The sequence below is a fragment of the Cygnus atratus genome, chromosome 13 (genome assembly GCF_013377495.2).
Source record: "Cygnus atratus isolate AKBS03 ecotype Queensland, Australia chromosome 13, CAtr_DNAZoo_HiC_assembly, whole genome shotgun sequence".
NCBI lineage: Eukaryota > Metazoa > Chordata > Aves > Anseriformes > Anatidae > Cygnus > Cygnus atratus.
In genome coordinates, this window is record NC_066374.1 from 3,500,244 (window position 1) to 3,566,677 (window position 66,434).

Below are 66,434 nucleotides of genomic sequence, written 5' to 3' on the forward strand. Positions count from 1 at the left end.
AGAGGGGTCAGGATAGTTTGGGTTCTCACACCACCCTTGACTGCTCCTGCCTCATTTCTATGGGGCCTTGTATGTAGATTGTGCTTCATGCATTCATAAGTTGCTGAAAACCATTTTTATCCACAACACAGCAAAGCAGGGGTTATGTTTACTCACAAACTTCTCAAGGGAGTTTGAAACTGCAACTGCAACTCTGCAGCTAAACCAGCTGCAGAGCCCTCCCCAGACACTAAACACAAGGGCAAAAATACACCAAAGGCACCAATGCCAAAGAGCAATGCTTGGGGACTATCCTCAGGGTTCAGGTAAGAAGTAACACCTGTCCATGGTTCTAGACAGGAGTCCAGCTGGGAACCCTCCCCAGCTAACCCCTTCCGAGAGGCACAAAACAAAAACCCTCTGCAACTTCCAGAAAATCAGAGAGAGAGAAACCGATACCCTTTCCTCCTGGCTCATGTCTTACTCTGCAATTAGCAGACAGCTCAGCCTTGTTTACCACTTGCAAGCACGAAAGGGTTAAGGAGAACCTTGCACAAACTTTGCTGCGAGCTGAGCTCGCAGCCTCCCTCCCTTCCCTCCTCGCCTGCTGCCGAGATGCAGCAGCGCCGGAGCTCTACCGATCCTCTCTGCTCTGACTGTTGCCTACCGCTGCTGCGGGAGGGGACTGGCTGCCACACGCTGTTTCCATCCAAGCAGTGAAGCACGCGAAGAGAAGTCTCCTTGCCCCTTCTCCTACTGCCTGTGAAGGAAGGGCATCAGCACTGGTGCTGTTGGGTCAGTCAGTTGCCATCTCAAGACCTGGAGTAAGAGCCATCTCTGCCAGCAAACCATGTGAATTCAGGAGCAGAGAAGAAAGTGCATTTGGCATGCCTGTTGCTAAAAAGACAATATCCTGACTCCAGCAGTAAGACAACAAACCTTTCCTGCACAAATCCCACTACTTGGGAGGAGATGTTCCTAGATAAATCACCAGCAAGCTCATGGTCTGAAACAGCTGCTCTAGTGCCTAGTCCCAACACCCCTGCCTGCTCTGAAAGGTAACTATGCTTTATTCTGTTCTCTTCCTATGCACTCTCACAGCTGAGACCCTGACATACTACCTTGCACTTCAGCATGAGAACAAAAAACACCGCCCGCCACTGAAAGAAGAGACACCCCTCTCTTTCCTCTTCCTCAGATCCTCCCTGGAGAAAATGCAAGCCATGAACAGAATTGATACTTTAATGCTTTGTTTGCATTTCTTCAATGCTATTTTTAATTTAAAGGTCACCTAGACATAACACACCTGGTAGTGTCTGTGTTCAGAAAGAAACCTTTCTGCACTTGTCAGCGTAGAGCAGTTTACACTAACAGCCTTGGAGTAATCGTGCTATTCTGTCCCACTTTCTTCTTTGTAGTAGTTTTAGTATTGGGTGGAAATGCAAAAGAGAACTTGGAAAAGTTGCTTGTACTTTCAAAGATGCCTTGCTAGCAAGTGACACTTAAACTGAATACAGGAGTAAAAGGAAGGGAGTAGGCAAGACAAGACATTTACTGCAGTTGCAAAATCGATTTGTGCTGTCTGCACAGTTCTGGGGAAAATCTTCCTTTCTCTCTGCTCCTCTGTGACCTATAAGGTGCAGAGGGGCCGTGCAGGCTTCCTAAGAACAGGCCAGATCTTGAGAGCTCCTGATGTTCCCCAAACCCTGGTAGCTGCAGAGGGAGGATGGTAATTCAATGACCTGAAGTTTTGGCTCACAAATTTGCTGTCTCAGTGAGACACACAGTAGAAAAAACTTACATTTTTTTTGTTTGGGGCTTCTATTTTCATTACTGTCTTTTTATTAAATGAAATACGTTGTGTGTTCTTGTTGTGTTGTTGTTTTTTAATCCCTGCTTAAAAATGAGTACAAACTGCTAAATAAGTGTTGCTTGGAATCGGTCTGTATCTGCTGAGCATTACTGAGCACCAGTGGTGCTCGGCACTTCTTACAAATGGATGTATTGTCCAGCCAGAGAAGAATGACTAAGCCTTGATCAACAACTTGGATCACAGGGAATTTGGGCTCTAGTTATGCTGCTTTGCTCTATAATAAACCTTTACTTATTACCTCTGGCCATGGACTAGGGGGCTTCTCGGGGTACCCAGGGAGGTTTTGCCTCCAGTATTCTGAGTCATACAAAGTTATAATGCCAACCTGCTTTATACACAGGTTTTTCAGAGTCTTTGTGTACCCACTTATGTTCACATGCCATTGGTCTCTATGGTCTTCAAGTTTATATTCCTTAATGGGGAGTGTGCAAATTTGAATCTACTAATATCCAAAAAGATACACTCACTGAGATAATTGGTAGACTGAAAAGCAAAAATCTTTGGGGTTGCCTGGAGCTACTGAATTATTTCTGGAAATGATGTAGTTAATTTCACAGCTTTCAATAGCCTGAATAGTTAATTGCTCCTGACAATTCTACAGTTGAGACTACAAAAAATGAAAGCTGTGTCAACTCCCCATTGCTAATACTTTCTACTATTAATCTGCGCCCTTTATTAATAAGAGCCCAGTAGAGCTTTGTTAATTCAAGGTCTTGGTTTGTAGTTAATTATTGAACTTAACATTAATGTCCTTAGCATTCTGCAGTCTAATGTTATGAAGTAAAGCCATTAGGCTCTCTGCTCCTTAAGGAGTGAAACCAGCTTTGGCTTTTGCTCTCAGTGAGACGGCAGATGAGATGGGCAAGAACATTGCTCTGTACTTTAACTCATGCATATGTCAGCTTCCAGACTGGCTGCATTTCATTATCAATAGAGAAATCATACTGTAAGAACACAGCTTTAATATGGCCAGTAACCTTCATACCCTCTAATTTCCACATTCTGTATAACACAAGAATAGTCCTCGTGAGGGAACAATCTCCATTTAGATATGCAAAGTGGGAAAATCACAGAGTTAAGATGCATTGCTCTATAATTGAGAGCCAAAGTGCTTGACCTTCACCTTCATGTCCCCCCACTTCTGCCTCAGCACTAAGCCTGCTGCTGGAGTCAATGCCGCAGACTATATAACAAGGTTGCAAGAGTTTTGCAGACATGGATCCCTTACTTTTCATTTTGCTCACTGCTGGAGATCTTGAGACCAGACAAAGAGACTACAAAACTTCCACAAGCCTGTATCTCTGAATGCTCAAGCACACTTACCACTTGCTCTGTCACTGGCACACTGCAGGGCAGTGTAATACAGCAGCCACACCGGGGGGTGCCCGTGTCACCAAGAGGCGGAGGGCTGTGGGGGCCCAAGCTGCACCTTCTGTTCACAAGCCCATTCTCTGAGTTCAGCACAGACATACCCTCTGGGACCTCTAGACACATGGAAGGGGAGACATCCACACAGGCACAAAGGTCAGAGCCCTCATGCTTCCATTCACCCCCAAAGTACACTTCATGCTACCTCTCTCTCCATCCCAGCTGTGAATTCACTTGCACGACCAACTGCCTCCGCCTTCTATTTCTTACATTAGGAACGCGTTGCACATGTCTCCTCTGATCAGCTAAAGATATTAAAATGGCCACCAAGTTCTTAACAGCTGTATTGCTAACTAATTACAACATTTTTGTGGACACCTTTCTTGTTTATAACTTAGCATTATCACAGAAAGGCTTACACGATAATGTTTCTGAGTCACAGGTGACTGGTTACTTCATGTTTGGGGTTGCAAATCTAAGAAAACAAACATCTTGAAAGACTAGGAATATTCAATTGTAAACTGAATACATCTAATATACCTGAAGTATTTTATTTTAAAGCACCCAAAGTCACCTGCAGTAAGGAATCACTGAAATCTGAGGATGTTCTTATTTGGCTCAGTCTGATAGAGCTGTGGCTGAGTTATTAATTTGTTTGTCCTTTATCCTGAAAACAGTTGTTTGGAGAAATCACCAGAAGATGTTTGAAGTGTGTACAGGAGGGAAACCCCAAACTAAACCCCAGTACATCCTGACTGAAGCTTTCAAACCTAAAAACCTTCCACGCTGTTCCGCAACAAGCTGAGCATTTTGAAACAAACCTTTCTGTGCATACTCTAGACTTGGATGGGCTGGCAATTTCTTACTAGTAACCTCCCCTCCACAAAAAAAAAAAGCCTTTTTTTTTTTTTTAACAGTACTGTACTTGTTTGTAAGGATTTCTCTGTGTATACTGTAAACCTTATTTTCTGGAGAAGTTTATGATCTGTACATAAAAACATACTTCGGCTTGGTTTGCAGCACTTGCTGCAAACATGCAATGCAAATGGGTTACTTCAGTTTTTCTAGCAAAAACAGGTGTTGCTGAATATAGGCACCCTGACAATCTGACTGTTATTTGCCCAAGAGAGTTTAAGGGGAGATTTTCCAAACATAGCTAGGGGATACTGGAAGTGCAAATCACATTGATGGTGCCTGAATGCTTCTTGAAAATCAGCCTCTCATTTCCATTGCTCCCCTTTCTCATTCCAGTCCTGCATGATTGATGTCTGCTGGAGACAGCACCTGATCGATCCTGGTCAAATAGTTTAGACGTCATGGACCAGGTTGATAGGCTGGAAGTATACAAGCATTGACTTTGGTAGAAGACATGCTAAAGATTCTTCAAGATTCCCAGCTCTTCTGTCTAAGTTAAGAGCAAGAAGAAAGCATATTACTTATGTATTATTGTTGCTTGTGGGTCTGTGAAGGTTTAGAATATTTGTGACAGTCAAAGAGAAATGATGCTACTGCAAGCAATATGCCCCTGTAGCTGAGACGAACACTCACTCTGACTTGCACAAACAGCCCAGAGCCCTGCCTAAACCACAGATTCTTCTTTTCCATTCCCCACTTTTTAAGGTTCCAAGTGTTGGGTCAGGCCCCGGAAAAATACTAAGCACCCCTCTTCTGCTGTGCTTGCTCACACCCTCCCACAGAAAGTACAGCACAAAATCCACTACCCATGCAGAAGTCAAATCCCCAGGCAATGTTTTCCATCAGCAATTTGGCCCAGCCAAGCAAGCCTATTACCAAGCAGTATTCCCTAAATTGGCCCAATATTCCCTAAATAGGATTGTTGTCCTCTCAAATGTTTTGATACTGAAGAAGGTAAGTTGGGAGGTAAAAGCAGAGTAGACAATCCCCAGCATCCCTCCTCCAAAAGCTCAACACAACAGATGTTTCCCTATCACATGAACCAAAGTCGGTCTGTCTTGCTTGTAATGAAAGCCTGAAAATCAGCTCCCTGATGACTCAGACCTCCAGATTTCAACCTCCTCCCTCTGAAGAACAGCAAGACATTGGTGCATAGGGAGAACTGAACCAAGCTTTGTCAATAAAACATCTATATTTTAGAAACTGAGGGCCCATCAAAGTAAAAATGGTTTGCAGCAATATGTCTTTTGGGTGAAATAAAAGCATCTGAGCTTTTGTCATTTTGACCTAATGTTTCATTTTAATCTGACTGCCACAATATGTTACCACATTAATATTATTCTATTTATATCTCATGTAGGTGTGTACGTAGTGAGCATTACAAATGACTGCATCACTTTGTTTTAGTGCTATCATTTTTGCTTCAACTAAGAATGGAATTCTGGTCTTATCAAAGCAGAACATGATGCTTTTTGTTTACAGTGAAATTTCAACATTTACGTTTTCTCTTTCCAGCTGGAAGAAAACACAGTGCTGACAAAATAAGATTTCTGTTATGTTCTGCTGCCAGGGTGTGACTGAAGTGTTGTATCCTGGGGCAGAGATGCCTCAGCGAGCCATGGAGGGCTCTGGCTGCCTGCTGAGTGCACCCTGGAACAGAAACAGGGGGTCCTGTTAAGTAGTAAGAAACACATGGTGGAGGACCCTGGATGGATTCATGTCTTCCCTTCTTCTGTGACATCTAATTTCATAGACTCTGGGGCCTCCTTTTTACCCATAAGTAAGAAGTAAGTGTTACCAGAGGAGACTTTAACATTTAAATTTGCATGGTCTTTCTCTAAAATTAAAGGCTGAGTGCTTCTGGGTGGCTCACAGGAGCATTACATGGGATTGAACTCATTTCTTACCCAAAGATACCATATATAGGCTAGGCTATTTTGGTACATAGTTTCATTTCTCTCTCTCTCCTTTTTCCTTCTAGAAAGACAACTTGTTGACTATTCCTAATGAGAAGCTCAAAACTATGTATTTTAAGCAAGTGTCAGTAACCTAAAGTGGATTAGGAGAGACAAGATTGCAACCTTCCTTGGCTCATACAGGGATAAACCACCTGCTGTGGGAGAAGCTGCAGAAAGCTCACTCTGGAGATGACCTACTGAAAGATGGACCCGAGCATTTTCAGGACAAAAGAGAAGCTTGGTGGCAGTGTAAAACACAAGTTTTGTGCTTGTTATCATTGTAAGAGCAACTTGAAAAATGATTTACAAAGCCCTGTCTCATGCAGTCTGCTTAACTCTGTGAAACAGAGTCGTGAGACCAAGACAATGGAGCATTCCTTGCTGAATTCTACTAAGAAGACGTCCTGCCATCTGTTCTAAGTCTCCTCTCTCGACCTGCTTTTAGTCTGGTGAGGTAAGACATGAAATTTGACAATAAATAGGGAAAATGGACCAAAGCTGACAGAGAGCGATGACTGAGATTTATTTCAAATTCCGTGGAAACCTGACTGGCCGTGTCCACTTTCCAACTCTGGCTACAGAAGTAGACACAACAGCAGATAAATATTCCAGCCTGTACATTTACGTGGGATTGTTCTTAACACTTCTGGCTATCCTTCTCATTTTGCTTTTCACCATGCTTTTGCGCCTAAAGCATGTTGTTTCTCCAATCACCACATCTCCAGAGAGCACTGAGAATGCTCAGCAGTTCACAGATGTGGAAATGCGCAGCAGGATTCCTACAGCTTAGAGACCCCAATGCAAAGAAGGCTCTGTGTTTGTGAAACATATTTTGTTCAGCAAAATTGTGGTGGAAAGAATCTCTGCGTGCCTGTTGAGCCCTACAACTTATTGCACAACCATCAACAGCAGCACAGAGCAGCTGGTGAGTGTCATGCAACTCAGACACTGACTGGCTGGGACACACTGGCTGTTGACACTACAGGCAACATGTGTGCAACACCCTCAATAAAATTTACATTATGGAAACCTACTGCTGTCAACAGACTCATATCCTTCTAAAAGTCCTTGCAGAAAATGGTAAAAGTCACAAGAATGACAGCAAAAAATAAAAATACAAATAGAAAACGGAGAGATTCATACCAGAATGTGTGCTGGACCCTGTATTTGCTGACCTATCTCTCTGCCCTTAAATTCCTTGGCTGTGAAGAGATGACTCAGCAAAGTTAAATGATGTAACTGCAAAAAGCCTATTCAAATGAAGAGCACATAAAGAAATGATCAGTGGTTCAGAAATTCTCAGACATTTCTCCCATTCAGGAAGGAAAATCTTAAACTGCTTAACTGCTTTTTTTTTTTTCCACTTGAATGGCAGATTTGCGCAATGGAGTTTCAGAAGTATACGAATGGTTCATCACCTGCTGGAACTATTGGTTTCTCACATTAAACACCATACATTGAGCAGTTGCATTCCAGATATCAGAAAGAGATGTCGCTTTTGAAAGAAGGAAGAAAATAAAAGTAAACTTTACCAAAGGTATAAAATAAAAAGAAAGCATCAGCAGGAAATGAGCAGCAGGAGAGAAAAAATATTAAAAGACACTCTACCTCTCTTTTCTTGCTCTCCTTTATATTCACTGAGCTGACTACAGACACATTCATATCTTTCAGCCTTCCCAGTATCACTCAGTAATTAAAATGCAGTGTAAAGTTTGTGAATCAAACGGGCATTGTTCTCCTAACAGACATAAATTCAGAATAACATTTCCTCTCATATTCATGTTGGGTTTTCTCTCTCAAAACACATATCAGTTCTTCCATGAGAGGAAGAGGAAAAAAAAATGATTACTTAAATTTATGAAACAACAGTCTGACCCAATGCTCTCACCCATGAAAGATGTACAGAGATAGACTTTATTTCTGTGGATAGGAAAGATGGAATCAAATATGCCATATCTCTTCTGGAAGAGCCACTACCTCTTACAGAAAAACTTCAAATTAGATTGTTTCTGCTATACCTCTGGTACTTTCCACATTTCTATACACTTTTTTGCCAATTCCCTTCTCTCCAAAGGCCTGGGAAATGTACACTCCCCACAAAAAAAAAAAAAAAAAAAAAAAAAAACAGTGCTAAAATTAGAGATGACTGACTCCATGGACTTGTGATAGTAACAAAAACTGTTTTTTCAGATGCTTTGTGTACACCTGGTTCTTTGCTTACCTTTAAAAGTCTGTCTCTGGGTAAGCTGTTTGGACTAGAAACATGGCTTCTTTAGCTGGTTCTGTGGGGAGAATGGAACGGCAAGTAACGTCCGTACTGCGTATGGTTGGTCCATGGGGAGGAGGACTAGCTTTTTTCTCAATGATGTATTTAGTATGAAGATATTTTAAAACTGCTTCCTCATATTGAATAGCACCATTAACCCCCACATAAGGTTTAATCTGTGAAATAGCATGTTGATTGTGCAAGGGGAATACAGCACGCTTGTGGCTTCACAACCGTGCTGGTGGCTTCACACTACTCTCAGCACTGTACAAGAGCCCAGATTCTGTGTGATGATGATTTGAATATCAATCCAGCTAAGACAGATGGCTACTAAGTTAGTCAATGACATTTAAGTGTAACAAAAACATACGCAGATCATATGGCCTGGTATGTATCATGCATTCAGCCATCAGGGTGCAGACTAGCTCAGGCTCAACATCTGGCTTGCCTTGTACAACCTCTCAATTTTCTTGATGCACAATTTGAAAGCTATAGCTTACTTGAATCATAAATGAACTATCATATCAAATCAGTATCTAAAACACATTAACCTTTCAGCACAACTATCTGTAGAAAAGCTTTATTTCCAAGAAGCTGCAGGACAGATTCAAATATTAACAAAAAATATCAGGCCCACTAATGGAAAATGATAGTATCAGCATCTGAGCTGGGATCCACATTCTGATTGCTCTGGTCTCAGCTGAAAAGTCCCTAAAAGTAGGTGTCAGGACTGGGTTTTTGCCTTCTGTTAATTCAGAAGACACCTGTAACTGTTTAAAACTCATTCAATAAATGTATTGTAAATAAAATAGCAATCATTTTTATCTATCATTACACTGTACCACATCATATATTAGGCAAACTGTATTTCTATACAATACTACTAAAGAAGGCAGTCCTATCTCCTAAGACAAAAATTGCAAGTTTTCCTTCATAAAGCTCCATTTCAAACAAAGTAACAGTCCAACTTGATACACCTATAGTCCCGGAGTGCATCCTCTGCACAATGCTAGCAAATTTTAAAGCCTACATTTCCCATTTAAAAACAGAAGTGTGCCTTTCCCCCCTTTTCATTCTCATTCGTGAAGTTGAAGACATGATGCCTCTGAGAAAAGACTTGGGGTGTTTTGCTCTGTGTTTGCTGAGTGGGCTTTAGCGGACTTTGGCTTTCTTTGGCTACGAAGAATGGTAACTGTAACTTCTGCATGGATTTTTCTGGGTCTGTAGATGTGACATCTACACCATTTCCCTCCACCAGTTTCTTTCCTTCCCACTTACCCATCTGCTAGAGACAGTCTTTTTTTTTTTTTAATTTTTTTTTTTTTTTTAACAAAAATAAGGAGTTGTACTACAATCAATGGTGAGTCATTGACTGCTCTGTATTACTTCCAGAATGCACTCAATGTGTGGATCTGAGAGATAAGCTTATGTGCAGAAATTGGCTCAGGTGGTGCCATGGATTTCAAATTAATTGTTGGCCTCAGGGGGCACCTCTGTAAGAAGACCCCCATCAGTGTTTGTACGTATTACTCGAACAAAGACAGTTTGCTCCCATCTTTGCTACAATTTAGACATAGGAAACAAATATAACTATTTAGTAAATTCATCACCTCCTCCATCCTGCACCTGTGGGGGAAGACAGCCACTTGTTGTTCTGAAGGAGCAGCAAATATGCATTCCTGTTCCTTGGGGGTGGGACTGTGAGGTCAGAGTAAACGTACAAGCACCAGAAAACCACCACCGCTCCCAAATCTCCCAGGGCATTTCGTCCAGGAGGTATCAAGACTCCTCCCACACTTTTTGACTATGGTGTAACTCCCCAGACCATATATATGCCACAGGATTTATGCTCAGGTAATCCCATCCACATGACTTCTATCCATGTTCATGACTATCCTGCATTAACAAACCCTTGAATATTGAGCAGACAGGGATGGTATTTAGAATATATTCATTTTCTGTGAGAATATATAAACATAAACATATATTATCATATCCTCACAGGGCTGCAGAGAAGGATGTAATTTTACTAACAGCATAATTCAGCAGAGTTATGACCTTTGGGCCCCCCAAAGGACATTTTTTTGCTTTTACTTGAAATAAGATAAAAAAGTATTGAAACCCAAAATTGATATGAAGTTGCACATCCATTTAACTGTCAGCAATGATGAAAACTTACTTGTATGTCTTGTCTACACCAGAAAAATTACTGAAGTTCATCCTGTGAGCATAGATATAAGAACAAAGCCTGGAAAAAAAAACAAACAAAACCTACTGATAAATTGGTTCCTTGCATGCTCGATCTCTAAAATTCTCTATATGCAAATTTCCCCTCAGTCCCTTGATAACAGAGAATGGGGGAAAGTTGATGCTACGTGTGAAAAACAATCCTATACTGATTTTGAATTTCGATAGCTTGGATTTATCAGATAGCAGAAATAAGTTGTCCAGACATAGGCAATGCTAAGTTGTGAAAGCAGATCTTGATGTAACAGGGAGAGGTCTGTCCAATTCATATGTAATTAATAAATTACACTCTCTATTCTCCCACCTGAATTTCATTTCTATGTAAACTTGTCAACAGAGAAACAAATTATGAATAATTCAGAAGACCTTTCCCTCCCTTCCTTCTCCTCTAGATTTATTAACCCATTTTCAAAGTGTAATTTGATCAAGCTAATAGCCACAGACTTCCGAAACTGACTCTCTCTACATTAATCCTGTCTTCAAGATCAAAGTCCTACTCACAGAGTCCCATTTAACAGCAATCGATTAAGATACAACATAGAGGCACCTGCAAGTCAAATGAGACCTCAGCAACATTCTTTGTTACTTAAAATCTGTTCTCTGCTAGCAAGAAATTTCTCTTATTTAATCTTGGCTGTTGTCCTGAAGCTCTTTCCTCTTCTAGTCCTGAAACACTTGCACCTCAATAGCTACTGGCTGATGTTTACTCGCGGTTTTATGAAGAACACACGTACCTACCAGCATTACAGAAGGATCACACAGCTAGCACCTATCTGGGATATTCCTATCTACCCTAGGCACCCCTGTGAGCTGACTTTAGATGGACAAGTTCTTCTTTAAAAGGCAGGGAACATTCAGAAGCAAATGGGACTTTGAGCTGTGTAGACAAGTGAGAGTGGGGCTCTATTTACAGGAAAACGTAAAGCCACGAGCTGGATTTGAATGTATCACAGGCTTTTTGACATTTTGCACCACCTTCCCACTATTCGTCCCGTGTCCCTTACACATCATACACATATCAGAATCCTGTCTTTGTCTCAGAACTCATGGGTAGGTATTTCCAGTACTATGGTAGCAATGGAATGACGTTTCTGGACTATGTGAACCTGTAATACTAGATTGAAAAACACAGACCTCGGTGCCAAATGCTGAAGCAAAATTTACAAGAAAGATCTCCACTTTACTCCTTTTGCCGTAATTCAAACTAATTCAACCCTAATTCAACCTAATTCATGCTCACTGCAGTTAATGTGCAGCACTTTTTATAAAGTTACTCCGTAATCTTTAGGTTACCAGGAACCTGTCCAAATAGCTGTGGCATGACTAGCAGGCAATGGCCCAGGAAGCTCACATCTGAGCCAGTAGGAGGCTGCTCACTGGCAAATCTTACAGCTTGTCACAACAGAATCAAACTGATGTGGGTTTGCTGTTGTTCACAATTTTTTTTCATGCTTCCACAGGTTGGAAAATCTCAGAACAGCCCTTTTGGTGCTGACTTTGTCAGCATATGGAGTCCAGGTGATAACAGTGTATCGGTTTGCACTTACTTCATGTTGGCACCTAGTGGGAAAGCAATGTGACTTGCTGTTGTTGAAAGCATCCAGCAAAACAGAGAAAGGAAAGAGAAGCATTCCGAATGCCCTTCATTTTGCCTAAGGTTGTGCCACGTTACATCCCGAATTTCAAAGCTGTTTATTGTACAACATAACCAACACTGAAGGGACAGCTGACAAATAAATACAGCACAGCAATATTTGCCATATGCACAACTGCAAGCTACTCTGGAAGGAGCCACTGTGATCAGAATACTGAGGCTGCTTTTCCTTTGTTTGACTTTTGTTTATAACTATGCATCAATTCACTACCAGATACACCATTGCCCCACTGCTCTACTAACCTCCACACTCAAACTGCTCAGTAAGGATTAGCATCTCCATTAGCAGGAGGTACCACACACCACTCATGACAAGCTCAGCTGGCATCAGGCTGAATAATAACTCGCAGCAAAGCAATTTGGGAAAGATATCCTGGCAGAGTATATACTTTGCCTGGTTTAGAATTGTTAAAATACCTCCAAATGAATACCACTTTAGTGGAAATTCAGTGTTTTCAGTGCCCATGCTGGACAATAGAAATAACAAAGAGATTAGGAAGAGCTGATTTGGCTTTGAGGTAGTGGGTTGGACCAGATGTCCTCTTGAAGGCCGTTCTCTAAAAAGCTGCCTTCCTTATCCATGAGCAAGTCAAAGTTCAGGCATAATGCTTGTAGACAACACCATTAAAGTTGGTGTCACTCCTGTCAATTAAAGGCTTGAATAAGCCTCTGCATTTTATGAATACTGATTAGTTCAGCATCACTGCCTCTTTTTTTCTTCTGCTGAGGAAACTCGAGATCACGGAAATGGCTCGCACCTCACGAGCAGCCAACAGAGTAAGATACACACTAAATACTTACAATTAAAACTTTAGCTCAGAGTGTCCATTTTATACAGATACACAAGTATCCATAACACAAACAGCAATCCTTGAACTAGACATGCAAAGCAAAGGAAGGTCTGTTATGGGTAGATGTGTTCACAGATGTGTGGCTTTAGCTTTCTCCCACTGTATGTTTTACTCATGATTCAGCTCTGAATTCAAGAACAGGCAGAAGAGCCACACAGTGGCACCCTCAGAAACAAAGACAACTGCGGAATCAATTACTCTCTTACTGGCACAGATGATCTTTTTGGTACACTGCCTGTGGTAGCTTAGATTTTAGCTAATCTTGACATATCAGTCACCACAAGTAACTGCACAAACCTTCATACGTCTCTTCTATGGGGATAAAACAGAGTCATACCAGCTGGGAATGGATGGTGTGGTTGCAGAGGGTAGTAATTTCTGATTTGTTAGAGCAATGTGACCTCTCTCACAGCAGTCAATAGACTCTGAGAAACCAGCAATAGCCAAACCAAACGAAAGGGTCAATGTTACACTGCCAGCCAAAGGCTTTGGAATGCAGACTGACTATGAGATTACTTTTATAGGTACAACCTGGTTTGAAAAATTCTCTTTCAACAAGCAGTTCCTTGCATTTAGGCCAGGTACAGCAAATGCGACTCAGTTGTCCATGGTTTGTCAGTGATTGCTCCATGTGCTTTTCCTTCCATTTATCTTTGGATATCACTGTGTCAACCACTTAAGAAAGAACACAGGAAATTGTCAGCGAAAAGTTATCTAAATAAAGTTTTGTGCTCTTTGAATGTAATTTAAAGGTAAAATGAGAAACCAACCAGCTTTCCCTGGACTGTTATTGCATGCTCTGACTTTGGGGTTATTGAGATGGGAAGACCTCTGAGTTGCTAAACTTTGTCTGCTTTCTGGAGATTTTGCCTTTGTGCATGTATAAATCATCTCAATTGTTTCCCTCAAGGAAAGACAAACATGGCAAACAAATGTCTCCAAGGCCAGGAAGCAGTGAGAGCTGTTGTCTGTCTCTCAGGTGATTAGTTCCAGCTATACAGGGTTTTCACTTCCCCAGGTATCATCTTTCAACAGTAATCATGTTTTTTGTTTTTTTAGTAGACCAACCTGTAAATAAACACAACATGCAGTCCTCCTCCTCCTGGGAAGGCTGTTTGTTCTTTCTCATAAGTGAGTCTGGAAGATCTTTCATTCAGTGTTAGTAAGGACGTGAGACCCTTCTGTTGAATGAAAATAAGAGTTTGGACTCAATTTCACCAGACAGCTGGGGAAGGCATATTTTAGGCATTTTCAATGTTAAACACTGCATCTTTATTAAATATTGCAGATTTAAAAACTCAGAACAGAACATCAGGAAAATAAACTGATGCCTTGTGACATGCATACGTGTGGTTATCTCATCCCTGAGTGACTATAGCTTATTCTTTATCATTCTCATCTATAACCATCCTCTGTTGTGCTGAAGAAGCTTTGCAGCTCTTCTCTATGATGACTTTTTGCTGTTCAGCAGTCTTTAGAATAACCTTCAGTTGAGCTTAATGCAGTTTAATGAACTATCTCAGGTTTAGAGAAACCCAACCAAACCTGTACTGAAACTTGGTCTGAAAAATAGGAGTGGGAGTGAGGAAATCAGAGGTTTTTCCCTTTTCTATCTCAGGCAACCCATTGCGTGATATAACATGTCTGGTGACAGAAGTTACAACACAAAGCTGACTGGGCAGTCTGGGGACCCAAGCTAGTTTGGAGTGTCCCAACATTTCTCAGGATTATAGTAAAACTTGGTTTTGGCCATTTGCTTCCCAAGTCTCTAGTTCAACATTATTGCTTGAGTATATGTCACTAAATCTATCAACTTTCAATTGACAGAAATTCTTTCAGGTATAGCGAAGTCATTATATTTCTTAAGAGCGTAGATAAAGGAGGAGAGGAGTTTATACAAACTACTTCATATTTCCTCCTTGTTTCCCGGGGTAGTCCTTTATCTTTTTTCTGTTTTGTTTTTTTCTTTTTTCCCTGTGGTAAGTGGCTGGCACAGACTCTCTCTGGCTCTCTCTATCTATTGAGAAATGTATTATAATTAGAGTTCCTTAAGATTTTTAGCATATCTAAAGGGAATTAGTTCTTTACAGAAGAAGGGCTTTCTCCATTGTGGGATTCATGCTATAATTAGACAAAATGATGGGCTAAGTCCCAGTGGAAAAACTACACTGTAATTGGTGTTCATTTTTGTTATATAAACCCAGGGAGATCGTGCTGGTTCCTCCTATTGCAGCCACTTCTGAAGCACAGTGTTTAATTTAAAACTGATATGTCATTATTACTTAGTACCCACAAGTATCCTCAAGACTTGATCTGTCTGAGAAGTCTGATGTTCTCATCCTCTGAAGAAAAAATAGAATGCCCCAAAGAAAATTTAAAACAAGTTGCATTTGTATTGCTTAAGTTCAGAAGCAACAGATTTCAGCCAGACATGCTTTGCCCCCTGTTCCTTGTTCAGGCATCCTTGAGCTCAAGTAAGAAAAGAAACACTTCACCTGGCACAAATCATATCTGTATGTCAAAGTAAGATGCACAAAATAAGGTGTTCCAGCCTACATAGTACATAGGCAAAGAAAATAGTTGATTACAACTATAGAACAAAGATACTAACCACCAAAGTCAGATGTTGCTGAGGCCAGACTTTGTAGAAAACAAATAACAATATTTAGATTGTTTTATTCCATCTAACAAATCATTAATGGGGACTAGTGTTATTAAAAATAACCAAATATGTGTAACTAGATTTTTAGATGAAAAATACTAATCTCAGAAATATTTGTTTTACTTTGCTGTTTTCAGAAATTCAGGATGCTCAAAATTTAGCCAAGCAGTTAAATTCACCTCAATCATGAATTTATTTTTATGGAAGAACAAAATAGTATTCTGTGTATATGCAATTCCACTAGCTAATTAGTACCTTGGGGTAGGCTGTTCATAAACAGAAAACATTAAGGGACTTGCAATATATCCCAGAAGTACCTTGCGTAATACTAGTCTCAGACTCAACGAAGATTTCAATTGAATCCTCACCAAGTCACTGCCTCACAAAGTAAAAAATAAAATTCCAGGTTCCGAGAACCCAAACAGAGTAATTTTGCCCATCATGACAGAAATCTAAGGCTGTGGAGGCAAATGGGACACTGCTTCAGAAAATGTTTCCTTTTGATCATAGATGTGAATCATTTCTTCAACATCAAAGCTCCTTACATTCAGAAAAATTAACTTATTTTACTAGTTATGCCAGAAGTGTAATTATATCAACTGTGGGTGCTGTCAGGCCATTATATCCATTTGATAAGGGACAGAAAAGGAACTTTATTTGCTTCATGGCAAAGGCATTGGCTCAAGTTCAACACAGTCACACAGCAACCTGATGCAGTTCTATATAATGGTTGCCCAGCTGCCTGCAAGCACGCTCAGTCCAATTTCTGATGGCCAATTGCCTGTATCTCCAAAGCTCAAAGCCATTACCAAAAGGATTAGAAATGGGCCATGATGTGAAGCATGAAGAATTTTCTCAACCTCATAGTTATATCTTCCAAGCAAGGCAGAGAAAAGTTGACTGATATGTACTTCTGCCAAGCGTGTTGTACCTCACTTTTGGATTGATTAAAGACCTTAGCCTACTCTCAGCTGTCAACCCAATCTGTGATATACTTAAATATCAGACAAACCAAAACCAAGGCCTTTCATTTGGAGCGATTTCTTTAACGATGAATCACTGTTTTAATATGGCACAGTGACAAGAACAGCGCTTTGTAGTGTGCCACTAACAGGAAACGTTGGTACACAAAGCCTTATGTAAATGAACAGTCACATTTTGTATTTGAACATCTCTTAGTTTTATCGGAAAAGGAAAAAGGCAATTTTACATGTAAATGGAAGTACAGGTGGCCATGCGTAAGTATGCTAAAGGGTGAAGCAAACAGGACTATCCTGAGTCCAGTAATGTTTTCTCCAGGGACAAGATAATGCAAAACAGCCTTGTTTTGACATTAGTGCATGCAGCAATAATGACTCTCCCAAATGTAACACTGAGCTCTGTTTTAGATCTAAGTCCATTAAATTACACCTGGGATGAATCTGGTCCAGTATTTCTGAGTGAGTTCTAGCAAGATTATTTATTCTTAACAGATGAATGTTATCCTGGAATTATGATGCAAGAAATCCTGAAGGAAGCTTTCACCATATGTTGGTATCTAAGGAAGAATATATATTTGTAAATCACATAGGCACACAAACTCAAAGCAGTTTGCCAGTTGAAAACATTAATAGATATCTCTGTTATGCCTCTCTCTGCATACATGATGTCCTTAGGACATTAAAAAATAAAAGCCAAAATTTTTTATCTTCACATCTTTGTGAAAGTTACTGTAAAATATTAACCTTCTGATTTGCCTCTGCATAAAATATTTGTAGCATTTCTGGTGGTAAAAAGAAGGCCATAAACAGGAAATGCGTGCAAAGAAAGATGTTTCTGGTATTGATTCTTCTCAGTATGATTCACTGCTATATAAACATGCAAACAAAAAAATGGTGGCTCAGACTGAGCTTTTTAAGAATCTCCAAGTTGAACTCAATGGTTTTGGCAAATATCTAGTGGCCACTTTGATCCCAAATGTCTCATGGCAACTAGACAGCCTGTAAATAATAAGCTATTATCTTACTAGTACAAAAATGACAGGTTAATGAATCATGACTCTGTTGCTGCTGCTAGCACCCCTGCCTCTGTTGCAAAGGCTTGGGAATGATGCAGAGGGTACAGTTCCTTTGAAAAATATTTGCTGAAAATAGGCAGACTCAGTGCATGAGGCATAATCTGATCCTTGAGGCCTTATGCAGAGCTGTGTTGGCTACCTCTGTCGTTGGGCTGGGAAGCGCATGTCATATGCTTTCAGTATTTCACTTTGGTTTTGATAGTCAGTTTGAGGAGATAAAAACAGGGATTGCAAATGCAAAGGTGCTCATGCAATGCGCTGGAAGACCAAGCGAAAATGAGCCTGCGTGCTTGATGCCTTTTTATTTCCTTGATGCAGCGTATGCAGGCAGCCCTCTAGTGGCATGAACGCTGCTGGTCATGTTTGCCCGACAGCCGTGCTTTTCTATTTTCTTTTTAGGCAGAATTCAAATAGCTTTTTAGTCATTGTACGGTATATTCAGCTAGTCTCCATCCTTGCAAAATCCTTTTACTTATTCAGTAGAGTGACTCAGGCACCCCTGAAGAATTCTGAAGCGCAATTCAAAATGCCTACAGAAAGTACTGCTGCTGAGAGCCAGCTATTTGAAAACAATAAGCACAAGGGAGGTGAAATTTAAACTGGGTTCACAGGCCACCTCCTTTCCTATTTTTATGCTGCGTGGTGAGGACAGACATTTCTATGTACCTATACAGTTGGGACTGGCTGGGAAAATGGAGGAACTCCATTCACTTGGAGATCCGTCCCAAAGATCTGAAACTGTTTACTTGAGCATAATATTTAAATTCCCTTCAAAACTGTGCATCAAAAAGAATAATTGAAACACAAAGTATATCTCGGTGCTTGTAAAAATACATGCAAGGCCACCTCAGGATTTGATTGCATGTGCACCAGAGCAATCTGCCTTCAGAGAACAAAGCTCAATTGATTTGAGTCTGATTTGCCTGGATGAAAATGAATTTTAATAGATTTGGTTGTCAGAGGGATTATGCAGGAATATGAAATAGCAAAGCATTCACACAGTGGATTGCTGTGGAGGTGTTTGCTGGTAGCTAGGGGGCAGAAATAGCAGGGTGTGTTTTCCACAGACAGCAAGGAGTAGTGCCAGGCTGTCACTAGTCGAGGTTCCCTGGGAAGCTGAAGAGACCGGTTGCCAAGAGACATCACCATATCGAGCCTTCACAGCCAGGATAATGCTCCTTGCAACAGACCTCAGGCTCCCTCCTATGTCTGCACACCAGCCTGTGTTGGAACCATTCTTCAAATTATTTCCTTTACAACTTCCCAAATGTCCCCAGCACTCATTGGAAATTACCAGCTTTGAGAAATTTCATTTGATATGAAGTCCACTTTCTGTTTCTATAATGCAAGTATTTTATCCTTGACAGAAACCTAGCAGAGGCATCAAGTGTCACTAAAGATTCAGCTCCACAGCTGGTACAAATCAGTTGAGCCACACTTCATATAACAAGGATTGAAACAGAGTCTGTGCTATATCCAAGTATAAAGGTAACCTCCTGCTTCATGTGCAGGGCAGAGGCCAGCAGCACTTTACTTTCATGAATTAGTAAGCCCTGAGCTTCCAAAAGTGAGGTCTCAAAGAATCATGACATTTTTAAAAACAAAGTAGAATGGGAGTAGTAAGAGGATACATAGTTATATAACAAATATTATATATGTGCTAGTCTTCAGGACCTTAAGATTCAGCTGAGTCATTTTTTCAGTCTCCTCTCCAGAAGCATAAGGCCTTAAAAATCATTCAAAAATCCAGAACCCGGGCTTTTAAAGTATGCTATCAAATAGTGCAAAATTCAGAAAAAATCTGCAAGAGTAGTCAGATCACGGACTGATATAACACTCATTCTAGCTAAGCCATAGCATCCCACCTCAAATGTGAGATATTTGGCAAGTGGACACAGCTCTTCTGTGCCACTCCAGTGCCTGCCTTCTGCTAGTCAGCCCTGAGGAAGAGGTGATCTAACATCCCCTTTACTGTTGCCAGTCAGTCTAAGCCTTTGTGTATACATAGGCTGACAAACCCCACCGTGAAATAAGAAATCCACAAAGAAACAATTCAAATGATGTAGAAATGTTGTGATGAAATATTTCAAAGTATACCATTTAAATTTGCCTGACAAATGTTCCTCTGTCATTTTCCCAGACCAAGCATCTCTGAATCACATTAATATGAAGGAATCATTCCCTAAAATATTCTCCATCTAATTTTGACGGTTCCCTCAGTAACAGAAATACCATTCCTCACAGGGACAGCACTATATCTAAATGAGAGAGGAAAAGCAAGTGGACATTTTTTCAGTTCAAACGCATATAAAGCCAACTAGAAACAGGAGTAAAGCCATCTTTACTCATTTTGCAAATTCATAAATATGTAAAAAGGAATGAAACATAATGTACTACCAACTGAACATGTAAATTTAGTGGGGAGAAATCCAATTGCTCTCTTGTGCCTCATGTGATCCACTGCAGTGCTGCCAAAAGGAGAACCAACACGTGCACAAAATACAAAGGAAAGGAAAGGCAGGTTTGTGGTTTTAATTAGCCAATCATTGGTATTTTTTCCCCTCAAAGAAAATCAGACTTTTCAGGCTTACAGGTTTATTTACTTTTCTGTTGGTGTATTTTTTTTTTTCAAATGATTTATTCATTATTTAATACAGCGTCTTCAGCCCATGCATTTTGGGAGTTGACAAAATTTAATTGTGGCAGTTGTGACTAGTCTTTAGCCTTCAAGAGCAAACTGAGGGCAGTATGCAGTTTCCAAAAACCAAGAAGTGAATTGACTACTTTATTTTCATGCATTTTCTTACTCCTGAATAATATAATTATGGAGCTTTCAGGGCAAACTGTGGCAAGTTGAGTTGAACACAAAGAGACAGTGCTCAATACTGAGCCATCAAAAGAAACCGAGAAACATTTCAGAGAAAGCATACATCATTTCTCACTTAACAAAAACCAGCTTGCACTCAGGCCATCTTCATTTTTTTGCCCAGATGTTGTCATGGGAAGACAATACCAGAACATAAATTATGCCATATAAAGCACAGATGGGTGCAAGCTCTCAGAGGAACTTATTTTCCATTTTAGCCTTCTCATGGGTCTTTGACTACATTATGTCAGTTTGAGCCCATATTTCTTGAATAAAGACCCTCCATCCCCTCAGTACACACACATATCCTGGAGAGAAACAACTAGCTCCGCAGAGACTCTCCAGCCCAAGCTGGGGACTGGTTCACACAAGCTCTGTCCCAAAGGCAATGGTCACTCACTGCCTGAACCATGTGGCTTGCAGAATGCAATCCCACCTACTAATGGCAAGGAAGAGGTGGACAACAGCTTAAATACTGGGGAATTGTACCTATCTAAGTCCTAGGTGACACAATCATGCCTTTTTTCTTGTGTTTGTACTGGTGTTTGTGCAACTCAGACAACTGATATAACTGCAAACAAATGACTTTTCTGTCAGACCAACTCTCTGAGCTGTATGACTGTGTGGTTGTATGAGTACCTATAAAAGCATGAGGGCAGGGTGGGAATGAATAGCCAGGAAAAAAGCATAACACCCACTCTGGATTACATGATCTTTAACTGCCTTAGAACTGCAGGGATCATCTCCAAATATCTCATTGTGTGAATGATCTGTAGTTCTCATGGACCAGAAAATAAGCACTTCTACATATGCCCTATGCATGTTCAGCAGGTACAAATGAGGATGGGGTTGAATCCCATAATGGATATCTTTCCTTTTCCTTTTTAGTTTAAGACTACCCTAACAAGCCTAATTCAATGTGCAAGAGGAATGTATCCTCCATTGCTCAATTGAAAGCTCCAAAGGAAAGTCACTGCAATGTTATCTGTGAATAGTATTTTTCCCTCTAGTCCCTAGACAGCATGATGCTGGGAGTACAAACTGCAGAAGACACTAACTTTTCAGGGACACATTGAAAATACCAGGCTGGAATCACACAGACCTACTCTATACCTCAGAAATCCTGTCAGCAATTTCTGAATTATCTTCATTCTAGAAAGCAAATGAGCAAAACAGAGTCCCATAAAAGTGAAATTCAGCACTTGTGCAACAAAAAGCAAAAGAAGCAAATGCAAAACCTGATGCACCATTATCCTAAACATGCTGCATTTTAAAAGTAGCGGTTTTAACCCTTATCTCAAACAAAACTGCATATAACATCTTCTACAAGGTAATTCAAAAGTGATTCAGCATAAGGACTCCCTGTCCTTACAGGCACTCACTCTTGGACATTTTTGACTGAGAAAACTGGAAGACATGCTATTTGACAGGCTGGTGACATTAGGCCTGTTTCTGCAAACTGCTGAGTATGGTCAGCTGTCCTTGAAGCACTGTGTTCTTATGCAACCAGGTCTTCTACATTTAGAAGGTGAAGAGCAGTGCTTTGAGGACAGAAATTATTCTGAATTTCTTAAGATTAAGAAACGATGAGTGATTTGTTCTGGTTTGGTTTTATTTTTTCAGTTTCTTGAGATGCACGGGTTTATTCTTACCTAACAGGTTATTCTCCTAAAACGTCCATAGTTTCATTTAATTTGTGAATATACCCTAAAGCACTGTCAGGAATAATTGAGCAGATTTAAGAATATACCATCATTAGCTAGAAAAGTAAGTTTTCTGTATCCAAACATTAATAAGTAGAGCAAACCTAGATATAGGAATGTAACTCACAGTACTGTGCAGTCTGCATTCCAGCTTCTCTCTCACTTGAGGATTAGAAAGACTAATACTACTCAAAATGTTTTCAATTTACTAAATACACGTTTTCTACTGTTGGAGTTTGAAGGGGCAAATAGTAAAAGCATGAGCAATTTGCTGCTCATAGCATACAATATTTTCTTGAGAGGGCCTTGCTTTAAAGAAACTTTAAGTTACTAGTAGATGGCTGAAAGTGAGATCACGGGTGAAGAACAGTGACAATAACTCTAAACCTGTTACAACTGCAGAATGAATGTGTTGACTTACCTCACCATGATGAGGCTTATTTTTCATTTGGGCAGGGCAAGAGCATGCACCTGGTGAGCTACATAGCCTTAATTACAAACAAGCAGTAATATGCTGAACTACAGTAACCTAGCCTAATATATAAAAAAAGATACAGACAGGAAAACACTCCAATATATTTAAATTCTATCCTTATTAAAAATAATAACTCAAATATCCTAAACCTTTTATCAGAAAGGTTTACAGATGTGTCGATACTCATCTCTGAACCACCTGATAGTTTACCATTCTTACCTTCACTCCAAGTCTGACTTATTCAGCAGTTGCCAGGACCCTAGTTGCACTGATTAGGTCTTACTTGCCCTGACCTGCATCACCTGGGGCTTCTATCACCTGCCCTCTGCTGGGGGGCAGTGTGTGTATGTGTGTGCAAGGGGCTTCCTTTAAGCTGAGGCTTTAAGTAAAAACAGGGAGGTGGAGGTAGTTTTGCTCCTGAATCACAGTTTGGGTTTCTTGGCTTGACCTTATAAGTGTCTTGTTATCTCGTTCTTGCCTGATGGTCACTAGACTGTTGATAGGACCTGTTCCGTCACTGCTCTACCTGCCTTTTTCTGGAGCTGTTGGGCTGTGTCCTGCTGGTGAGGTCGTTGCCTGGCTTGAATCACACAGACCACACCTGGTCCTGGACTTTCTTTGCCTGGGGGAGAGCAATAAGAGCAGGGTGAGGCCGATTGGTGCCACCAAGGCCCTGTGCACTCTGGGCTGATTATTGTTTTGCTTAACAACGTGTTTCTCAAGATAAAGTACCCCTTCCCCCGTGTCTGCTGTCAGCACCATTTCCTTTAATCAAAAAATAAATAAATTTTAGTGTGGCTCATTATGCTAAATGAAAGCAACAGGGGGCTAATGAGCATTGTGAATGATCCATTAACACGGCAATCAGAGGTATCCTCAGGATAGCTAGATCTTTCTGCATCTTTCTTGAAACACTCAGTAGTGTATACAACTGTGACCTCATCTATTAAACTTAATTCAGGGAATAAATAGATTTAGATGTTTAACTTGAGTAGCTTCTTTCTGTAGAATTACACAATGTGTTACACTTGAGAAAACTGTCAGTTCAGTTTTGTGTAACTGCTAAGGGATTATCCTAGCCTTCAGTGGACAAGACTATTTTAACAGATTTAATGGTGGTGTTATTGAATCTAAAACACTATTTCTCCCCCTTCCCCCTCCCCAACAGGATGTGCATCACAAAGGGAAAATGTACCTGAAGTAATAAATCTACCTGTGACTTCATCTTCACAACTGACTTAATGCAGTTTAGCAATGAACAGCATTGTTTTCAGAAGAGGCTTTCATCTCACCTCCTGCCTGATTCCCTGGCTCCTGGGATTATGTCCCATAGGGAGCTGACATGCATTTGTTCAAGGGAGTGTTTTTCATCAGTCTTCTTAAGATGGTAGTAAGACCAGCCTGAAATAGAAAGATGTGTGCTTAGAGAAAAGGCAATATGGAGTAGGGAAAACCTACCTGTATTCAATGATGACCTTTCAAAAGGTCAAGTAAAGGAGGGTAGGAGGAAAAAAAAAATCAATGGCTTCAAATGCGAGTGAAGATTTTTAAATGACTTAATTCTCTACACATTAATATAATCACCTCCACAGGATTCTTTAGAGGAGATAAATTGCTAAACACTGCCTTGCAGGTGGATAAACAGAAAAGGTCACCTCCCAAAGGTGTTACTATTGGTAAGTGGCAAAGTGAGAAAAAGAAACCAGGAGAATACAGCTCCTAGCCCTGATTTCAGTCTTGCTTCCATTTTTTTTCCCTGAGTTGCAATCAGGACATAATATACATTTTCAGCTCCTCTGACTGATTTGTCTGTGATTTTTGGGGGGCAGTGCACATAGCCAAAATTATTAAAGGTCTGCTCTATTAAAGCAGAACATAAATTGCAGCGTTCAAACCACATTTGCCTCTTTTTCCTTGTTTCCCATCTTGCCCAGTTGCTGTGGTATCAGTGGAAGGGTCTCCACATGGTAAAAATTACCCAAGCTCACTCACTGAGATGTGTGCAATTTGCTCCTGTCTTCAGTCATTTGAAAGTAGGCTTGCATGCCATGCATCTGTAATGATATGACTTCTCCCCTGCTTAACAGGCTGAGGTGACCAGTTCAGCAAAAACCTTCTGAACTGCTCACCTCAGACAGGTAAAATGTCAGTGGAAGCTAGTGATAGAAACTTTGTTGTTTTTGTTTGTTTGCTTCTGAGTCTGTAGTTTCCTGTTTTCCTTGTGTCTGTTCTAGTCTGTTTGCCCTAAATACCTCATGTTTTCTTCATTAATAGCAAGCTCAGAAATGGTTCCCCTGAGAGCATTTTGTTGTGTTTTCCTTCCTGGGACTTCACGCTGTTTTTTTCACCAGTGTCTGACACCCAGGACTCCCCATTGTGCCTCAGCTCTCCAGCTGGGAAGGCAGCCTGTCACAGCAGTGTGTGCTGTCAGGTTCCAGACCTCACTTACACCAGCCACTGTGCAGCAATATTTGCGTTAGTGTGGTTGTTCTAGAAATGCTTTCTTAGCAGGCAACTTTAATTTTGAGAATCAAACTATCAAACTTCTCTTCTTCTAAAGCAGTAGCAAACTTACTAAGGGAGCTAAGAAAGCACAAACCATCAATAGCAGGTACAGTTCAAATTCCAGAAGCTGTACAGCTGCATTAACCAAGCTTCCTGGGTTAATTAGTTTTTGTGAGGAAAAGCCATTTAAGAAAAGGCCATTTTGGTATTTTCTCAAATACATATATGTATATGCGTGTGTATAATCACACCCTTTTATGAACTAAATGGCTCTTTAAATCTAGCTCCTTCTGGTGATTTGTTTTCCATTGTAAGAGACACTTTCCTTCTTACCACAGAGGGAAATCTGGGAAGGAAACTGACTGAAACAGTAGCAAGAGAAAAGGGGCAGTAGCAAAGTACAAAGGCAGTCCTTGAAACAAGGCAGTGTTGTGGGAAAGCTGGATAAACCTCGGTAATCCTAGTTCACGTCAGTTACAGCCTTTAAAGAAAAGGTAGCTGTGGCTGTGGTACAGGAACGGCCGCTTGTGAGCACACCCAGCGCCAGTCAGGATGTGACAGTGAATGAACCAGTCAGTTACAGTGACTCGGTCCCGCTATTGCTAAAATAACACGTGGAGGGAAAAAAAAACTTACAGAACTGAATCCCTTTTAAAAACTTAGATTTTTTTTCCCCTTTGTAAGTCGCACCTACCCGTGCCCTTCATTCCTCTAGAAGCGAATGGGGCGCGGGCGGGCCGAGCGGCGAGTAGCCGCCCCTCAGGCCGGCGGCCATTTTAGGAGCGCCGCGGCGGGCTCTGCAGCGCTCTCTGGCGGCCTCCTGCCCGCCGCTGAGGTCTCCCGCGGGCGGCCATGAAGTCCGTCTTCGTCACCGTGGGCACCACCAGCTTCGACGAGCTGATCGCAGCCGTCTCCTCCCCGCCGGCTGTGCGGGTGAGGCGGGGGAAAGCCCGGGCGGACGGCTGGGGGCTGTCCCCTCACGGCCAGCCTTTAGCGCCTCAGCGCGGCGCGCGCACTGCGGGCCCGCCCGCCAGTACTGACTGGGGGGGGGAGGGGGCGGCATCCCTGTGCCCGACTGGGAGCGACTGGGAGCCACTGGGGGCCCCGGTGTGCGACCTGAGGCCTCCCGGCCGTCCCCCTGCAGGCGCTGCGGAGCCGCGGCTGCGAGCAGCTGGTGCTGCAGATCGGGCGGGGAGCTCTGGAGCCGGCCCCGCGGCGCGCCCCGGCCTTCGCGCTGGACGTGTTCCGCTTCAAGGAGTCGCTGGCCGAGGACCTGCGGAGGGCCGACCTGGTCATAAGCCACGCAGGTAGACCTGCAAGCCCTCGGTCTGCCAGGCTTGTTCTCTCGGGGGAGGAAGCCGGAGTGTGAGTGATATGTGCCTGTCTCCCTGGGGTGCTGGTCTGAGCCGGTGTGGGATGTTAAGGTTCCTAGCTAGAGCTGTGTGGGTAAAACGTTCACATTCAGGAGTGTCTCGTGTTTCAGGAGCGGGTAGGATAATATTTCATCAGTGAGAATGCTCGTAGTGTTTTCTGCTTCTCCTGTAGGTGCAGGTAGCTGTTTGGAGACTCTAGAAGAAGGAAAACCACTCCTGGTGGTAATAAATGAAAAGCTGATGGACAACCATCAGCTTGAGCTGGCAAAGCAACTTCACAGAGATGGACACGTCCTCTACTGTAACTGCAGGTATGGAGCCATTGCAGCTGTCCAGACTGAACAAGCAGTGCTCAACACCATAACACTGTTATTACAGTATTGAGACTGTAACATGAAAACTTGCATCCTTTTCTGTAACAAAATCACATTCACTAAGTACCGCGGTAAGTTTCTTCACTGGGCAGTGAGGACTGGGCAGAGATCTTGGAGAGCTGCTCTTCCATTTATCTTTAGGGTAGATTTTCCATAGTGGATAGGTTAACGTTTGGTGGTTTATCTACCAAACTTCTCAAATTTTTTGACCAAGAGTCCTTTTAATTTATTGTTTTGAGAGCACATGTTTTCAGATTGGACAAAGAGCAGTTTAAACCAAATAGAAGTGGTTGAATTTGGAAGTATTAGATCCACCCTAGAAAAACTTAATAACTTCTTTTCTCTGCCTTTTCTTACCTGTTGTTTAATTACTTTTAAAAGTTTAGAAATACTACAAACTAGGCCATCAGTTCAAAACCATAAGCCATAAGAAGTAACTTGCTCCCTACGGACTTAGTGCTCCATTTCATTGTTCACCATGTAGACTTTCCTTGCCTGAAAGTTGACTGCATAGATGCACTGACAAAAGAAAAATGTAATTATTTGGGGTACTTAGGGGGGAAAACAAAAACATAAGTGTCCTTGCTGATAAGGATAAGGAGACCATGTAGTTTTAATATCCTGTCTGCAGTAATCACATGCAGGTCAAGAACTTATGGTACTTCCTTATATTACATTCCCTCTAACACTGTTAAGTACTTTGATTTGGGAAGGTCCTGAATCATAAAATCGTTCAGGTTGGAAAAGACCTCTAAGCTCATCAAGTCAAACATTAACATAGAACTGTAAAGCCTACCACTATATCCCTAAAATGCTGTAGATGCTAAGATGCTGTATGGTTAGTAACTCTAAATGCATCTGTATTCCAAGTACTTACTTGGGTTATCCTTTTAACCCAACTTTCTGAATCCATTACATCCTTTGACATGGAGTTTCACAGACCTACTGTCTGTCACTTCAGGAGAAAAAAATACAGCTCCTTTTGTTTTTATTTATCCTGGCTCCTATTTGTTTCATTTGCTATCCTTGTTTTGACTATATCTTGCTGTTTTCTCTTTTTTTATGGTTACTTATGATTCATTGTGCTCTGTAAATAACAGATGACCTGAAGATTAACTGAAGGCAGAGGAAATGCAACTCACATTATTTAGCCTGTATCTTGTTCCTTTGCCATGCAAATAGGATTTTGCATGTTTCAGGAGAGCCTTCTGAAAAGAATAGGCCTGACATACATTTATGTTGGGCAAGTTTCTTAAACTTATTATCTTAGTACTTTTGACAACTTCAGCAACAGTAAGGAATTTTATTTTTTGTTGAACAGTACCTGGCATTTGAGCCTTACTTGCAGTGTGATAATAGAAAGCTAACAGATCAATTTAGCTGTTATTTCTGGCTATATGCTGAGCGGAGAACTATGCCATGTGTTCAGATAGGATGAATTTTCTGATATGGTTTATGGTGAAGATTCTCAGGCCTTGTTCAGCCTCCCAGCACTACAGCTACAAAAGACTAAAATGTTAGAGCTTGAGCCGGCCTGTAAAAGCTGTGATGTAGGTTGAAATTCTTTCTTTTCTCAGCAGTGCTGCCTAGAAGATGGTAAAGGTTGGAGCCTGTTGGATTGTGGGGCCTCTCTCTCATTTCAGAATATGTCCTTATTTTTGTGTCAGTCTTAAAGTATGCATGAATAGAAAGAAAATTGTGTGAAGAAAAAATCTCCTTTGGGATTAATATTTTTTGTATTTTGTTTTGGTCTGTTTTTACAGCACTCTTGTGGAAACATTACAGTCAATGGACTTGTCAACTTTGAAACCTTTTCCTCCTGGACAACCAGAAAAGTTTGCTTTGTTTTTGGATAAAGTTGTTGGGTTTGAATAAACAACTCTGAGGAATAAAAATACCAGAATAAAACCTTTCTGCTCTCCTAGTGAGATCTTCCATGCTTAAAGATTCCACCAACTGGGACAAAGTCTTTATATTTACTCAAAGAAAATGCCTGTTAATATCAACAGATGGTTTCCTGTTTAGTTCCAGTTCAAAGTAATCTAGCTTTATGCATAAAAGAGCGCAATGCAAACAAGCGGGGTAAGTATGAACTCCGAGTTGACTTTAGTTTCAGCTTTATTGAAATGAGTCATGAATGGCACGACCTGTGACAAACGAGGTCCTGTAGAGAAAGCAGCTAGCATGATGGAAGGAGGAGGTGTTGTTAAACCTTTTGCTTGAAATAACTGAAAACGTGTTGGAAGAAGCAGCAAATGTGGACTTCTGGATTACTTTCTTCATTTGCTAATATAAACACATCCATTCTAGAAGAGTTGCTGATAAGGCAAGAAAGATGCTGCAGAAGAAACAAGGAAATACCTGACCTAAGGAGATACCATAAATGAAGAATGTGATGTAATGTTTAGTTCAGCTGGAGCTCTGTGAAAGTAAATGCTGACAATTCAAGTGCTGAACACTGGACAGCATACCTAGCATCCAGTCCCACTGTTTTTTTACTACAGTTAAGGCTAAAGCTAGATCAAACCCTGATGTAAGAAAGGAATCATTCTTTGCAACAAACTTGCAAAAGGAAGAACCATTGTTTTCATTGTGCACATTGAAAGGGTAATTCCCAATTTTAAAATTTTGCTGCAGAAGAAGTGTTTGTAAATTTTTCCTTTGAGTGATTCTTTACACAGCTGTAGTTCTACCAGTGCTTCCAGTTTAATTCAGTAATGGCTATAACTGTGGACAAAAGTTAATGCATACATATAAAAAAAGACAGTGCTACCCATTTATGACTGGTCAGGTTTGATCTTTTTCCAGTTTCCTTGGGTTACTTTGAATGTGCAACAAATATGTGAAAGCAACCAATGCAAATGTTTATTTTGAAGGATCGAAGGGTATTTTTATCAAAATCATGATGTTTTTATTAAATAAATGATATTTGTAACTGATTTTGTATGTGTTCTATGACTGGTTCAGAAACTATTTTCTTTTACCCAAATGCAAATAATGTATTTCTGTGAATAAGCTCACTAAAAGCATACAATACTAATTCATAAATGCAATTTATTCTTCATTTCGTGTATATATATATATATATATATGCTTTAATGATATTTTGGAACATGTACATGCCAGAAACCCTTACACTATTGTTAGCTATTTTTAACTTAAGTGCACAGTGTTAAAGCAAGACCTCTCCCTCATAACGCTGGATGGCCTCAGACCCAAGTCTGCTCCCATGGACTGACTGCAGTTAGTAGCTCTGACCAGTTTTGCTACTGTAGTACTGACCTACATGTTTCTGAGAATACAGATCGCAATTACTGATTAAGTAACATTTGTCTTTTGGACTGATACAGACTGAAGTGGAAAACTAGAGGTAATTGTGCTAGATGGAGAAGAGAAAGGATATTCCTATAAAATTAAGAAAATTGTCTTCTGAGAAGTGAAAAAGAACGGGCAGAGATGCACTCCCAACAGTGAAATAGAACTTCAGCAGCCTGTGTACTATGAGCATGGACACAGCTTACAGAACAGTTGAGGGAAGGGAGGAGAAACTGGGTATCTCTGCTGGTCAGGAATTAGCTGGTTTATATCTGTGGAAAGAAAAACAGGGCTCTGTGTTTCTTTTTCATTTAGATAAGCAACTGTCCAGTTGACTGCTCAGTCAGAATCCAACGTTGGGCATCCCACCCAACTTTACCAGAGTTCAGAAGTTAGCGAGTGGAGTGTAGACAAACAGATGTGCTCACGTTGCATCCACATGAGCTGAGTTTACTAAGAAATGAGACTTCTCAATAGTTTCTAGCATAAGGTGTTCCTGTTGGCATGACTCATAAAAAGCATTTACTGAGACTAAAAGAATACAGGTTCGCATCTTGCAAACCATTTTGCGTTCCCTTGTATTGGAGAAAATGAAAAAATATGAAAAATTTTTTTTCCTTTTAAACGCTTCCTAAACCAAAATCTGACCACTCAGGCAGGCAAATGGAGTAGGTAAAATGTCTAGGTCAGTCTTTCATGCTAGTACAGAGGTTTGCTCTGTTCTAAGCCAGCGAACCATCTAATTCCTGTGGCAGGCAGAAATTTACCCCACAAAATCTTCCCTGAGTTGGCAGTTCCAGTGAGGAGGACAAGCTAAATTACTTCTTAACAGACGGCACACATGTAATGGTTTCTTGACTATGTTTGCCCAGCACTAGTGGAAATAAGTTGTCCTCGTTAATATCCCTGCTGCGTTCTGCAAATAAGCAGATGTCTTCAGCTCTTGCCTCATGTAGTTACACAAGCACCAAAAAGAGAATTTAAAAAGTGAGAGATTTAGGCCCCTCTTAAAGAAAAGGGGAAGACAGTGAGTCTGAGTGGGAGAAGCCAAGCTGAAAACCTGCTGCCAAGCTGCTAAGTGACTTGCCTGGTTTGGGGCAATTAACCCACTCTTAAAGTAAAATGTGGCCTATAGGAGAGGGGTGGGTTTGAAAACACAATCCATTTACACAATTTTATCCCGTTATTACTTCCACTGGACTGCTGTAACGTGAAACACCTTTCTTGACCTACGCTGAATGGAGCTCTGCATTTCAAGTACAGAAGTGTACTACCAATGTAGTTAGGTAAATATTTTTAAAAACAAAGAGGATTTACACTTAAAAATGTTTATGCAGGTGTGGTCGATGCCAATTGCCCATTCTGTGAGTACATTATCTGGTATTTTTTGTTGCTGTTGCTTAGAACAAGCAAAATAAACTCATGGGTGCTTCTGGAGCCCGATGCACAATTCTCCTAATCGGATCAGGCACAAGGGCTATAAATAAATAATTATGAAATAATTGGAATAAATAAAATAAATATGTAATTGGAATAAGTAAATATATAAAATAATTAGAATATATAAAAATAATTGGAATATATATAAAATAATTGGAATAAATTGTGGCGCACATATCTGCGAGTGGTTTTTTTTTTTTTTTTTACCGATCCCCGAAGTTCTCCCCACCTATTTCATTAGCAGTTGAGATTTTCGCTTCCTTCACACCAGTTTTAGTGCAGTTATTTCAACTTCACCCCCAGCACCTCATTTCCAGCCCAGGCAGGAGGCAGGAACGGGGCAGGAGGCTTGGGATAAGCCCTGGCCGATTTCCCCCGGTGCACACACTCTCCCGGACGGGCACATGGCACAGGCAGCAGCTTAGCGCGCCCTCCTGTCCCCCAGGCAGACCAAGGAGCACCCCCCTCGCATTAAACAAGCCAAATATTTGGGGCATTTCGGGAACATTTCGCTTGGGGGGAGCGCGGCGGCCCCTACCAGGAGCGAGAGCACCTGAGCGCGGCCCCTCATTAGCGCACCCCCCCCTCATTAGCTCCGCCAACTCCCCCCCCCCCACCCTCATTAGCGTCTCCACTCATTCCCCCCGGTACGAGCCCCGGCCTCCCCCCTCCGCTGCCTCCGCCACCTCCCAGGGACGATGCAGAAGGGCTGGAAGAAGTACTTCGGGCAGAAGTCCCTCAGCGAGGTGACCATGGACGAGTACCTGGGCAGCCTGGGGCTGTACCGCAAGCTGACGGCCAAGGACGCCTCCTGCCTCTTCAGAGCCATCTCGGAGCAGGTAGGGCCGGCAGGGAGCCCCTGGGGACCCCCTGGGGCTCGGCCTCTACCCCATGAGGCTGCCCGTTCCATCCCCGAGCCCTGGAGTAGCTCCCTGCCTCCTCCCGGAGGCAGCCTTCGAGGCTCCGAGTAACAAAGCATAGCGGGAGTTCAACCCCGCCAATTTTCTCCTTCGTTCTTACCTGTAATGTTTTTTTCTTTTTTTTTTTTTTTTTTCAGCTTTTTTCATGTCAAATCCATCACATGGAAGTTAGGAAAGCTTGTGTCTCATTTATGAGGCAAAACCAGCGTAACTTTGAATCTGTAAGTAAATGGTGGGTTTGCTGGGTATTTTTTGGATGGGCATTTAGTAAATACCGGGGTGGGGGGTTCTCCATATCAGCCCGCTGGATGTGTGAAATGGCGGTGGCTGTCTGCCCTCCCTGAGCCACAGTCCTGACAAGTTTTATTAGACCTGATACCTCAGAAAGCCCTGAAATCAGTCCACTTGCTAATTCCCAGATTTCCCATTAAGCAGCAAGTAGGATACTAGTCAGCTGTGCAGCGTATTCTCTGTGGCACAGCCAGTTTAGAGTTACGTGAGAAACCTTTAGGACTTTGGAGAAAGAAAGGAACGCTAAAACGAGGTAGAGTGCTCCTGAGGGTGTTTAATCTTGGCACAAAATCCTGGTTGTATTGCTTTGGTTCCCTGCAGGTGACCTAGGGAGTATCAGAGGTACTATGTGAGGGCTCCAGTTTAGCTGATAAAAGCCAGGGATTTTTTCTGGTGTTAGTCAGGGTTCAGTTCCTGCTTGCAACAGTGGGACTTTTTTTAAGTATAGTCACGTTCTCTCTTGATTTTTCTATTAGTGCTGAGATGCTTTTGCTACGTGTAGTTATGGATAGGAATTCTCTAAGCAGATCCCAGGGTGTCACCAGCAGAGAAACTTGTTGCTCAAAACCCCCATTAGTGCTTTGAAACAACTCCGTGCTGGAAGAGGAGTCAAGTGTTCCAGTGACCCTTTGAAACACAATTTGAAAATGGCCCAGTAGAGTAGCCTTTGGATTTTATGAGACTTTATGAATCTTAATGCTTCTATATTGACTGAGTTTTACACCACTCTGTGTGTCTTGCACCTGGCTTACTTGCAGCTACCCTTGGGCTAATGGGAGGCATGTGCCTGCATCTGAGGCAGTTGCTTAGAATAAGAGGTCTTTTTGGCTTGGGATCCCACATTTCTGATGTTGAAAGGCTGTTTGGACTTGAAGTACAACAGCTGAGATACGTTTTCCTGGGTTGTGTGCTTGTTTTGTTTCTCTTTCCCTGTAATCAGTGAAGTACTTAAGCTAGTCTATGAGGGAAATAAGTTGCTGAGTATTATTCAGACTCATATTCCTAAGGGATCCCAAAATGCTTGGTATTTGCACACTGGTACCCCAAATCACCCCCCATACCCCATGGCAGTAGCTGAGGTCTGCCCCTGGTCAGACCACAGCCCTTTAGAACCCCAAAGTGATTGGAGTTGGCAGGCCAGTTTAGGTTTAAATATGATTGTTTTCATTTAGCTAAGTTTTTTGTATCTGTTTTGTTTTTTGGAAGTATGTGGAAGGGTCATTTGAGAAATACCTTGAACGTCTGGGAGATCCAAAGGTAAGAGTTGTCTATTACTACTTGTGGAGGTATTAAAATTTGAGGTAGCTAGAACAGGGAAGTAATTGGGTGATGGTTTCAACTTTTTGAAGGAGCTGTCTATGCAGGTTGCACTGTAAAGATGAGACCTTTCTCGCAGGCCTTATTTGTAGTTGTCATTTCTTTTTTAGAAGGAAAAAAACATGGAAAACATGGACTGTACCTCAAATATTTATTGGGCTTTGCAGCTCCTTTTTTTTTTTTTTTCATTTGAATGCTAGTTTTCAAGCCTGAGGTTAAAAGTCTTATTTTTCTAGACTTTTTAACTAGTAAATGTGGTGACTTGCAGCAGGCTCTGAAACAATGGCTATTGAAAGATAAATAAAAACAATCAAGTGATGTCCTTGAGTACCTGCCAGAGCTAGTTCCATCTGTAGCTGTCAGCTTGGTTATCGTGGCCATATTATATTGCAGACATCTTTATTTTTTTTTTTCCTCCAGATCCTTATGTCTCTACTCCCAATAAAGTCATTGTCTGTTAGTTGTCAGTTTGTTGTTATAATATTATGGAGTGCTAGTATAGAGTTCCTAGTGTTGAAAATGTCCCTGCTACCCCTCATGTAATTTCCTAACTTTGCATAGGAAAGTGCTGGCCAGCTGGAAATAAGTGCTTTATCAGTGATCTACAAGTAAGTGTCTTTTTCTTAGGTTTCATTTTGTTTTGGTCTTAAAAGTATTTGGGTTCTGGCCTCTTTCTCCGGGACCTTTTATATGTTTGTTGCTGAAACGCATTTTGTGAAACATGGTAAGAATGCCATCCTGCTGAAGTTACTTAAACTAATGTGTAAATGGGTGCTATCACAATTCCTCTTTTAATAGTATGGATTAAGAGGCAGGTCAGTTTCCAGCGATGTTTGTTTATTTGGTTTCTTTTCACTAATATTAAACTTAGTCGAGTGTTTCCTTCTAGTGGCTGAAGAATGGAGAGAATATGAAAGAAGTAGGAGCTGTGTGTGGTGGAAACACTGTGGTAGCTTCTTAAAACTCATGTAGGTGTTCTTGAAGGCTCTGGTAGTGAGGAGCAAGTACTGAACAAGTATCTGCTGATTAAAAAGAACCCCTTTGCAAACTGGTTCTGTTCCAGTACTAAAAGAGCAAACAGAACTTTTGCAAGCATTACCAGTTTCCTATACTGAGCCTGTAATGCTGAAGTGTGACTGAATCACCTGGACTTAATTGTCTTGCTGGCTGGGCACCCTGCCACTGGCACAAGTACTTGACGTAATATGATACATGTCTTAATCAGTGATTAGATGTAACTGCCTTTCCCAGATGCTTTTCCTCAAGATGAGTATTACTTCCCCCCCAGCTATTGCTTTATGATGGCATTCATTTATCAGGGAAAGTTTTTTGCTTGAGTTTTTCCTCTGTAAACCTACAGTGGATTCTCCAGACAGCTCCCTTCAGCCTTTTTCATAACAAGGTTCTAAAAGTGTGCTCTTTCAAGTCTTCTTTTTCCTCTGCTTACCCAGTCGAGACTTTATTCTGTACCGGTACCCTGGAAAGCCACCCACTTATGCTACAGACAATGGCTTTGAAGACAAGGTGAGGAGAAGCGAGGCAATTTCCTACCCCTACCCCTGACTCCCAGATACCTCCAGACCCATGTAGCTGTGGAAGTTTGTCACTAGAATTGTGCTCTAACTCCAGCAAAGAGTTCTGGCATATCAGAACAACCCCCCCAGAGCTGACTTCAGCTCATGGAGACAGCACAGTATTTGTATGACAGTTAATCAAGTTACAGTAGGTTTGCTACCAGGGGTGGGTTGTGTGCTGTTTCCTTAACAATCTTTTTATTATTCCAGCTTATTGTTGGAAATGAGTTTAATTTGGAATGGAGGAGGTGAATTCCAGAATATTCTTTAGTGTTTCTCAAATTTTGCTGAGTAAGAACACTTCCCAGTGGAAAGCAGACTGATATGACTTGGTAGAATGAGATATCTGGATTGAGTTGCTGAAGAGCAGAACAAGATAGATTTAGCGTACTGGTGAGGAGAAAGTGTTCTCCCCTATCCACGTTGCCTTTTCCCTGGAAGTTGAGGTGTGCAGTTTTTCTTCCTCAATAGGGGATGTTAACAGAAATGGATTAATCTGACAAATTGTTCCTTTTTTCTGGTGCTCAAATTGAGCCCATTGAGAGTGGGAGCTAATGGAACAGCTTATCTACTCAATTATTCCAGGGAGGGAGATTTTTTTTCTTGTAGTTTCCAACATAGCTTAATCTAATTTCAAAATTCATTAACTTTAAAAATCAAGCAGTATTTTCTAAATGGGTCACTGGGAGGCACCCTTGCTGGCCTAAGGAGTTCTGCCTGTTACAGGTGGCTATAGTCACATGTTGAGATAAGGTTTGAGGGTGTACATCTACTGTGTGTATCAACACATCTGTTGTGGAAAGCATGCACCTATTTTAAAGGCAGCATAATAGTGCTTAACAGGATCAAAGCTTTACTGGGGGCTAGAGTAGTAGATGCACTTCTAGTCCCTCAGGTATGGAAGTGTGCCTTTGATACTTGGTCATTGTACTTTAGGGATTCTGCATTTAATGGCTTGTATTTTAATACAAACTTAATGGTAGTTCTAAATGGTTATTTAATTTATGGGAACTTTAAATGGTAATACTACCTCTTGAGAAATTGACTGTTTTGAGCTTAACTCTGAAACCAACTATTTCATGTTTAATTCAACATGATAAACAAAACCCATTGCTTTGTTTATATAACAGATGAACTTATTTACTGACTTTGTGTAGGCTTCAGTTTTAAGCAAATCTGCAGCTCTTTCATTTTTCTGTTTAGAATACTTATAGATTTCGTGGTGGGTTTGCGTTGCCTTTAGAATAAAAGATTAATGCTCTCAAGCTAGAATATCAAATAAATAGTTAGGCTTTATGTCACTATATTCTTAAAGAGTTTTTTTAATTATTTTCCCAGATATTACTGTGCTGTTCCGGCAATGGCCATTATGACTCTGTGTATACAAAACAATTCCAGGCAAATGCTGCTATTTGCCAGGGTAAACTTGATTATTTTTTTTCTCCTTATGAAAGAGAATTATTTTCATATATTTATAGGCAGTGTTTATTCTGGTTTCCGGGGTGGGGAGGGGAGAGATGGGGAAGATCCTTTAATGTATACTATCTGTTAAGAGGGATATTGGACCAAATGACCTCCAGAGGTCTCTTCCCACTTGAATTACTTTATGATCTTCTCCTTAATTGAGTTTAATTTAAGTAGTGCCTTGTTAAGAGTAGATGATATCTGAGGATGTGCTTACATTGAACGCTGCAGCTGTTGTGCTTTTGGTATTATCTTTATTTTTGAGCTTTGTGTTGATTTGTTCAGCTGTATTATATGAGATTCTGTACAAAGATGTGTTTGCCATGGATGAGGAAGAATTAAGGTCTGCAATTGAGATGTTTCGGAGCGGATCCAAGAAGAACAGAAACAGTGGCTCTGTAGGAAGCGAGGATGTAAACTTTGATTGTCTTCACGAAAAAGTACCCAGAAATCCATCAGAAAAGAGGTAGTATTTGGGGAGGGTATGTGGTCAAAGGGCAATGTGCAAAAATTGCAAATAGCAGTGAGTTAAGTCTGACTTCCCCAAGTTTCTTTGAATGTGCATGGGGTACTCAAGTTTTTTCCTATCTCATGCCAACACAAAGCTGAGGTGTAATGTGGTAGAAGAAACAGTATGCTTTCCTTGGAGCTTGGAAGTATCCTGAAATTGAATATCCCTTGCTGCTGGCAGTGCTACAGTTGCACGTGACTCTAAAATTACAGCTTATTTGTAAATAAAGTAGTTCTGTATATCATCAGAGTACTCTCTTGGTGAGAAACTTACACTATTGCCTCTACAGAGCTATAAAGGCTTAAAAAATAGTATTGAGAGCACTTTTTTTTCCCTTTTTTAGATGGAATTATATCCCTGTGTAGACAATCAAATGGTGGCATTATTCAAGTCTATTGGATGACTGGGTTGAGGGAAATAATATACCTACTGAAACCCTGGTATCCTTTGTTGATCAAGTCACCAGAAGGTCCTAAAGGATGGCCGTGACCATTAGTGAATGCTTGCAGATGGCGTTGGTTTTATAGCACATGCAACAGGGTGTTGTGGTACTCAACAGAGCAAGAGTTCAGTTGCATTCAGTGGGATCATCTTCAACCCTTCGAAAATTCAAGCAGTAGCCACTGTTAGGGGGTAGGTGTTGAACAGGTGAAGGTCACGTTCTTGAAACTAGGAAGAGTCTTGTTTCTGTACTCCACTGAAGCCTTTGTTTTTGGGCAAAATCTACCACTTGATGGCACCATGGTGCTTTTTTTGGGTTGTGTGAACAGTTAGTTAGTTAATCCTTGTTAGAAATGATGTTTTGCATCTTTTGTAATCTTAGTTTTAAATTGCTTAGAGGTGACGACTGGGAAGGCAACTATGCTGACAATCCAGTGGAAGATAAGTTCAGACAAGGCACTGAAGAATCAAAGGTTTGGCAATTAGGGAAGAATCTTCTGGGGGGAGGGGAAAAGCGGGATTTTTTTTTCCTCCTTTTGTTGTAGGATGTTACCACTTTGTTAGGGGGTAAACCCTAAGTTCTACTTTCAAAAGGTGACTTAGGAAAATGTTTTTTCTTCCTTCCATCCATCTTTTGCTTTTGCCATTGAGTTTTTTCTTAAACTGGAAAATGAAAAAGGTGCTTTACACCTTCCTGAGATTCTCTTGTACTATTTCAGCTGATCTTTTTTTCCCCCCAAAGATGGAGCTTAGCAGGCATTTCCTGGTCTGCTGTTTGCTTGTCCCAGAAGTGGTTTAAATCACTTCACTTTCATTGTGAATACAGTATAAATAGTTTTTCTGGAACAGGTTTTAAAAACTCTCCAGAGGCCTGGTTTCAGATATAACAAGTGAAATTTCCACCAGCTTGGAAGCCATGACTTCATTTGTCTACCTAGTTTCCTTCAATTCTTTTTGAGTGAAGAGCATGCTGAATGTTTAGTTCAGAAGCTGAGCAGACAAACTACAAAGAGATCAAAACCAGGCTCAAGAGTAACAATCTCTAATGCTTAAATGTTTGTTGATATTCTTGGGCGTTATTCGCAAGGCAAATACAGTAGATGTGAAAAATTTGGGGAAATTATATGTATACAGCTTAAAATGGTCCACTGATGCTTGTAGGATAGAGACTATGCTGAGTGCTTTAAATGTGCTTGTTAATGCTTGTCCATTTCGACTCTTTCTAGCCTTCAGAAAATTCCTCAAAGATGCCTTTCCCCTATAAAGTGCTAAAGGCGCTGGACCCTGAGATCTATCGAAATGTGGAGTTTGATGTTTGGCTGGACAGCAGAAAAGGTACCTTTAAAACAAACAAAAAAATAAACCTTTCTGTAATAGGCTCAGTGTTTAAATTGATGGATCTGAGATGTATGCCACCTGTTTCAGCACAGCTGAAATATGCAGGATACTGGTTAAGCCAGTAGATATATCTAGGTAATGCATCTTCTCACCAGTTTCTTGACTTCATTTTGAACCATTGAATATACTGCTTCTGACACTGTATAAGGTTGCTAAAAATATGACACGTGATACTTACTAGCTATAAAATAGGAAATAAAGGGACTGAGCAGAATATGGAACAACTGTGTTATCACTGTTGGGAGTCATCCAAATTTCAGTTTGGATGGTCATTGTTCTTAAACAGTGCGTATGTGAGGACTTACAGTTTAAGCTCTATTCTGGCTTCAGAGTTCTATAGTCACAAAAATCTCACATTAAGCAGTGAGATGTTAAATGGGATGAGTGGCTTTTTGTTTTTTTGCTTCCCAGCTTTCCTGGGCTTGAGCATCCAGGAGAGACTTCATGGTCTTTGTGGCTTTGGGATAGGTTGCTGCTTTGTGGCAATACACTGTGGCTGATACATAAAGAAGTTATCAAGAAAGTTTTGAAGTCATGTTTGATGGATGTCTGACCTGAAGTGCTTTGCATGTGGAAGACCTCCAGCATTTTACAATTGCATAAGCAATAATGAGGGTCATGAAAGTTATTGGAACGTAGTATATTAACTATGTGTGGTGAATACTGAGGTGCAGACAATCTGAGCAAGGAATGTGGAAAAACCTATTGAAATCTAGTAGCAAGGAAGACTTCAGGAGTGTTAATAATACCTCATTTATGCCAAGTGTCACCAGCAAGTGTCCAGCAAGACAAGTGCAGCATTCTTAATACTAGAATTGGTATTAAATGTAGGATTAACTCGGTACCATCACAAAGGACACTGTAGTATTGAAGTAGTAGTGCCAGTTATGTATGCATCAGCTGGATATTATTAATTTCCTGTGACTTAGTCTGGTTGTGGTCTCAGAATATCTACAGTTACTTTAGTGTTACTAAGGGGAATGTTTAGATATGCATAGGAAGTATTAACTCAATTGGCCTATACCTAGTAGTTGGGTGCCATTGTGAAGTACTTATAGGATACATGAAGAAAGAACAGTGTTTTATAGGCTTTTTCCTTTTTATTTATTTATTCATTTATTTTTAGAGCTTCAAAAAACTGACTACATGGTGTTTGCTGGGAGACAGTACTATTTAGGAGACAAGTGTCAGGTTAGTACTCAAAGGAGATTCAGTTATGATAAATTATTAAAACTGCTTCAAGTGGAGTATGGTAAGCTATGAAATCACTTCATAGAATTTTCCAAGGCTTTTCTCATTCTCTTCCTTGTAGCTATTAATCTGACTTTCTTTTTTAATTACATTTCTGCCTAAAATCTTCATTTAGACATAGGGTATGAAAGAAAAGCTACTTGGAAACTCATTGTGAACCGGTGATATAATTTTCTGTGAGTCTGGGTGTTCCAGACTGAGAGCTCAAAATGTAGAGGGTGTACATCTGAGGTAGTTGTCTAGATTTTTTTCACTGGGGGTCACCAGCAAGTCTGGCCGGTCTTCCATCTCTCAAGAGTAACATAACAGATTTTTTTAAGTTATGTTTTCTGTACATGAGAGGGGAGAGAAAGTGAAGAGCAGCCAGGAGATGCTGAAAGCAAGTCCAACTTTCTTTGTTTCCATGTTGTATGTAGCGAAGGCTTACTTCAAAGTGATATTTAAAAAAAAAAAAGTGCTGGTGACTCATTCAGTGACTTTTCCTTCTAGCTGACTAGAGCTTTTTATTTTCAGGTCTGCCCAAGTTATTATACAAGTCTTCCTTGTTGCTTACCTGCTTGGCACAGTGTATAACAATAAGTTAGAAGGCAGAAATCTATCTTAACTCAAAATCTGATTAACAAGAGTCATGAGAGTTTAAAAGTTACTTGCAGGACTGTTTCTTTTCCGTCCTTCATCCCTTCAGTTAGTACACTGCTCTCCACATACTATCAGCTAGGAGCAGCCTTTGCTGTTAGTGGTTTGTAGACAGTGTTTAGCACCTTGATGCTCTTTAGTCTTTTTTCAAGCTTCCCTTGTTCTCTTGCCAGGTGCGTCTGGAGCCTGGAGGTAAGTATTACAATGCTCATATCCAGGAAGTTGGGCAGGATGGCAACACGGTGACTGTATTCATTGAGGAGCTGGCAGAAAAGTAAGCAATATGGTGACAACTTCATGTTTGAACTCTTTTTAGTTGAATGTGGATTCACAGATGCTTAAAATAGGGTTGTTAAGATACTTCAAGAAGAAAGGAGAAATGATGCTTTTAAATACCAAGTGTGGCTACCAGAGGGAGATTTACTTCCTTGTTGGTGATGACTTTTCAACTGGAATGTTGTAGGGAACCTTTTCTGTGTTTTGAATGGCCAAAATTGTTCCTGTGATGCTTTTTGTGAAGTCTTACTCTTCTCTAGAATGTGAAAGTGATCTTTACATGTCGGGTGTAACTCATGGGTAGCAAATTACCCTCTGCTTCCAGTTTTTCTAGAATTTTTATGTTGTACCCCCAAAACCAATTGGCACTTCTAATGAATCCTATCAGTTTCTCCACTTTGTTATTCAAAGCATGCACCCTTCTCCAGATGTATGATTCTGCTTATCTACATATTGCAGAAATTCTGTCTTGTCAGATGCTTTCAGGTGTACCTCTGAAGGCATACAAATGTAGGGAGGAAAGAGTTGACCTGTGAATTAAGTGTTGAGATTGAATCTTAGCTTACATTTTTTGATATGCAAAATAGACAAGTAACAGTAATTCGTGCTTTGTTCTGGAGAACAAAACTTTTATTATTCTGATATGCTCCCTAAACTTAAAGTTCTTGTTTTTTTTTCCTTGCAGTACTGCTAACATGAATGTTTTTCACACAGGCATACTGTTCCTTTGGCAAACTTAAAGCCAGTGACACAAGTGGCACCTGTCCTTGCTTGGAATGTGGTTCCCAGCCGAAAGGGAGGAAGCTATCAGAAAATAGGTGGATACTTCTCAGGAATAGGTTTGTATAAGTTCTCCATGGGCATTCTTTCTCTTTGGAAAGAGGTGGGGTAGAGGTTGACCAATTTTTGCAGTAGCAGTTTCTGGATATTGAAAGTGACTTAACTGAGCCTGTGATACAAAATCTAGTTGTAACGGGTTTTGTGTAAAGTGATCCATCAGACAGAGGGATAAGTTTTTGCTTTGTAAAATAGCAAGTCTATTGAAAATATACAATGGGATTAATATTGCTCAAAATTGCCAAGAAAAAAATCTGGCATTTGAGAACCATGTGTAGAGGTCTATGAACCAGAAAGCATGCCTTATTTAAGATGTAAGTTGCCTTGTTTAAGATGTAAGCCTGTCTTTTCTGTCCTCAACTGAAACTGCAGAAATGGATATGAAAACACGGAAGAGATTGCTCAAGAAAGTTCGTGGAAAGGAAGTCTTTATGACTGTGGCTTATAGCAGGGGTCAGCCCATTCTTCCACCCCGGCTACAGCATGGTGTTCCTTCGGAGCGCTCTCCTCCAGTTCAGTGTTCGCAGGGTGGTGGAAACTTGGCACCTTATGACCTCTATAATCCTCAGAATCCTCCTCAGAGACATAACCGTGGATTTGGGATGCCAAGGTATGAAGCACTGGAAATCTGTCTGAGGTCACCACTTGTTCTGTTTGTTCTTGCTGTGGATTAGTTAGGAGAGAGCTTATGCTATTTAATAGGTAAAACTACAAATGAGTTTCATCTGAGAGGCACTTCCTGGTAATTGCACCTTTTACCCTTTAAACTTAGGGGATCTGCCCGATTTATAAACAGGCACAACATGGTTGGCCCTCAAATAGCATTCTACCCCAGTCCAGGAAAGAGATGCTATCAGAGCTATGACAATTTCTCCTGCAGGTCGCGGTAAGTGAATATAAACCTCTTTACAAAAAAATTGCTCTACAAGAGTTGGGGAGGGTGGTGGGAGAGGGCCGTGGAGGGCTGAGTTGGTTGTTAATGGCACAGTGGTGAATGCTGGGATTACTGTGCCTTTCCAAAAAGAGAGTTAAAATTGAGCAGTGAAACCAAGGTGAAGCTCCAGTAGTGGTGGTTCTTAACCACCTTTCTCACTTTTAAAGTTCATACAGCCGTAGCCGCCGTCAGATGCAGTGTGTGAATAAAGAATGTCAGTATGGGTTTGTACCGGAGAATGGAGAGGAGCCTCAAGGATCAGAAGAAACGATAACTTTCTATGAAATTGAAGAAGGGGATGAAAGTGCTTTTTCTGCCTTACCAGTAAGTTATGAACAATGTATATGTTAAAGCTCAAAGCAAAAAAAAAAAAAAAAAAAAAGCCGAACAAATGCACAGTATTTTTTCACCTAATTTCACAGCGTTTACTTACTTAATTATTTTTCTTGGAATAAGCTTTAGCAGTAAACACCTTTGGGGTAAGGAAGGCTGAAATAGATCTAGATTCTAGAAAAACTCTTGTTTTAACCAGGTTTTTACAGGCTTTCCCCTTCTTCACTTATACTCCTTCTTCCCCCAGCAGCGTTTTCTCTTTTAGCACACTTTGATAAAGGTAGGGTCATATTTCTTCCTTCTATTGCAGTTTGAAAACAAGGTTTGGGGAAAAATGCCTTCCTACTCTGGATGTCTGTCTAGCTGTAAATACTGTGGGAGTAAGTGCTTCAGTTTGCCACACCGTAATTTAGGATTTGTGTAACTAGATTCAAAAACTGTATAGTGATGGCCTGGATTGATCCTATGAATTTATAGTTGTGATGTTTTGGGCTAACATGTTATTAGTGAAACTTTCTACGGAAGTAGAAAAATCCAAATCTAGCCTCTTTTAAAACAGCATTTGTTATTATGTTATTAGGCTGTAGATAAAAGTAGCACAATATAGTCTTGAACTTTTAACAATTTTTCTTATTTTTAGCTATGTTATCTAAGCTTAGTACAAAGCTGGGTGCACTACAAAAATCAGTTTATTTTAGCTATCTGAACAGGAAGACAGGTTTTTCTAAAAAAAAAAAGTTTGAAACTTTATGTTGAAGCAGTGAACTTCACAAATTTGAAGACTTTTTCTATTTTTAACTAAATGAGAATTTACTCATGATTGTTTCAGCAGCCTTTTTTATTCATCTGCCTTTACAAGATCTGTGATCTTTGCTCTGACTTATTTTCCTCCAAGTATGTCAAGGAGTTACGACAGATTATCTTGCAATACTGCACCTGCCCCAGCCCCTGAAATCAATATAGTTTACTAGCTTGCTTTTCCTCCCTATTGCTATACTATATTCTTGCAGCAGCCAGTGAATAGTTCTCATGTTCTTTCAGCAACTCTGTTACTGTCAATGCCAAAGTATTTTCTCTGTCTCTTCCTTGTCTCCTTTACCAAAGGAATTTAATATGTCCTGGGGAAAAATGCATCTTGCAGAAAACTTGGACTTGGCCATCGTGCTAGAGGCCTGGTGGGAGAACCTTCTGACTTACCACCTGTACTTCACCTCTGGAGATCTTGCAAGCCTCTCTGAGCACTCTGTTGATCTCAGAGTCGTAATGTCTTCTGAGGAGAGTTTTGAGTGTTACCTTAGCCATCACAAAAGAGTGAATCACCTCCTTTTACTCATGCTTCTCATAATCCTGTGTTCCTGCTTCAGAGAACTCTAGATTTTAACATGTCCAGCTAACGACTGACTTCCATGCAAAAACAAGTGACATATAAAGCTTTACAACAGTCTCGTGGGAAACCTGATTGGCACTGCTGCCTGGAAGTCAGGCATGTGTGCATCAGTCTGGCTAGTGTAGAGACCATGGGGCAACTTCCAGCTGTGTGGTATCTGGTGAACTGATTTGTTGGTGGGAATGCCTAGGATGAGGAATGCAGGAGTATGTGCTGGAGGTTGGGGGTCCTGGCTGCTGGCTGGTGTCTGTTCCCTTCTTTTCAGTGTTGTTTGAACCTGATGCAAAGCTGGCTAAACTCTAGGTGAGAGTAACTTGACTGTATTGTATAGGACAGCTGTAGGTCTTCAAAGATAAATTACCCAAAGTATGCTAGGCAGAACAAAAAGTGAAATGTCACACAACTGTTTTGTTATGTGCAGGGTACACAGGGACTGTAATTCTAGTATGATGTGATTGTAGGAAGCTTTGGTCTGCCAGCCTGTTTCTGCTGTGTTTTTTTTTTTTTTTGTGGGTGTGTATGGAACATGGAAAGGCTTAAACTATTTGTAAATGCACACTTCTGACTTCTCTTTTTAGAGCCAGGGTAGCCCTACTCCCATTGTCCACAGTCCTGCAGGGTTTTGGGTAGCAAGGAGAGGCCCAAACTCTGTTCCAGCCAGCAAGCAAACCCTGAATTCGTCAGAGGAAGATGTAGAAGAAACAAGTGAAAATGGTGAGTTCTTAAAGAATTGTTGGGAAGAGGGAAAAGACTGGTTCAGATAACCTGTGGTGTGCTTTTGATTATCAGACTGGGTTCCTTAGGTCTCCTAAAGATCTGTTAATTACGAGCTTTGAACATGCATGCATGATTGTCCTTATTCATTGTCTGATAAAAATGTGTCGCTGTTACATTCAAGCTTGCTAGGACATCACCCTTTTGATGGCATAGGTCTGTAGCAAGCCAAGCTGCTGCATAGTGTTTGGAAATAGCAAAACTTGATATTGATGGATAACAAAATGAGGGAGGGAGGGAGTGGTGTCTGCAGAAAACAAGGTGATAATGAAAGCAGCTCAGCTGACGAACACACTGAAGTAAAATGTTGGTAACTCTGTCTTTAAGCATTTATTTTTTCCTAAATCAAAGCTTTCTATTCTCTCCCTTCTAGGGAAATTTCATGATTTTCTCTATGCACCTACAGGTAAAACTTCAGTCTTTAACTGATATATTTGGTGACTGTAATGCACTTATTACAACCTTTTTAGACACTCCTGAACAATAAGATCTAATGTTACAACTTCAATTAATCATGCCTGTGCCTTCCAGATCCAGACTGTGAAACTGCAGCAGTATTTAGTTCAGCAGAGCCTACAGCAAACTTGGTAAGGTTTAGTTGCTGCCTGCCCAGATTGGGAATCCTTGAAGCATGTAGTGTTCTTCATGGAAACTGTCTTTGGAAGAAAGCTTAACGTAGGAGGTCAGAATATTTTCTTTGGAAGAAAAGGTAGATCACTTCACTTATTTGCCCCCCACACTGGTGAGGATTTTATCAGAGTCTGCAAGCACATCTGAATTGTGCTAGATACATTAAGACTTTCCACCTTCTCCCTCTGCAAAGCCTCTATTTGAGGGCTGTTTACTTTTTTCCCCTTTCTGCTCCAAGTAGCATTTACTTTTATTATGCTATCTTTCAAGTTCTATACCAGTTAGCCTTATCCCTCTGATGTGTAAATGGAGAGATCTCACCTTTGATAGAATTGACTTTGATTTTTTTTAAATCTGAAATTAGTCAGGGGCTAGCTCTCTTCCTTTCTCAAGTCACGTGTTGGCCTGCAGTGGTGTGAAAGACCTGTGCACATCAGAATAAAATTGGTTTTACATGAGTTATGAAAGAACTTCAGTGTGTTTGTGTGTAGTTCATGATTAGAAAATTTTTAGGGCTCTGGTGTGTGTAGCTTTCACTTCTATGCATTTTAAATGGACCATGCTCTGCTTTGGAACCCCTTCAGGAAGAAGGGACAGTCTCTGTGTCGTCTCAAGATGGAGTGGCTTCCTACAGCTATCCCCAGAAGGTAGTATCTGGTACTCTGTTGTGGCAGCCCTGCAGATAGATGACCACTGTGCGGGGTTTTGTTCTTCCCCTCTTAGTCTTGTTGCAAAGAATATAATTCCCTATAGCGCATAATGGAAGGGTGGAAAGATGCATTTGCAGGTGTCTGCAATTTAAATGGATATTTTTAGGTCAATATTTTTCAAGCCAAGTTTTGGAGAACTTGGATAACTACTTGCCTTCACAGAAGTGCACTTTGGAAGTTCTAGTTGTAAAGCGTGAACTTTTAAACTGTGATATTTCTGTAGCTCTTGTCCAAGCCAACTATAGAGGTAGTGTAATGAACATTGATTCTTTTGCAGGTGATGGTGAACTCTGCAGTGATCTCAAACTCCACGGGTGTTAATGTTGCTCCAGCTACAGTATTCTCCTCAAATTCTGCTGCCTCCACTCAAGCCAGCATCACAACAGCTGTTCCCCCACAAACAGGTGTTCAGCCAATCCTAGTGTCTCCCCCTTCAATAGGGACACCAGGTAGTGTGCATGCTAAGGCTGTGAACTTGGATGTCTAACCTTTCAGTTGCGTTCTTACCTCCCATTTTTTCCTTGTTCTACGTATCCAAAACAGATGTCGAAAGGTTTATAAAAAATACCACTTGCTTTGGCTTAAATGACTTATCAGTAGTTGTAACTCCACTGCTGACTTTCACGTTCCCATGCTTTGAAGGGAACAGTTGCTGCTGAATTTGCGTGGGAATTGGAAGTCTCTGCTTTGGAGTTGTTCCACCCACCCTTGCCTGCCTTTAGCCATCAATGTAAAGTGTTTTACTAGTGGGTTCCTTTTTAAAAGACGGAAGTTCATGGCTGCTTCCTTCTTGTGTTTTTACAGTTAGTTTTCTTTGTCTTGAGAGACTGGTGTTAAGTCCCAGGTTTTACTACCTCTTCCAGAAGAGTTGCTGGCTGTGACAGCTCAAGGGCTGCAAAAGTGAATCAAATTCATTTTTGTGGTCCTTACTTAGCTCCTATCCCTAGCTACTTGCTACTTCTATCACAAGATCAAATTTGTGACGTGCCACACGCTAACCACCTGGAATTGTCTTTCCTTTGTTATTGCGAAATGTCTCCCTTAAGAAAATGACTTTCCCTCCTTACAAAGAATATTTCTCATGTCTTCTGTAACTCTTCATTTCTTCATTTAGCATCCAAAAAAAAAAAGCCATAAATCCCCACAAAACCCCATTGTAAAACCCCATTGTCATTCAGTTCTCCTTAATTCTGTCCTCTTTACCTGTTCCTTTTTACTTGTTTGGGTTATTTTGTATTCTACTTGAGAGATCAGTCAGCACTGTTCTCTAAGTTAATCAGTGATGCAATTAAAAAGAAGCTGCTGTTCTACAAATGTGGGCCGCCTAATATGTGTTCAAGATAAACTTGTCCAAAAACTTTTGCCTGGTATGTTTTGAGCCTTCCCTTATTTTTGTGTGGTTTTGTCATCAAAAAACTGTGGTGATTTGAGTAGTCTTTTCCCTGTTGTTCTAGGACAGACAATTATATAAGGAAAGCCTGACCTACCATCTAGTATGAACAACTGATTGAAAGAGGCATTTGTTCTTAACTGGACTATGAAGCACGTAAATAGATACACAATTAAGATGTGGAATTGGAACCTTCCCATCTGGTTTTAAAACTTCTGGACTTTTGAAGTGGGGGGGAAGTGATTACTAAAGAGAACTTAACATTAAAGCTTATTTATGGGTACTGAGATGATAGGAAGTATACACCTAATTGTGTAACTTCACATCTTTCTCAGTTGAGGAAGATGCTATTGTAAATTTGACTTGACTTTTGTTTCCTTCTAATAGTAGCAGTTTCATCAGTGCCATTCCCAATTTACTCAGCTCCTCTTCCTCCAGTCAGTGAGGTGGGAGAAGCTGGTGCTGTTCCTCCGCCTTACTCTTGTGATCCCAGTGGCAGTGATCTGCCTCGAGGTAATGAAGGTATTGTGTTTTTACTACTGGCATAGTTCTGACTTGTCTTCTCCTTGGAAACTTAACAATACCTGTAGTGAGAAGAAGTGGCTCTTTACTTCTTATTCCATTTGAGCTGCAATGGTTTGGATGCTTACAGTAAAAATTCATAGTTCTGAATAACAAGTTCATATCAGACTCAAACATGTGATTTACTGCAGCTTTAGACAGCATCCTAAAGAAACAAATATCAGTAGAGAGCGTGCTTGTATCTGTATCCTACTACCTCTGGGTGGAATAATCGTTTTTCTGATTCTTTTTAAAACCAGTTATGCGCTTATAAAGTTCTGGTGTTACACAGTTCAGTGGATATTGGGCTGTTGTCCTGTATGGCTTTGAGATGTCATTCTGTAGTATCAGAAATAGATGATGGAGAGTGTATAGGTTTCTGTTCATTGAGTGCGCAGACTTCTTGTGTACTGTCATCAGTTATGACAGCATCTTTTAAGGTAGATTTTTGTCTGTCAAGCACCAAGCATGGGAAGACCAGTACAGTAACTACTAGCATAGCAGCTCAAAATTGGCTTTCAGCCTTGTCAGCTGAGCTTGGGCTTCACTTCTAAAGTGGTAGACTTTAATCAACTTGCTCCAATTTAAGAATACCTGTATGCAGTGCAAAGTTGCAAGGCTTGGCTAACAGTGCAACAGGCATATACATACTTGATTTTGGAGTCATTAATATATCCCCTTATTCTATAACGTTTGTGTCTCTTGAGACACAAATAGGGTCTGTAACTTGCAGAGCTTTGTTTCATTAAGTAAGCCAAAGATCAAGCTGTCTGCTGTCCTTACCATGAGCTAAGTACCTCTCAACTACAGGAATAACAGTCCTGCTTATTACTATGCTGTGTATCTTGCTTTCCTCTTGGGCCTCAAAGCGTTCCTGCCTAGTGTGCAGTGATGTGATAGAGGCACACATCTCAAAAGGAAGATAAAAGTATTGTGATAGTGTCTGTCTTCACTGATGAAGGATTGCTTGTCTGTGTAATTTGTGCAGCTGTAGAAAATCCGCTCTTCTCTGTGCATTGCCAATGGCTCAACTTACTCAGAGGATTAGAGACTTAAAAAGGTTGTAAAAGCAGTTACTCAGCCTGCTTGTCCTGATAGCAGCATTTGTCTTGTCCTAAAGTGTAGTGCAAATGCTCTGGGTAGGTGTTGGTGTTTACTTCTGGCTACCTATATGGACACTGCATCAAGTGAACAGCTTCAGGTGTTGCTGCCTTGTCTAGCAGACAGCTTGGGGGAGGCTGGTTTTGGGAGTAGTGAGGCCAAGCTAGAGGTAAGCTGTAGCTTGATCTGGAGAGCAGTAGGCAGGAAAACTGGATGTCTGCTTATACATTTGTTCTTGCAGTGGGTTCATCTCTGCCTGCTAGCTGAAATACACCTGCTCTTTAGGTATTCTCCCCCCTTCATGGAGTAGATATGTTGAAAGTCAGTGCATGGTGGTTGGCTTGCTTGATAGCCACCTACAGATAGAACAAATGTGACTTTTATCAAAGCCTTACCTTTTGCTGAAGCTCCTGACTCAAGAATTTTCTCTGTTGGTGTGGAGAGTAGCCTTTCATTCAGGGTTGAGTGAGTAAAAACTGGCTGCATAAATGTAGGGTGTGTAAAATCCAGCCATTTTTTTGCATTGTTTGGATTGGTATGCTTTCACTCTAAGTATCTAACTTGAATTTCTCCCCACAGCCACCCTGGGGGGGAGGGGGAAAAAAAAACATGCCACAGCCTTGTAACTGCGACTGTATTTCAGATGTATAGTAGCTCTGAGTTCTAGTGTGTTAGAATGTAAAGCTTGTGGCTCTTATTCCAAAATCTGTTATCTTATTTAAAGATGTGGCATAAAGTACTTCAGTAATGCAGATTTTCATGCTTGATTCAACATACTTCCATCTAAAGTAACTTCATTGTCCCTGTGTGGAGCTTGCATCAAAGTACTAATCCTAGAGGGCCTATTTCAGATAATAAGAGTTGCTATTGATATCTACAGTTCAGGTAGCTGCATCTGGTAGATTTCAAAGCAACTTTGGGCCAGAATGCTGTGAATTTTGAGATTTATTTATTTTTTGCCAGAAGTTGATCTGGAGAAAAAAAGCAGGATTCAAAAACATCATGGTATGGCTTCTCAAAGGTCTGCTGCTCTAATAGGTAGTGCAAACACATTAGCAGTATATTTACTCTTTTGCAGGTGCTCTTGATTCCTGGTTTTGATCTTGAATTTTCTACTTTCCTACTGCAGTAGTATCACTGTAGATGATCCTAAGTACCTGTCAGAGTTAATCATCTTCAGCTTTCATTAAATGCCCTTAACTGAGGCTTTCAGTGCTCAGGAGAACTGGGTGTTAAGTGTACTGAAAAAATCTGGAGTGGGTGTGGATTAATAACCTCTTCAGGCCCTGCCCACAGTTCTTCAAGTGAGTCACTCCTCGTAGTACTGGCCATGTCCTTCTGGGGATAAACTCCAAATTTTTTTTAGAAGCTTAAATTTGGTAGTTAATGACACAAATGGTACATGTAATTCCGTGTATTGTTGCTGTCTACATTGAGACTATTGTCAGTGTCACTACACAGAAGCTTTGGAGTAGTGCGTGGTAAGGTATTTGGATATACTTGACTTAAAGTTCTGTGCAGTTTCCTTAAAAAAAAAAAAAACCACAACCTACCTGCATGACTGGTGTTTGGGAGTCTGACTTGTTAACAGACTGAAGTCCTGGACTGGAGAGTAAGACAGGCCATGTGCTGTAGCATTAATTGGTACTTCTGCATTTGTTCCAATTCTAAGAGACTCTTGAGTCTTTTTTTATAGAGTTTAGGGCTTGTGAAACTTATTTATTAATACGGTGACCTTAGGGGTCTTAGCCTCATCTGCTCCCTTCCATTTGAAGCAGCTGCTGATAGACTGCTTGCTATTGCTGTGTTCCAGAGACCGTTCCTTTCTTGCAGTGGCATTCAGGATTGATCTGAGAGTCACTCAGTGCAGTGAACTTTGTCTTGATGCCTTATGAGATTTTTATCAGTAGTAAATGTGGTCTTCATATTTTCATGTCAGGGTGGTTAACTTCTTCTGGCTTAGCTGTTGCTTAATAAGGTATTTTTTCTTTTACTAAAGAATGACTGGATTTCTAGGCATCTAAAAGAAGAATATAAACAGACTGATCTCCTAATGTACTGGCTTCTGTTCTAGCATACCACAGACATCAGTATTTCCTGTATCAGTTTCACTTTGGTCTCCCAGCTCCTCCTTTGTACTGTTATTGCTGCTATGAAGTAGATGTTTCACTCGGTTCTTACGCTTGATTTGCATAAACAACTGAAGAACAGAATCAGGTTTTAAAAAGCCTTCTTTCAACGTAGGTGCAGTTTCAGTTAGATACTAAAAAGTTGGCATTTAGGTAAGTCTTCAGGTTATTTTCAGTATTTGACTGGTTAATGTCACAACCAAAGCACCGGCCTTTTCAGGAGTAAGCTTAGAGCTCTTAGCTAACTTAGGAAATGCATACAGTTCCTTCTTTATATCTAAGTGGATTGTTGCCCTGATCAAATATGCTGAACAGTAAAAGAGTTGAGAATTGGCAACAGAGGAATAAATCCTTGTTCATTTCAGGATTGGGGTTTGCATTTCTGATGCTATTCCTGTCTACAGCAAACTGACAGTACTATAGAAGAGCAGGGCTGTGAAAGGATGCACATGTAGTAGCTGGATGGACAGGAAGGCTATGTGGAGCCAAGGTCGTGGCCTAGGGAGGAGTGGATAAGTGGTAAGAAGACAGCAACGCCTCCAGAGCTGCAATACTGCCCCATGTTGAAGCCCTCAGCGATTTGCTCATGTTGAGTTGTTTTCTCTGCTTTACTGCTTTGATTTTTTTTGAGGTCCCAGCAGCACTAAATGATGTGTGTCTGTTTGTACTTGCATGCAAACCTGTTGCTGTGGAATAGGTGACTTACTTTTTTGAGCCTTTAAAACAAATCTCAGTTTTATGACTGAGAAATCAGTTTATGCACAGTTCTGGAACTGTCATAGGATTAAAACATGCTTGAACTTGAAAGGTTTTAAACAGCTCCACTGTTTTGGGCAGTTGGACTTTATAAACCTTGTTATGATTGGCAAGTGGTTTTAAACTTCCTCTGTGCTTCTGGGATTGCTCCTTAGTGTATCATGTGTTTGCCCCGAGTCAGATAATCCAGTACATGGAAGATGGAAGTAAAAGACTAGCTGCAAGAAGGCAGGAACTGAGTTCCCTTTAACCCTAGTGAGGAAGGAGAAGGAAGGAACAGTCCTTGTCCACACCCTGTATTCTGACATGGTTATAACAGTTTGGGGGACCTCAAAACCTAGTTCTGAGGGTTTTAGGGTTGCTGTATATGTTGTCTCTATTGACATCTCTCTGGGCAGAAGCAGTGTGAAGCTGGGGTCTCTATGGAGTTGGGCCCTTGTCTCACGTGTCAGCCTAGTACATGGGTGTTCACAATGTGTATACAGTCTATGTGTATACAGTGTGTGTACATTGGGGGTCAGTGACCACTGGCATATGAGGCGGTAGCTCCTGCCTTGTCTCTGCTTCCAGACACTTCCCTATTTCTACAGTGAGGAAAAGAGGAAGTGCTCTTAGCAGACACCTTAGTTCAGGACCTCATAACCAAATTCTTATTTGATGACGAAGTATTTTTTTCTCTGAAAACCAGGCCTTAATAAGCCATAATTGCCAAAGTTCCTAGGTGGGTGCTTAGATAATGGAGACTTACAACAGATCTGACAAATATCACTTGAGGAATCAAGACCGGACTTAAAGCAATGTAATGATTTGTTAGTGTTAGGTCATAGGTTGGACTAGGTGGTCTTGGAGGTCTCTTCCAACCTAAATGATTCTGTAATGTTGAAGTTTGATTTGACATTAGTCAAGCACAACTATTGTACAAATATCTAACTGGATTAACTGAACGGGTCATTATAACTATTGCATCTCTTCATATTCAAGACATACTCATCACCCTCAAAACATTAAAGAAAAAAATAATGCTAAAGTAGTTACTTAATCATTTAAGTGATTCTAAATGTTCTAATATATGTAAACTTATTTTCCTCATCAGTTTATACTAACTTGCTCTTTAATGTCATGTCCTTTAATTTCAGATACAAAGGTCTTGCAGTATTATTTTAATCTGGGACTGCAAGTAAGTGCTTTTAAAACGAGTACAGTAAATTGCCTGTAAAAACTGCTGCTTTTCTTGACAGATGTACTGATGTATTTAAGACTTCCAAGTGTGCTAAATGTGTAGTTGACTATTAATACATATGGGCTTGCTTGGAGGAGATTAAAGTGTAGCTCAGGAAGTGAAGCGCTAACTCAAACTGTAAAGCACATTAGTACATCCAGTTGTTTACTTGGATTTTTGTGGAGGATGGTGGATAAATAATCTTTCTTTTAAGATAAAGGGAAGGAACCTGAGCCATTCTTAAAAAAAAAAAAAAAAAAAACTGCTTAGATGAGATCAAAGACCATTTAGAGATGTGTGCTTTGAATCCTCTAGGACATGCACAGCTGTGTTCAGACCATTTCTTGTGTTCTGGGAACCATTGCTCTGCAGCTGCCTGCAGCCATTGCCTCTGCACCAGCAGCCGTGGGCAGTGTCAGTGCTGGAACTCTGGGAAGTAAATCAGCTTTTTCAACTGAAGAAGTAGGGGGAAAAAATCTTGAATATGACCAAGTTGATTACAAAGACTCAAATTCCTTAAGAATTAGAACCGCAGTGTAGAACTGAGGTAGTTACAGCTATTCCAGTAACTCTTCTGGCAGTCTGTCTTTTTTTCCTCCTTTGTGTATAACTATCTTAGTGACAGAAGAGAAAAATGCACTTCTTCCTATGTTTAGATCTGAAACTAGCAGTGATTGGGAAGAAGGATGGGGAGTGTGGTTATATGCATGACTCTGTTTTGTTTTTTCCCCAAAAAGTATTACCACCAGAGCTATTGGCATTCCATGGTGTACGTACAGCCAGTACCACCAGCGTCACCAGTGGAAGCTTATCCAGCATATGCTGAGCCTGCTCACGTCCTAGATCAGTCAGTACCTCAGCTCTATGCTGATGCTGGGCGAGCTGAAGTGCATCAGGTTCCCTTGGAAGCACCTGCAAATGGTTAGTATTTGAGGATAAGACTACATACAGAGACTGTGAAAAGTAAGGGAATGATTTTCAGAGTGCAGCTGTTTGCTTGCACCATTATAGGAAGGGTGAGGTTGGGAAGATGTACTTGGGTTACCACAAGTTCCTCTGCCATCTTTGTTACTGCTTAAAGTTGTTAGACTTACTGATGTAGCCACCAATGCCAAAGGTTTTTTAAAGCTGTAAAAAAAGAAAAGTAATCCTTTTTAGGTTTGTATTCAGCATGCTAATTTTAACTTGGAAGAACTTACTCTGAAATTGCGTTGAAGGCATTTCTTTTGCTCATTGATAAGCAAATAGTCATGGTATCAAAACAATGCCCGTTCTTAAAATAAAGGAGACAATTAAGTTTTGGCAGGCGTCGAGCATTGCTACTTTCACAAGTATTTTTAAAAGAGATATTGCAACCCGTAGTTTTAGGCTCTGCAAGCTGAGCTGTTATCTTCTGAATAGGCCTCATTGCTAGCTGTGTCAACTACTGTGTGGAAAAATTGCAGCAAAACTTAGCTTCCTGTAGCAGCTTTGTAAAAAGCTGGTAGATAGACTTGGCAGTAAATAAAAGGTTTGTATTAAATAAGGAAAAAGACGTCAAGAAGGTCAGATGCCTGGCTCGTGAAAGTCTGTGGAATGTGGCAAATGGTCAACGTTGGAAAGAGCGCATCGTGACAAATCTGTTGCTTGGATGCAGAGAGGCTTAATGCTCTGATAATGCTTCAGCCTGTTAGCTGGGGTAGTTCTGCATAGAATAGCATCATCTCAAGGATTAAATAGCCAAATAACATATTAGCCCTTTACCGAAGTTTCTCTTTAAGTTTCTACTTCTGCAGAATGCTGTTAAGTAATTCTCTAATGGGTTTTAGTGACGAGTCTAACTTGAGAATAACTCACCAACTTAGGTCCTAAGATGACTTTCACCCTGCCATTGGGAAGAAAATATAGGGGTATAAAGTTGTTGTCACCTAAATAGATTTTCCCTTCTGGCCACCAAAATAATGCTATGTTTGCTGTGATGAAAGTCTATATAAAAAGGTCACAAATATAGTGAGTATATGACAAATGTGTTTTGTTCTTTTTTAGGTAACTTTCAAAATGCAGAGCCTCCACCCCCATCCCACGGCACAGTATACTACCCAGTGGTGTCAGATCCCTACAGCCAGCCATCTCTCCCAGGGTATGACTCTTGCATCTCTGTAGTACCTGCCTATCACTACCTTAGTTCCTGGCATCCAGTAAATCCACCGTATGGAAATTCCCCACGAATTCCCAATGCTGTAAGTTCTGGACCACTACACCAAGTCAGCTATATTGCCTCACCTAATCCTGCACCACACTACATGCCTCAAGGAATGTAAATCTGGGAGGTGTAAGCTCACTTCTTGCACTTGGTTTCTCGTTTCTTTTTTGTCAATTATATATTAATGTTGTTTCATAAGTGTTATCCTGTCTCAGTGGGCTGGGTTGATTGATTTAAGCTGCATTCAGGTTTCATGTTTCTTTCCAGGCTTATGCTAATGATAAGCTTGACAGGATGCTGTTTTGGTAGTTCATAGAAGAAAGCATAGGAAAAGAGTATACATACACTACAGTGTAGAGGAACACCAAGCATATATTTGACTACACAAAATACGTATAAAAACAAGCTGTCACTAAAGGAAAATGGCACCATATACCTCTGAGGGGTTACACTGGAACACATAAACACATAGTTCTTGTTTAAGCATGACTGCCATTACAACCACAGCTAAAAACTGGGTGCGGAGTTGTTAGGACAGAATTGTTTGAAACAAGTTGGTGTTCTCAGATTTCACCTTTGCAATTAGCAATCATGTATTTGTAATAGCTGTGTCTCCTCTGATTTCACTCTATGTAGGCTTCATGTCTCTTGAAAGTGTAAGAGTACTGTTGTGATCTGTTCTGCTGTATGTTGGTATGTATTTGTGAGCTTTGTTTTGTGAAAGCTGTTGCACAAATGGTGGTAGTCTTGGTGTTCAATTTGCACTGACAGCACAAAATAAAAGCATCTAACACAAGGAAGCGAGTGGTCATTTATCACTGGCAGGTTATGTTCCTAACGATTAGTGATCCAACAGGCAGAACTGAGGAAATGTAATTGTGTGGGGTAAGGTTGCTCCAACCTCCTATGAGAAAGCAGTAGCTTTTAACATGAGAGAGTGCAGCTCTAGCTGTGTTTTTGTTAAGTTTAGGATTAAAATGTTGAATATTCTCTGCTTGCAAACTTAATTCTTTCCAATGACTGCACAGGCTCTGTCCCTGATGGAAACTTGCACTGGATGTGCAAAATTGTCAGGTGGTGGCCCTGCCTTTAGCCTGGGCACCATGGTGGCATAGCCCTGTCCTGGGGTAACAAACAAGGGCACAACTGCAGGTTTATAGCACCTTGGTGCCGAGGGCCCTAAAAACTAGTAAAGACCTCTATTTACCAAATCTTAACTTGACTGAAATGCTGAATTCAAGCTCAAATACCATGCTCCTGAAAGTAATGTCTGCCAGGTCTTGTAAAGATTTGGGCCATCATAATTCAAACAAGCCTGACATCCCCCATGTAGGCTAGGTAAGGAAATTAAGTTGTAATTTTGCAAAGTGGCACAATTGCTACTGATAAAGCTGAAATAAACTGTGTTCTGGACTTTGTAGTGACTTTTTTTATATAGCTGAGTAGGGATAAAGAACCAACTGCAGAATGGGGCGGAAGGCGTGCCTTTACATCAGGCTGTCTTTTAAGTAAACACAGGAGCAAAAACAGCAGGAAAAAGTGACTCCTTACAACTTTATTTTAAAATTCATCCGGCACTTCTGGTGTTGATCTTATTTCCTTAAAACTCGTAAGGATCTTTTTCCCTCTCCTTTAATAAAGGTGGTGATTTAATCCTGTTGTCTGGGGGTTGTAAGCTTGGCTTCTGGTTTGTCTCTTCAACTCTAATCGCTGTGCGTTTAACTTGGTAGTTTAATAAGGTTTTTCAAGATGGAGGAGACAGATGAAAAGTCAAAGCATGATAAAAATGATCCCTGATGAGCTAATTTGATTATGAGCTGTTGTACAAGCTTTAAAAAACACACACAAAATATGATTCTCATGTAATGGGAGACCATTAGGATTTTGGCCTTAGTATTTGTCTCTTTCAAAGAGCATGGGACTTGCACAGGCCTCTCTCAGACTGGGGAGAAGATACCACAGGGGTTTTTTCCTCTCTGAAAAAGCATTCACTAGGCTAGCCTCTGAAAGGAATCTGTGAACCATGGGACTGACTTAGGCACTCAGAAATGGAACAGATTTAAGAAGTACAATCTCCATCATGGAGTCATCGAGTGCCTTTCCACCTCAGTCACGAGTGCCATCTGTCATATCCCAAGCAGTTGCTATTACTCACTGAAGTGAATCTCCCCACTTTCAGGCTTTGGCTGTGAATAATAATGCCTCCTTTCTTACGCTGTCAGGGAGACAGCCTTGCTTTTTTATGCAAATGGTTATCATAATTAAGATTTGATGTTTATCTCCTGGTAATTTTTTGTCTACAAGAGTCAACTTTTTTTTCTGCTGTTAGAAACACACATGTGGTAGGGAGTCAAGATTTTTATCTTTTTGCTTATCTTTCTAGTAGGTGGATTTTTCAGTGTTAGCCCTGGCTCTTGTGGCCATGTTAACCACTGTGACATATGTATTTGTATCAGTTAAGCACAATTTTCATATCTGTAATATATGTACAGTTAACTTGCTTATTGATATATATATATATATATATACACACAAAGGCACCTCAGTTGTGACTTGATGCATGCATCAAGAGGGCTGTTCACAGTTTTAAAAAAAAAACTGTTTTAAAAAAAAAAAAAGCCACTGCTCAACCTAAAACACAGTTAGCCACCTTCATGCTTCAACCATTTTGTGATCCAGAGATAACTGGGCCTGGCTACATCGTCCTTGCACTAATAATATTGCTGGTCTTGGGATTTAGTGTTCCAGTGGCTAACTGCTACAAACCAGTTCCCTTTTCAGAGGCTGTAAGATAACTCATGTTAAAAACACACAGAACTTCAGGAGGGGTTGAAGGTTTCTCTTGTTGGGGGTGATGGTTTAGGGGGAAGGGAGGGATGTCTGCCATAGACACCAAGATGTGGGCTCTGGATTTATTTTTTTTGTGGGGAGCCCAACGTCAGCCTGGTGGTTATCAAAACTTGTCATCTTTGGCTCAGTTACAATTTGTTACTGGACCAGTGCTCTGTGTTTCACACTCAGCAAAATTGCCCTGAACAGGGGGAGTAGGGTGTTGCTCCCAGCTGTAAGCATATTTTACCTTTGAGTAGAAGCACAGAGAAATGTGAGCGTTGATTACTGCAGGGAACAACAATTTTCCTTCAGATTGATTTTTTTTTGTCCTCTTTATTCAGCTTCTTCAAGTATGTTGCATAATAATTTTTAAAGCAAACAGACTTGATCCTGAAATCTGTTGTTTTTTAGATATTTTTTTTTGTGGATAGGTTTTCAGCCTTCAAAAGGGAGAACGGAAGACTCACGCTGCTCAGTCTGTGCTAGTCATGCTTGCTGCCTCCTTTTCCACACAATGTTTTCCTAGGTGAAAGGCAGAGGCTCCAAGTACATTATCACCTGAAGGCTGTGCAGGAGAGGTCCGTGAGCAGGTAGCACCACCAAGCAGTGCTCCTGTCAGATGTGGGCACTTCCGATCACCTAGACACCAGCAGCCTCCGAGCCATGCCTCTTCTGAGAGTACAGGATAAAACCAGCAGTGATCAACCACAGTTCTGTGTTTTGGGGTGTGGGCTTTTGTCTAAGTATTTCACCCTCTTCTGAGCTGCTGCACACCTTCCTGCACTTAGGAGGGGCAGCGCTGGTCCTGGCTCAGCCTGTGCATGTTGACATTCCTCACATCTCTGCTGCGTGCTAGAGTCTTTCTGAAGTCTTTTGAATTGTGAAAATCCATCTGTTACTGAAGGTAATTATTATAAGTGCTGTAGAGGCAAATCATGCTGATTCTGCCTGCCAGCAGCATTAGTCTGCAGGGATGTTGTTGGCTACTGTTCTGTGGTTGGTAGGACCAAGCAAAGACCCACGGTGTGGTGCTTTTCTGCCTCAGTTGTTTGGCTTTAGCCTCCCATTCTCTCTGGAGTGGTGCTGGATATCCTTCTCATTTATAAAATCACACAGCATTATGGATGGGAAATATTCAAACGTGAAATACTTCTAAGTAACCTCTTTTATCACAACGGAGGAAGGTAAAACTCCTGAATTAGAACCTTATGGCTTTGAAATGAGATCAGAGTTTAAATTTTGCAGGGCAGGCCAATATCTAGAAGCTCCTACAGATCTTCAAGTCACTGCTGCTTACCGCTTTGCAGTCAGCTGTGCCGAGGCAAGTACAAAATATTCCAGTGTTAGCTACAGGCTATGGGCAGGTGCTTTTTGCAGTTCAGTCGTCGCTACAAGTGTGGTGATCTGCAGTAACGGCAGCATGCGCCTGGGTCCTGATGGGGTGTTTTCACATGTTGGGATCATTTATGGCAATATGCTTATTTCTGTTGCTAAACCTTGCCTTCACTGGAGGAGGTACAAGTTCTGCCACCAGCTTCTGGGTGCTGAGGTTTACCCGATGGTAATTGCCTTCCCTCATGGCTGTGACAGCTGCCTGACAGCATTATGTTACAGAAAACAGTCCTTCAAGAAGTGACACGTCCTATAACAACGAAAGTAGTGGACCCTCCAAATCCCTCTACCCTCTCCTTTGTATATCTTTCCTGTTCCCTACCCTGCCAATTTCCATTTTTCATCCGAATCTCAGACTGGTTTCTGCCTCTTTACATCATTTTTTTATATTTGCCAGAGTTGAAAGCAAAAATGTTTAATATTTGCAGTGATTATGTGAGTGTGTGGTTTGTATTACTTTTTCAGGAAGTGCAAGTAAGGGGGGAGAGGATATTCCGCAAAACTCCTGCGTCTGCCTCCCTACCTCCCTGATCAAATCCAGGATTTTTGCCTCTGCACTGACAGCTGTACACATGGAGGTCATTTTCAGGTGCAGTTTGGTCCCAATTTCTGGAGTAGAAAACACAACTGGGGATTCAGGGTGCCTTAACTTTGAACTACCAGGCTTTCCGATAAGAGAGGGGAATGTGAATCTAACTTTGAAATATCCTTTTTCCATTTTTTTTATCTTCTAAGAAAAGCCTTCTGACATCCTTTGAGTGTTGTATAACTTGGGAAAGCTCTTGCTTGCCTGGGGACTTGACCGAGAGCTTCTGGTAGCTGCTGGAAACCTGAAATTTAACTGTATGCCTACAGTACTTTAATGAGATTTGGAGGACAGCTTAACACGAGCAAATTATGTTAATGTAGTTATATGTTGTTGCTTAATGACTGTCTCACGCTATTAGCTATGTTGCTGTATAGTCCAATGTGGATGATATAGTTACGCTGGTCGAAGGATATCTTTGGGGAGCGAATTAAAATGAAATTATGCATACTTGGACTCCTTTGCACAGGAGTAATTGCGTTCATGTGGTGCATTTTATTTACCAGCACTTAAAGTGGGTTTGCTATTCCCTGTTACAGAGAGGATATAATGAAAGGGATTTTCAAATTACTATTTTTTTATTTTTATTTTGCACAGGCCGGTGCTGCTCAACTCTTGCCCACAAACACTTGCTCACATGTGGCTGGCCGACTTCGTTGCAGGTAAGTAGGACTACACCACATCTTTTTCATGTAAACACTGATATAAATTTATATAGAATTGGAGCCCTTAAGTGCACCTATGACCACTGAAAGCCCTTGAGGATGCTGTGCGGAACGTGGTAAAAATTATAAGATGTCACGTGTTTTACTGTTCATAAATGTTTATTATCAATAGGCAGCTGGAAATGTTACATCTGAAAAGGTAGAAACACCTTGAATTTCAATAGGCTTACATTTTTGGGAAAAAAATTAAATGCTTTATTTTTTTCAGTTTACAGTTAAGCTAAAAATACACATAAAATAAATATTTTTATTTATTTATATACATTTCATTTTTACATGTTATGCGAGGGAATGACGTGGAATCTGCACTACAGACAGAAAAGATGCAAGTAGAAAAGTACATAAAACTAAGCGTTTGTTTTTGCTTTTTGCTCTTCCTCCTTTTCGTCCTCCCCTTCCTCTAGGGGTGGCTACTACTGCTCAATGGACAAATGCTGAGGTCCCCACTCTGTCTTTACATAAGCAAAATTCTCCAAACATCTGAAAGCTCTGTTGCCTGTAAAAGGCCATTAAGTTTTTGACGAAAAATAAAAGAAAGAGGAAAAAAGCCTCACTTTTTTTTCCCATGAAATGGCGTTTTAGAATATGATCAGGTGTGAAGCTGTTTCTGTGATAGCTTTTTTATGAAGATTTACTTTGATATTAAAACTGGATTGCTAAAAAAAAGCCTGTTTGCAGTGTAAGCCCAATTCTCTAGGGCTTGCCATATAGAAAATAGAGTACTTAAGCATCTGCTACCATCCTTTTGCTTCTCAAAGATCCCTAGCCCTCTAGTTCCCAGACCCACCTTATAAACACATTCAGTAGTTTTTAAATAAAACTGTACAATACCCCAAAAAATAGCTACACCAAAAAGTGCCCCCCTTGCTCAAAAACAACTATTTATAGTCAAAAGGCATTTCATTCTGTTGGCTAAAGGTATCACAGTGTTCTGTTAAGCTCATGTGCCGAAAGGCCAGCTCCTGGATTGATCACCTCTCGGTCTAAGCACATCGTTTCTTCTGGTTTAGGAGTTACTGCTGATGGAAATGCTGTAAATGGGAGGGGAAGGAAATCCCCGAAAGAAACAAAAGAAACCATGCTGAAGGAGGACATGCTGGCCAGCAGGAATGGGCAGTGCTGTCTTCCATAGTTGGTGAGCCACCGACTGAGTAGGGTCTGTGTATGAAGAAAGAATTGCACGATCAACTTGGCTTTCAAAATTGCGGGTGGTTTGAGCTAGGTTGGGAGTTAGTGTTGGCTTTTTTTTTTTGCACACCTTAAAAAAGCAGAGCAAGTAAAAGCGTTTCTCTGAAACATAACACACTATCAAACATTTGGAAGTTAAGGATCAAATGCTTTTGCCTTTTACATGTACTTTTTTTTTTTTAGATAAAGCATATTCTTCTTTTTAAGCATCACATTCTTGATCATCAACTTACTCTAGAGCAGTAGTTAGTTTGGGTGGAGGGAATTATGTAAAAATTGTATAAATGACTTGTTTGTACAAGTGTAATGGTCTGAAACAGGGAAAGTGGTAGTGTGAAAACTCAATTCAGTTGAATTTGAAAATACACTTAGGTGGCCAGCCCAGACTGCCCCACCGCACCGCCAAAAAATCCAGTGAGGGATTGATTTTATACTTGTTGGGCTTCAAATTACACATTCGCTGAAAACTGCAGATTATTTTGGTAACAGTTTATTTCAGATGCTACTCCAGCAAGTTGATTTGTTATTCACTGCAGTCTCACCGATTCCAATTAATTTTGTCTTTGTGTGAATGGAAGTTGCTGCTGCTGCTGGCTGCAGCCACCTGTGCTGCCAGGAGAGGAAGGGGCCCTTGGGGTGCACCCACCCCAAAGACAGCCCCAGAGAGCTTTTAGTAAGGTGATAGCTTTCCTTAATTCTAGGCAGCCTTCGTGATTTCGGTGGCTTTGCTTTTTTTCCTTCTCCATTCTGTTTTTTGTGGAGTTGTAACGGAGGTGGGAGGGCGATGCTGTTCCTTTGGAAAGGGGTCTCTGAGGCTGCATGCAGCTTTCTCGTGGACATCTCTGTGTTAGCACGCAGCAGACAGACTGGTTAAGGGAGAACTCAGCCGAAAACTAAACCAAAATTGAACCTCTTCCTGCTAAACTTAAGCGTGTGAGATTTTGGCCTTTGGGAAAGGAAAATGGAAACTTCAAAGCAAGGCCGAGAAGTCCCAATGGAAGTGGGACCTGCAGTTACTGGCACAGAGCAGCTGGTGCTCCTGTAGCTTTCTGACTCTGCAGGATAGCCCAGGAGTAAGTCAGGTCTCTGCTTACAGTACTTGTACTTCTCCAAATGTCTGCTGGAGATACCCTGCAACTGCTTCTGTTCCTGTAAGAGAGCTCAAAATGCAGGTCGTGCCCTCACATTCAAGTCTTAGAGCTCCTCTAACTCAAAGGAAAGACTCTTATCTAAGCAAGCACTAAAGAAAAAGCAACCATACCCAAGGAGAAATGAGGGTGAAGCCCTCACAGAGGCACAAGAGCCTCCTGGCTGCCCAGGGAGGCTTCTTGGGTGCCCGGGTGAGTGTCTGGGAGCTGCCTTATCCCGTGCCACAGGGTGAAGTGGGCAGGCGCTGGTTGCACCCCAGCTATGGCCTCCCTCACCCTGCGTGTCACACACCTTCCTGTGACACCTCGTCACCTGCATGACTTGCTGCCATTGCCAGCGACGGGATGAGATGCAAACACTGAAGAAAGAATGAAATTTTCCTATAGCCCAACTCTGGTATCCTTTTGTGTGTGTTAGTGCTGGGCTGGCTGTGGAACCTCCCCATGCTTAGAAGTTTGCTGGGTTAACCAATCTTAGCCTACTCAAAAGGTAAGGTTTTACATTTATATAGGAACGTATTTATTTAAATAATACTTACAGTGACTGTTTCTGTTAAAAATTTACACGTGCCGTTAGAAAAAGGATGAAACACAAATGCAGTAAGGTGAGATGAGACACAAATCACACAAGCGAGGATGTCAGAGTTTAGGCTTACAAAGTATGCTGCTCCTGCTCTCTGTCTACTGCAGAAGTCCCCAAAATTCCCCTCGTGGGAAATCATGCTAGTTTTCTATATGGAAAAATATCGTAACGTACATAGCTAAATCCTAACCTGAATTAGTCATAAGAAAACAAAAGTACATACCACTGCTACAAGTATTAACTACTGACTGTATATAGCGCCTTTAAATTGAAGATCTGAAAGTGCTTATAAATAATGAACTAACCCCCCCGCGAGGTAGGTAAGTATTATTGTCCCTATTTTACAGATGGGGAAACTGAGGCATTAGAGAGGCTAAGTGACTTGCCCAAGGTCACAGGTGAGGCAGTGGCAGAGCTGGGAACAGACCTCAGAAGTCCTCTTTTCTGATCCTGCGCTCTAACCACTGCGCATGCTGCTTCTGTAGGGACCACTATACAAATAGCTGAGTATTTACATATACACTAGTACGTGATTAATATACAATTACCCAAATAATCTGCAGAGAGATGTCGCTTGATTCCTTACTTCTGAAATAACTTCTTCGATCTCTGACCTGAGTACAAACACCTAGCTCTGTGTGGTGCTCTGTACCTGGATGTTGGTCTTAACTTTCTACTGGTGATGGTTTTTAGGTGTGATGCTTCAAAAAAAAACAGGTGAAAACGACACCAGGGATGGGAGGTGAGAAATAAAGCTACTTCAAGAGTGGGAAACCTAAAGATAGGACAAGTGATCAAGCCTGGTATGATCCCAAATTCCTAGCATGTGTATAATGACTATCCTTGAAGCTTATCAAATGTATTTTCACAAAATATTTCAATTTCCTTCACATGAATCTTCTGCTTAAGAGTAGTAATAACAACAACAATAATTGACTAGTTGCTGTAAAGTGTATTGCTACCAAAGGGGGTGCATAGGTGCAGTCAAACAGACTTGGCTTTTTGGGGATCAGTCTGACAGTTTTGCATACTCCTGGACACATGCATAAATCACTTACTAACACAAATATTTGCGTTA

At 40.9% G+C, this 66,434-nt stretch overlaps 2 protein-coding genes across 2 annotated transcripts; both read left to right on the forward strand.

Annotated features, from left to right (window-relative positions):
- The first annotated feature begins 6,604 nt into the window (after nucleotides 1-6,604).
- Nucleotides 6,605-6,883, forward strand: SERTM2 (serine rich and transmembrane domain containing 2). Its single transcript, XM_035541649.1, has one exon. The coding sequence runs from the start codon at nucleotides 6,605-6,607 to the stop codon at nucleotides 6,881-6,883; it is 279 nt and encodes a 92-aa protein (XP_035397542.1).
- Nucleotides 6,884-26,091: 19,208 nt separating this feature from the next.
- Nucleotides 26,092-57,698, forward strand: ALG13 (ALG13 UDP-N-acetylglucosaminyltransferase subunit). Its single transcript, XM_050713444.1, has 29 exons — nucleotides 26,092-26,311; nucleotides 26,523-26,685; nucleotides 26,924-27,062; nucleotides 28,889-28,997; nucleotides 32,507-32,719; nucleotides 32,938-33,021; nucleotides 34,298-34,348; nucleotides 34,970-35,016; nucleotides 35,860-35,932; nucleotides 37,321-37,402; nucleotides 37,732-37,912; nucleotides 38,323-38,426; nucleotides 38,750-38,871; nucleotides 39,625-39,733; nucleotides 40,923-40,987; nucleotides 41,857-41,957; nucleotides 42,674-42,798; nucleotides 42,927-42,935; nucleotides 43,169-43,406; nucleotides 43,569-43,682; nucleotides 43,898-44,054; nucleotides 46,029-46,164; nucleotides 46,598-46,630; nucleotides 46,756-46,811; nucleotides 47,842-48,013; nucleotides 49,342-49,467; nucleotides 54,638-54,678; nucleotides 55,458-55,641; nucleotides 56,746-57,698. Exons 1-29 carry the CDS (start codon nucleotides 26,231-26,233, stop codon nucleotides 57,018-57,020), a joined length of 3,390 nt encoding a protein of 1,129 aa, XP_050569401.1. The 5' UTR covers nucleotides 26,092-26,230; the 3' UTR covers nucleotides 57,021-57,698.
- Nucleotides 57,699-66,434: the final 8,736 nt, after the last annotated feature.

What these genes read in the sequence shown, in the direction of transcription:
- SERTM2 (XM_035541649.1), top strand. Translation starts at nt 6,605, where the DNA reads ATGACTGAGATTTATTTCAAATTCCGTGGAAACCTGACTGGCCGTGTC.
- ALG13 (XM_050713444.1), top strand. Translation starts at nt 26,231, where the DNA reads ATGAAGTCCGTCTTCGTCACCGTGGGCACCACCAGCTTCGACGAGCTG. An exon ending in ACCAGCGTAACTTTGAATCT is followed by an intron (nt 33,022 to 34,297) that starts GTAAGTAAATGG and finishes GTTTTTTGGAAG; the next exon opens with TATGTGGAAGGGTCATTTGA. An exon ending in GTGCTTTTTCTGCCTTACCA is followed by an intron (nt 44,055 to 46,028) that starts GTAAGTTATGAA and finishes TTCTCTTTTTAG; the next exon opens with AGCCAGGGTAGCCCTACTCC.